Source organism: Nicotiana sylvestris, chromosome 7 (assembly GCF_000393655.2).
Source record: "Nicotiana sylvestris chromosome 7, ASM39365v2, whole genome shotgun sequence".
Lineage (NCBI taxonomy): Eukaryota > Viridiplantae > Streptophyta > Magnoliopsida > Solanales > Solanaceae > Nicotiana > Nicotiana sylvestris.
Window position 1 is genome coordinate 79,609,676 of NC_091063.1, and position 72,089 is coordinate 79,681,764.

Below are 72,089 nucleotides of genomic sequence, written 5' to 3' on the forward strand. Positions count from 1 at the left end.
CATGGTACGAGAACTCTGTTATGGCATTCTTCCCAATAATCTTGGACAGGTTCTCCTGATATGCCCAAAATTACCACACTCAAAACATCCATCCTAGTGTTGTGGCTGCTGGAGCTGAGATTGACCCGAACGGGCCGGATAACCACAGTGATAAATATGAATCGAAGGTGCATTGATAGGAGCTGATCGTTCACTGTAGGTTGGCTGCCCAAAATAAGGCACATAAGGACCACGACCCCCTAAAACACTGTGGGATGCCTGAAGCGCTGACTGAAATGGCCTGAGAGGATGGCCTTTACCAAAAGTACCCTTGCCTCCAGACGAGGCACCACTGAAACCATCGGAATGACGAGGCCTCTTATCAGACCCTTGGCCTCTCTACTATGCCAGAACCATCTCAACTCGCCTGGCGACATTAGCAGTCGTTTGAAAAGAAATCTCACCCTCAATATCCTTGGCCATCTGTAGATTGATAGGAAGAGCGAGACCCTCAATAAACCTCCTCACCCCCCCTCTCTCTCTCGGTACAAAGCAGAAGAATAGCATGACAATCCAGATCCACAAAACGGGTCTCATACTGAGTCTAACATACTGCCCTGCTGGAGACGCTCAAACTACCTACGATAATCCTCTCTCAGTGTGATCGGAAGGAACTTCTCAAGAAATAGCTGAGAGAATTGGTCCCAAGTAAGAGTAGGCGACCTAGCTGTTTTGGTAGATACATAATCCTTCCATCATCTCTTGGCGAAACCCGTCATCTATAACATAGCAAAATCGACCTTATTGGTCTTATCTATATCCATGTTCCGCAGCACCTCATGGCGCGGTCAAGATAATTATGTGGGTCCTTAGAAGGTGATCTACTGAAGTGATCTGGGAAGAGCTTGGTAAACTTGTCCAATCTCAATAAACTCTCGGAAGACATGGCATGACCATCACCGACCTGTGCCGCAACAACTGGCTGAACTACCCCGACTGGCGGGACTGTTGGAGTTTGATACTAGGGAGCCATTTACTCCAGAGTGTGAGTAGCGGGAGTCTGTGATCTTCCCCCATCCCGATAGACTACTGGTGCCATAGGAAATGTACCGACCTAGGTCACACTTTCCATAAGACCCACCAAACAGACCAGAGCATCCTGAAGCACTGGGGAGGCGATGAACCCCTTTGGAACCTAAGCTGGTCCAACAGGTGTTGTCTGAGTTGGAACCTCATCATCAAAATGTACTTGAGGCTCTATTGCGGGTCTTGCTGCTCGAGCTCTGGGCTAAGCTCTTCCTCTGGCACGACCTCGGCCTCGACCTTTGGTGCGACCTCGGCCTCGACCTATGGCGCAACCTTGGCCATTACCTCTACCCCTAGTAGGAGCTGCCACTAGGTGCTCCGGCTGTTGTCCAGCTGAAGATACGGTGCGTGTTCTCGCCATCTGCAAGAGATCAAGAATATAAGAGTTCAATCATTAATGGTAGAATAAAATCGCATGACATAGAAGAATAGAAGTGAACTTGTTCCTAACTCCATAGCATTTGGAAGATAAGTACAGACGTCTCCGTACCGATCCTCCACACTCTACTAAGTTTGCTCGTGACTCGTGAGACCTATGAAACCTAGTGCTCTGATACCAACTTGTCACGACCCGAAATTAGCCAACGTTAGAATAAATTATACATTTTTCAATTGTTTAGATTAAATAAAGAGAAAGAACAATAATAATTGCAGAAATCCAAAATAAAATGCGGAAACTAAAACAGCCAAACATTTGCTACAATCCATGGACCCGGTGTCACAAGTGCACGAGCTACTAGAGTAGTACAAACAAGGGTCTGAAATAAACATAAAGATGTCTGAATGAAAATACACATCTAAATAAAAGGGAAGGGGACTCCAGAAGCTGCGGGTTATGAGCAGATGTACCTCAAGTCTCAGCAAAACATGATCAATCCAAGCACGTTAATAGCCACCACTAGGACCGGCTCCAAAATTTGCACAAAAAGTGCAGAGTGTAGTATGAGTATAACCGACCCCATATACTCTGTAAGTGACGAGCCTAACCTCAACGAAGTAATGACGAGGCTAAGGCAGGTCACTTATACTACAACTTGTACGCAGTATATAATAAAACATGAGGAAGAAATACAGAACAAAATAAGGCAGTTAACTAAAGAAAATAGATAAGTCCTCAAAGGAAACCAAAACCAATTATATTACAAATCTTTAGAGTTCCGTATAAAAATACCGAGAACCAACACAGTATAGAGAAATAGAAGCACATAGGTTGTTGCGACGCATAATCCAATCCCACCGTACAACACAATCCTCTCGTATTCCACTGTAATAATATCACAATCATAATTATATAAGTATATGTTGCGGCGCGCAACCCGATCCCACCATATAAAAAAATCAGTATCACAATTCACCCTTATTTTACAGTATCAATCCACCCTTATTTCACTTGTTGCGGCGTGCAACCCGATCCCACCATATCATTACAAATATTCACTGAGTGTAGTTAAATTCATAATTCAAAACACAAGAAAACTCTACGGTTGATGACTATAAAACTGAATCAGAAAGGAAACCTTATACCAACTCATAATCCACATCTGTAATACTACATGGCAAGACAAGTCCAATAATGACAATTTGAAGGTGCATGTGATTCATTTTAGGCAAATAGCAATGAGTCATGAAAGCATGAAAAAGCCTAACATGTTTAACAGGAGAAACCATGATTAACAAGTAGCAAATAAAGCATGGAAGGCATTTAGAACATTTAACAGTTAAGGCAGGGAAGGAGAAAATTAAGAAAAAGAGGAAAATCATGGAAATAAGTAATTCGGCGGCGTATAAGCACTCGTCACCTTACATATATGCTGCAACACATGAAATACACATAGCACATAGTCTACGAGTTTCCAATTCCTTAAAATCAAGGTTAAACTCAACACTTACCACGCTTCAAAGACCAACTCAAAGCTCAACCATGGCTTTGCCTTTCGAACAAGCATCTGAACTAACCAAATCTAGTAAATTACCAACCAAAAGATTCAAAATAGGCCTTATAAACTACTCATGATTTCAAAAGATTCAATTTAGGTCATTATAGAAAAAGTCAATAAAAGTCAACTCCCGAGTCCGCTTGGTCCTAAAAGTCAATAAAAGTCAATTGAGGTCTCGGGAGTTGATTTCAAAATCTGATTACCCATTCACCCTCGAGCTCGGTTATGTAATTTATTTTGAAATCCGACCTCAATTTGAGGTCTAAATCCCAATTTTACAAAAATTCCCAATTCTACCCAAACCTCTAATTTCCACCATGAAAATACTAGATTTTAGGTTGAAATCTTATGAAATATAATGAAAGATTGAAAGAAAATAGGTTAGAATCACTTACCAATGGATTGGGGAAGAAGGACTCTTGGGAAAATCGCCTCTAGAGTACTCTAGGTTTGAAATTTTGAAGAAATGAGAGAATTCCGATCTAGCTCAACTTTTACACAGCTGCAGATGTCGCAATTGCAAACATCACAATTGCAAGAAAGAGGTCGCAATTGCGAACTCCTCTCAACCTCCTAGTAATCGCATTTGCAATAAAATGGTCGCAAATGCGAACCTTGATGCCCTCGCAAATGCGGACCTCTCGTCGCAAATGCGAAGATTATAACAAAAGGTGTTGAGTCGCAAATGCGACTCTGCCTTCTCAAAAGCGGAAATGCCAAGTTTGCAATTGCGAAATTTTACCTTGCAAATGCGAGGACCCGCAGTCATGCCTAGGCTCACAAATGCGATGGTTTCTTCGCAAATGCGAGATCTGCAGCAGACACCAGAAGCAACTATGAATTCTAAGTCCAATCCATTCTGTATCCTATCCGAAACTCACCCGAGCCCTTGGCGCTCTAAACCAAATATGCACACAAGTCTAAAACATCATACGAACTTGCTCGTGCGATCAAATCGCCAAAATAATATATAGAACTATGAATCGAACACCAAAATCAAATAAATTTTTCAAGAAAACTTTAGAATTGCTATTTTCGCAACCAGACGTCCGAATCACGTCAAACCAACTCAGTTTCTCACTAAATTTGACATATAAGTCATAAATATAGTAGTGGACCTATACTGGGTTCCGGAATCAAAATACGGACCCGATATCAATAATGTCAAACATTGGCCAAACTTTTAGATTTATTAAGCCTTCAAACTTCAATTTTTCAACAAAACATGATAACTCGAGCTAAGGACCTCCGAATTCGAGTTCGGGCATACGTTCAAGTCTCAAATCACGATACGGACCCAACAGGGCCGTCAAAATACGGATCTGAGTTCATTTGCTCAAAATGTTGACCGAAGTCAACTCAATTGGATTTTTAAGGCAATATTTCATATTTTACCAGTTTTTAACATAAAAGACTTTCGAAAAATACCCGGACTACACATGCAAATCGAGAAAGGCTAAAATGAGGTATTTGAGGCTTCGAAACATAGAATTAGGTTCTAAAACTCTAGATGAACTATAGGATCATCACAAAGTGTTTGGCCAAGTTTTTGGAAGAAAAAAAAGTGCTTTTGAGGAGAAGCAGAAGCAGTTTTGGAGAACCGAAAAAAGTAGCTTCTTTTTAGAAGCACTTTTTTGAAAAGCGCTTTTGAGAAAAATATATTTAGAAGTATTTTTTTAAAAGCTTAGCCAAATACTAATTGTTACTAAAAAATACTTTTTAAATTAATTAGCCAAACACAAAAAAAAAATTCACTAAAAATATTTTTTAGAAAATCACTTTTGAAAAAAATCAATTCTCAAAATAAGCTAAGTTTTGCGGCTAGACCAATAGCCCGTTTGGCCAAGCTGCAAAAATCAGCTTATTTTGAGAAGTGTTTTTTTTCAAAAGTGCCTTTCTCAAAAGTACTTTTTTGTGTTTGGCTAATTAGTTTGAAAAACACTTCTGAGCAGCAATTAGTGTTTGACCAAGCTTTAAAAAACTGCTTCTAAGTGTATTTTTCTTAGAAGTGCTTCTCAAAAAAGTGCTTTTGGAGAGAAGCTATTTTTTTCTGCTTCTACTTCTCCTCAAAAATATTTTTTTTCCGTCCAAAAGCTTGGCCAAACACCTCAATTTTTGGCCAAAAGTGTTTTTGGCAAAAAAAAAAAACACTTTTGGCTAAAAAGAAGCTTGGCCAAATAGGCTACAAACATGCTACTCCCTTCGTTTCATATTAGATGAGGTACTTTCCTTTTTAGTCTGTTCTAAAATAAATGACACATTTCTAAATTTGGAAATAATTCAACTTTAAACTCTTCGTTTTACCCATTTACCCTTAATGAGAAGTTTTTATAGCTACACAAATATTATGGCCCCACAAACCTTTTACCCCTTACGCTTTTAAGACCACAAGTTTCAAATCTCTTTTTCTTTTTTCTTAAACTCCGTGTCGAGTCAAACTACCTCGCCTAAACGGGAGTATTATAGCCTGTTTGGCCAAAAGTGCTTTTTTTTTTTTGGCCAAAAGTGCTTTTTTTTTGGCCAAAAATTGAGGTGTTTGACCAAGCTTTTGGAAGGAAAAAAAAGTACTTTTGAGGAGAAGCAGACGCAGGAAAAGTAGCTTCTCTCCAAAACTACTTTTTTGAGAAGCAGTTTTGAGAAAAATACACTTAGGAGCAGTTTTTTAAAGCTTGGCCAAACACTAATTGCTGTCCAGAAGTGCTTTTCAAACTAATTAACCAAACACAAACTGCTTCTCGCCAAAAGTACTTTTGAGAAAAGCACTTTTGAAAAAAAAATACTTACCAAAGCTGATTTTTGCAGCTTGATCAAACGAGCTATTAGTTTCATATAGACTGAAAACAAACATACAAAAAAACTTCGGAAAATTTTATTTTGTGTCTCATACAAGTGACACTAGTTGTATGAGATAACTTTTATGTCTCACAATTTTGTGGACCCAGATTTCTGTGGATCCAGAAGGGTAAGATTGAGATTCACAAATTTGTGAGATAAAAAGAAACCTCGTACAACTAGTTTAAGTTGTACCAGACACAAATTAAACTTTTCAAAAAAACTCCTCTATTACCCCTCGCACCCACAATACTCCACTTTTCACTCATCTGTTTCTTTGGAGTGTCAAATGGAGATGGAGAAGCTGAGGAAAATGGTGAACCAAATAGCCTATACACCAGCCCAAGACAGGCTCCGTACACTCTCTACACTTCAACTCTTTCTAATCCCTCTTCTCTCATTAGCTTCCACTCTCTATGGCTTCGCACTTCCCCTCCGTCATCGCCTTTACCAACTTGGTCTGCTTCACGCAGACAGGTAAATAAATCTCCCTTTATTATGATTTTGGTTTATACGGGACTTTGTTTCCTTAACATGTAGTGCTTTTTAACTGTAAGGTTGCCGGTGCCAGTGATTAGCGTTGGGAATTTAACTTGGGGAGGTAATGGGAAGACTCCAATGGTTGAATTTCTTGCACTTTGGTTGGCTGCTGCTGGAATTTCACCTCTTATTCTCACAAGGGTAGTCGCATTTTTTTTTCCTCTCTCACTTTTTTTAGTATCTACTTTATTTCATTATGTATGATTGTATTTGATTGAACATGAAGCTTGAGCTGTTAAATTGACTTGTATATTATATTAGTGTTAGTAGAAGAAAATATCAAATTAATTCTGTAATAGCTAAGAAGTTAGGCCTCCGTATCTTTGGTCTAGTGTTAAGAGCGAAGCTCGTGACGTGTGGGTTAGGCGCACGTCACAGGAACCGTGCTGCGGACAAATGCCTCGTATTTAAGTGGAGAAGGGTAGAGTCCCATTATCCATCAAGTTTTGAACCATGTGCCACTGTCCCTCGGAGATTTCTCGGTTATAAAAAAAAAAGACAAAAAAAAAAAGCCAAGAAGTTAGTGTGATAAAAAAAACATCACATGAAGATTAAAATTTGAATTCTTAAATGAATTTAAATTCTAAAAGTTGTGAAAGTTGTATGAAGTAATCCTATTAGAGGAAAGGTATCAAATATTTTTGAATGTAATTATAATGACAAGCGTGTCATATAAATTGATACCTTATAGTATTACTCCATATGTTTTGTTTTTGAAGTAATATTTTTGAAAATGAATGAATCCATCTCCCCCTTTTTTACCGCACTCAATTTGTTTGATATTCCATGGATTTATTATTAGCACAAGGGAACCTTGTAAACAGGCCACTTTTCTGGTTTATTGAAAGTGGATGATCTAGTGTTGCAACTGATATTTTATTCTCTCTCTGTGTTAATCTCGTGTTAGACTTACTGCCAAAGTTTGTCGAACATTAGTTACCTAAATCTTTCAATATAGGAAGAAATATTTTGAGCCTCTTATTTGGTTTGTTTTTGGTGTTGGTTTGTGATACGCAGTTGTTTTTGCTTTTTCTCCTTCCGGATGTACTTTGGACCATTTGCGATTACAAACACAAGGGTTGTATTTTGCGAAAATGTTTTCTTCTGCAGGGTTATGGTGGTGCAGATGAAGCAAAAATGCTCCAAAGGCATCTGTATGGGATATCTGTGAAGATTGGTGTAGGTGCAAACAGGGCCGTTACGGCTGCCAGTTTTCTGAAAAGATATGGCCACATCAGCCCTCGCAAGCATGGTAACTCAGATTTGGACAGACTTTTCTCTGATAACAAAAAGGGAAATAGTTCTTATTGTGACCAAATTGGGGTTGCAATCCTAGATGACGGAATGCAGGTCTGTGCCAAAACTGCATTTTAAGTGTTAACCACCTACTGATCGAACAGGAACTTTGTTGTTTGTATTTAGTAAAACTAATTCGTGCTATTCTTGGGTTAAATTGAGTTTAAAATGTTTCCCATCTTTTTGTGGAATATGTAATACCTCTCCAATTCCTGCTGTTGTGCTTAGTTGCAATCCAATATCTTCTCTCCTCCCCCCCCCCCCCATAATTATAACTATTTGATCTTCCAAAAAAATCAAAATTGGATACTATTTTTATTTCAGTCCCCAGACTTTATATCCCAACCGAATAATGGCTTTGCTTCTGACTAGGATTTATTTAGGAGTATGATTGTGGGCTCTTTATTTTACTTGTGACGTAGAACTTGTACTCACATTTTGTTAGCTGTAAAAATCTGAAAGCAGCATATCAGTTTGTGGCGTGACATCGAGATTGTAATGGTGAATGCAATGGTTCCATGGGGGAACCATCAGTTAATTCCACTTGGACCATTAAGGGAACCTTTGACTGCACTTGCACGCGGAGATATAGTTGTAATCCATCATGCGAACTTGGTATTAACACTCTCTTTCTTCTGTGTATCTGAGATAGCTTCTTGATACTTGTGAAGCATGACATTTGATTAGTAAAATTAGAAAATCAGATAGGATCACTGACGTCCATTTAATATGCTTGAGTCACGCAGGTCTCAGAAAAGGACGTTGAGGCCATAGCATCAGAAATTCGAACAGTAAAAAATTCTCTTCCTATATTCTTGAGCAGATTGGCGCCTTTATACTTTCTTAAAGCTCGCAACATGTCTCACAAATTGGCTTTGATGGACATCTGTAATACACTTGTCTTATGTGTCTCAGCAATTGGATCTGCTGAATCTTTTGTTGAAACAATAAAGAAGGTACAGGTTTTGAATTCTCTTGTTTGATGCTCATACAACCATCTATTTTCCTTCCTTATCTTTGAAGCTTTGAGGCAGTTGAGTTTTTATTCAACTTCTCGTTTGTTTTATTACCACTACTTATTATTCTCTCTTCTGTTCTAAAAAGTTGTTAAAACTTTGCAGCTGGGGCCAACATATGTTGATCGGCTAGACTTTAGTGACCACCATTTATTTGAAGCTAAGGTAGGTGACATCATCTATTTTTGTTTGGCTTCTCTTTTTACTCCCCTGTTTACTCATAGACTAGTAACGAGGACATTGTAACTGTGAAGGTCGACATTTAACGTGATTTCTCTCACAACATGGCACTCATAGATCTGTCATCCACCTATTTTCCGCCTGGATTCTATGAATTGATGTTTGTGCTAGACATTTTCATTTTTTTTTTCTTTTTCAAAAACTTGAGTATTCACTTTGGTCCATAATAATGTTAGGATATTGACATGATCAGAATGAGACTTTGGAATCTTCAATCAGACTTTGCTATGAAGCCTATTGTTGTTGTAACAGAAAAGGTAAGTAGATCTTGCAAAAGGTATCATCTTCTTTGTTTTGTTTCCTGAAAAGAGATTAATACATGATCAGAACTCAGAAAAGGTGAATAAATCTCACGAATAGGTATGATTTTGTCTGTAAAAAGATATCGTGATGTTGAGAATCTGGTCATTAGCAAACTACATGTGACAGAACCAAGTTACCTGGAGTTTATACACGCCAACATAAACAAGCTGGTACAGTTAATATAGCAAATATATTTTACTTAAATATTTTACAGGATCAGAAAATGCAAATAGTACAATTCTGATCCTAAGACAACTGCATTTGCCTCAGTGTCTGTACTTGCATCTATAGTTTTTAGCAATTTGTATATAGAAATGGTCCAATCCTTCCGAAACTTGCTCATGTGGTAGATGGCACCCTTGTTTTGTAATGGGCTCGGCTGGCCGAGGTAGCCCTTGAATGAAAGACATGAAAACCCCTCGCTCTTCCCTCCTGGTGTTTTTTGTTAAAAAGATGTTAACTATCTGTCGACGTGATGGCTGTGTTAATTCAAAAAACATAGACCATTAAATTTGTCGTTCATGACCTTCCTCTTGCTATTGAGAAACTATTGTCACTGGGTATGGAATTGGTAGTCAGTTTTAATTTAAAGAGTTCAAATCAAGGCCTCCTCTGTATAGTATGATTCACGTACACAGTAGCCAACAATTATTACGATTTTCTCACAATCACTGGTCTTGATTTGCTAGGACTATGATAGAGCTCCCGAGGTTCTTACATATTTGGATCCATATGAAGTGTTGGTTCTTTGCTCCAGCTTGCAAATTCTACCTCATAAAGGAAGCACAGAAGAAACATTTAAGAAGTGTCTGTGGCAGCATTTGGAAGTTAGCTGCAAGGTCTAAGAATGGTCTTCTGGCACTATTTTTGAAGGACATATAAGCTTCAATTCTTAATGCTCAGAGTAGGTAAGCTCGATAAGTTGCAGTTGAGGTGACGTCTACACTGAGAGTGACATTGAGGTATGCATTAAATTCATAAGATTAAAGTTTATTGTTGAACAAGCAGAGCTATAGTACCAGTGAACGGAAGGAGGACGGATGACAAAAGGAAAAATATGTTTTGAAGTATGTGCATGGTAGAACGATTTGCCTCTTGCTACAAAGTATTTCGAGCTATATTGAGAACATTCAGCACAGACTGTTCTCCCAGGGTCAGAGTATTTTTTCCTGCTGTGGGAATGTGACTTTGTTAGTCGTCCAGGGATGATCTTGCTTTTACAGGCTGAGAGTTAAAAGGAAGGGAAATTACCAGTTATGTCCGTCCATAAGCAAATTAGTACAAAAATTAGTCAATTCATAAAATATTATTAATATTAGCTAAATGCTACTAATATTAGCCAATTAGCTATTTGCAGCAAAATATGATCAAATTTTTGCTTTCTTTTGAGTAAGTGTTGTTGGAATATGTTGGGTACATTTTGAGGAGTTTGAATCTCGGTTTTGTGATGATTTAGTGAAGTTTTGAGGAGGGTTGAATTGAAAATTCGAAAAGAAGGTGAACATGGGAAAAGATGATTTGTGTATCCACGTTGTGTATCATTTGCGTATCACATATGTATCATGTATATTAACGTATACCTGCTTGTGAAATACATGCGTGATACATGTGTCACAAAAAAACTTTTTAAACTGGATTTTAACTATGAATTTTGATACCAAACTAGTCCAAATCATCTTCAATCTTGCTCAAATTTTGTATATCACCTTCAATGTTTTAAACGAATTTCAACCATACCCATTAAAAAAAATCTTTTTTGCCTAATTTTTTAAATATTGTATATCATTTGTCCTTATGTTGTGGGATATTATTGGGTATGTTATTGTTGTTGTATATCATTTGTATGAATTTGACTCCAAACTAGTCTAATTTACCTTTAAACTTCGCTGAATTATATATATATATATATATTATCTCATCTATATATTTTCAACGAATCGCAACAATACCTATTAGGAAAATAATCTTTTTGTCATGACCCAAACTAGAGGGACATGATTGGCACTCGGGCCATACCTGCCGAGCACCAGCGTACATTTTATCTAACCTTTCTTATTATCTATAAGGGCTGACGAGATCAACATAAATGGTAGACATGAATCATGAACAACCAATAATGATAGATAATGGCATGAACATACACACCATGGGCCGACAAGGTTGTCATGAAGCTATATATAAGGTAAGAGCCGAAAAACTGCCATGAGAGACTATACAACAAGAATCAGCCGATAAGGCTATCCAAATGATACATGAGTCGACACTTATCTATAAGCCTAGGAACATAAGTGCTGCAACATTGCCGGAACATGGCCTCGACATACCCATAATGTTTATAACAAAAATGCATACCAAGACCACGACAAGTCCGGAGAAGGGATCTCGCCAACAATCGTTGAACTGGGCAGCCTACTGTGGTGGGGGAGCTTCGTCTACCTGTCTATCAGAACCTGCAGCACGACATGCAACGTCCACAAATAAAAGGGACGTCAATACGAATAAAGTACTGAGTGTGTAAGGCAAGAAGCATAAATAAGAATATTAATGTAAAGAGGGATAGATAATATACAACATGTAATATCTGAGTGCCTCTGAGGGCGAATGGCATGAAATGCATGATACTATATATATATATATACACACACACACATATCATCATCATCATATTGTACCCGTCCACGAAGAGGACTCGGTAAAAATGTACTCGGCCATCATAAGACTCAGTAGAATCGTACCCGGCCACGTGGAGCTTGGTAAAACCCAATTGATTAGTGGTTGCACAATAGGTGTCGTACCCGACCGACTATATCGCGGCTTGGTAGAGTAAAATAGAAACATATATATAATGTATGCTGGACTCATGGGATCACGTTCTAAATCTTTCGGAGTGACATAAGTTTGGTAACCTACGTATACATTATTAAAGCTAATTCGTCATCATAAATCTTATTGGAACCATGAAATACCAACAACATTTGATACGAATAAGAGGAGCAACATCAACATCAATTTTTCCATAAGAAGGGAAACAATGAGTACTACTAGCTTGTAAGAGTGGAGTATCTTTGGAAGCGCATTCGTTATATTATGTACAATCGGAGTCGTGCAAAAGAAAGAAAGAGATAGCCTCACATACCTAGCATATACTGCCCAACCTCAAGCTATGCAAATCTCATGGCTCCTTAGTCTACAATAAGATAAATGATACTATCGTTATCGTTTAAGCGTCATAACTAGCATATATCAACCGCAACCTATTTTACGATAAAACAGACAACACCTCCCATATTTATATGACTTCCCACAAGTTACAACAATCGCAAAACAGCCCAAACAACATCAACAACACCAATATAATTCAATATGAGCTTCTCCGATTTTCTTAACAATCATATTGAGCGACAAACTCGTTTTTACTAATAACAAAACATAAATTGAATCCAACTTATATTCCATAAATTGGTTCACAGACTTCAGAACATCATACATATATGTACGATATGATTGCTTGTTTAAAACATCCACAAAATAACTTCCAAAACAGCCTCATACGCCTCGCACCCTAACTTTTATTGTCAATCACTTGTGTTTCGTGTTTTCTTCTTCAATAAACTTAGTTAACACCTAGAAAATCTTAACAACAACAGCTACAATATTATCAAATTATTTTTCATAATTTCCAGCCACCCCAAATCATATATTTGGCCAAAAACAGTCCAACCAAAAAGATAATCATGTCTCATGTTCTTTCAAGTGTTATCTTGTGATTTTTCACTCAAGCTACACAACAAACACAAGATTAAACTTAGGAACAATCAAAAGATGTTATACATACCTTGGACAATAGTTACAACTCGAAACCTCATCTCAACTTAGCTCACAATAGCCCTCAATCACACCACAACATCATATGAGCATTCTCTTGTAGTCTTTAACATTTTTGATGATGAACTGAGTTGATTTTCCTTGAGTTTGGTTCTTGAGATCTTAGGATATGTTAGAGAGGGTTTTGGAGAGATTTGACGAATTCTGGGTGAGAAATGACCCGAAATGAGGCTAAAACATCTTTTAAAAGAAGTAAGGTCTGTGACCATCTCAAGTGGGTCCCAACAGGACCGTCTCGAGTGGGTCCCAACAGGAACTGCTTGCGCAGTCTCGCGAAAAGACGAATATCTCTCTACTCCGACGTCGTATCAACAAACCATTTAATGCGTTGGAAACTAGATTTATAGATCTTTAATTTGGTAGGTATATCACCCCGTAATTCCAAGTAAATTGGGAGAAAAGCTTAGTAACATTTGACCTAAAGTTTAAGTAAAATTATGAACATAAGTTGCGACAACTTTTGTCGACTTTTGTTTCATAACTCGTTTGGTTTCAAGACTTATGATATAGATATTATATGATTCAAATATCTTAAAACACTACCTCCTTATCATATTAAGCACCTCTAGTTTTACCTGAAAATACGGATTATAACATCCTTGATTCGTTTAACTTCTAATATTTGTTAATCATTCTTATACACACTTGTATCATTTAAGACCAATATTGTTAACTTCTTATCTTCTTAAAGATAATCTCTTCTCGGATTTACATCGACTAGCTTACAATGTGATCTAACATATGCGAATATGGGTTGTATCACTTTTTTGCCTATATTTTGAATGTTGTATATTATTGATAATTTTATTTTTGGCTATTTTTGGTAGCATAACTAAAATGGCTAGTTGTTGGTAAATAGTATCATTTTTTATATATTTCCTTATGATTTCCTAAAAGTAATCCATGTATATCGATAGCGTAAAAATTGCACCGGGCGCCTTATTTGGTCGCCCCCAGTATACCCATTTTTTAAAAAAACTTTTAACTTGTACCCACTTTTTAAATAACTTCAGTCATCTTTATCCTCCTCCTTCTCCTCCTTTGTTTTCTTCTTCAAGTTACAAAACAAATTGATATTTATTTCCAGAAGCAACGCTGCTTTAGTTATAAGGTCAATTTTTTTAATTGAACAGTTTGGCAGTTGTACTTCTGCTCCAAATTTACAGTAAATTATTCTTAGGAAAAAGTTTAAGTTACCAATTGGGTTTGTTTTGGATTGCTCACTGTTGGAAAGCGTTTTTGTAAGGCCAATTGTTTGTGTGCCCTTTGGAAATATATATATTTCTTGGTATGACTTTTGTGCAGTATATATTCATACGCCTCTCTACTTATTTTTGTTTGTTTGGGCACCGTTATTCCTTCTTTTGTCTCAGAGGACATATATCGACCATCTTGTGGCTTTCTTAAAAACATAACTTGCTCATTCTAGTCCACTTCAGCTAACAACCACTAGCTACAACTAAGGCAAAACAACAAAAATATAGCTAGAAAATTATAATTGACAAATACAGCAAATTAACAGAAACTTCAGCTCTATAGCTGAAGTTTCCCAGTTACAACACAAAAACTAAGTTTCCCAGTTACAACACAAAAGCTTCAGCTCTAGAGCTGAAGTTTCCCAGTTACAACACAAAAACTTCAGCTAGCTGAAGTTTCCCAGTTACAACACAAAAGCTTCAGCTCTAGAGCTGAAGTTTCCCAGTTACAACACAAAAACTTCAGCTCTAGAGCTGAAGTTCGCCAGTTACAAAACAAAAACTTCAGCTCTAGAGCTGAACTTCAGGCCCGGCTACTAGAATACTGAAGTTTTGCGTGATTGTCTTTGCTACTTCAGCCCTGTGTGCTGAAGTTATGCGAAAAAGCGGGTACGTTTGTAATTTTTTTTTGCAAAGCGGACACAAGTTAAAATGTGACACAAAAGGCGTGTATAGATGCAAATGTCCCATCGATAGCAAGATTTCTTTAATGGGCTCATTACTAATAGGCTCATTTTTGTGGGAATTTTCATATATATACCCACTTTTAGGGTCACCATTAAAGTTCTACCCATATTTTATAAAATTTTGCAAAATATACCTGCTCGGATATGAAGTTGTTCAATCTCTTTAATGCCTTTCAAATACAACTTCAGAAATTCGAATTTTAAATTGTTCAATCTCTTCAATAAAACTTCAGAAATTAAATCTGAAATTCTTCTATCTTTCAAATGTAACTTCAGAAATTCGAATTTTAAATAGTTCAATCTTTTGAATGAAACTTCAAATTCAAATCTTAAGTTCTTAAACATAAACTTGTTCTTCAAATTATAACAATCCAATAGACAATTCAATGTCCAAATCTAATACAAATGAGTTCAAATTTGAAACAAAACTTTCAAATATCATAAAGAACAAATCTCGATCATCAAATTGTCAAAACAACAACAATTTTAACAAATCCATTTTGCAATTAAGAAGAAGAAGAAACTCTAAGCACAATGAGGAAGAAAATAACAGTAAAGAAGAAGAGAACTCTAATACAGTGTATGAATCTGGAGTTATTCAAAAATTTGTTATTAGTGAACTTTTTTAAAAATGTGTGCAAATTTAATGGGTGAGGAAAAACTGGGCGCTACATTAAAATTTTACCATTTCAGCTAGAACTAAAGAATAGACCAAGAATCATATGGGCTTTATGAAACTAAAGATTTTCTGGGCGTCGACACGATACTGCGATGCAAAGGTGGGGTCTCAACTTACTGAGTGGAAGACCCATCTAGAAATTGCATGAATTTCAACAAGTTGACCTGGAAAATGAAAGTAATGGATTACTATAATTGGAAGGCTCCGAGTAGACATTAATTCCATTTTCCACTATGATCGGAAAAATTGAGGTGGGAATAGCCTATTTGATGAAGTTAAAATGTGAAACAACTAAAATAAATATAGAGGCAGTGGAGCCTACAGTTCCATTGACCCAACATAGTACAAACTAACTAAGACACATATTTCAACTTCAACGAGGAGTTTACAGCTATATGATGGACCATCCTTGCATTCCTTTTTTTCTGGTCCCTCTTTTTTTTGATGTTTAGGTGAAAAAGAATTTAATGTATTTTGCCATGCTGTTATTACGTAATTACGTATAAGTTTGGATAGAAGACTAATAGCCCATTTGGCCAAGCTTCTAAAATCAGCTCATTTTGAAAAGTGTTTTTCTCAAAAGTACTTTTTAAAAAGTGTTTTTGGTGAGAAGCAGTTTCTGTTTGGCTAATTAATTCGAAAAGCACTTTTGAGCAGTAATTAGTGTTTGGCCAAGTTTTTTAAAATTATTTCTAAGTGTATTTTTCTCAAAAGTGTTTCTCAGAAAAGTACTTTTAGAGAGAAGCTGCTTTTTTCTGTTTCTCCAAAACTGTTTCTGTTTCTCCTCAAAAGTACTTTTTTTCCTTCCAAAAGCTTGGCCAAACACCTTAATTATGCTTTTGGCCAAAAAAAATACTTTTGCCCCCCCCAAAAAAAAAACTTGGGCAAACAGGCTATAAGAATTAGTACATGTAACTAAAAAAAAGGGTTTGAAGACTCAAAGTCTCAAACAAGATGTACCTCTCTTTGTCCTCAAACTACATAAATATATGTCTTCTCCAAAAAGTTATTTGCAAAATCTATTTTCCCCAAAATTACTTTTCGATAATCTCCAATAAAAGCTAAACCATAACCAATTCAAACTCCACCTAAGTATTCTCAAGTTATATAGTTAAGGGTGAAAATCATTTACACCTTCTAACTTTGTTCTAAAAATCAAACTCCCCCGTTAACTTTGAACAATAGTCATTCTCCCCTCTTATTCTATGCATTATGCAATATCAATTTTGCCCTTGACATTTTTAATTCTCTATCTATATAATATATTTTTATATTATATAGAATAATATTTGATTTTTTAACCTAAACATTTTACCTTTAGTTTAAATATTTTTCTATCTTAGTATAGATCTGTCACGATCCGAATTTTCCACCCTCGTGAGTCGTGATGACGCCTACTCGTAGAAGCTAGGCAAGCCACGAAATTCAGAAATCTTTAATTCCTTTGTTTTAATCTTTTTAACAACTTGCATTTAACAGGTGATAAACATTAAATAACAGCGGAATGTGAGATTAGCGGAAGACTTAAGCAAATATAAAACTAAAATAATACGAAATTCAACATATGTCTCTACCCAGAAACCGGTGTCACAACATTCACGGACTAACTATGATTACTACATACAAATGTTCGAAAGAAAGAAACACCGTCTGTCTCGGATACAAGTGATACAAAACATAATAAAAGATGGAGGAGACGCCGGGGCCTGCGGACGTTTGTAGGACTACCTCGGAGTCTCGATGAACTGAAGGCTGGCTCCCCTACTGCTAATGACCAAGCACTGCTCCGGTATCTGCACAGAGCGCAAAGTGTAGTATCAGCACAACCGACCCCATGTGCTGGTAAGTGCCTGCCCTAACCCCGACGAGGTAGTGACGAGGCTAGGACCATACTCCAGATAAACCTGTGCAGTTATATAATATACAGCGGAAATATAAACAGGTAATAACAATTTAAAAGGGAGGGGAGAAACATGCTTCGGGGAAACATACTAATTCTATCAGAAACTTAATAAAGTATGAAAGAACACTCGATGTCTACAATCAATACGATAACAATACTGTTGCGGCGCGCAACCCGATCCCTTATTATTTAATATTGTTGCGGCGTGCAACCCGATCCACATATATAACTGTTGCGGCGTGCAACCCGTTCCAATATAATATCTGTTGCGGCGTGCAACCGATCCAATATAATATCTGTTGCGGTGTGCAACCCGTTCCATTATAATATCTGTTGCGGCGTGCAACCCGTTCCAAATATACAGTCAACAATAATCATAATTAACTGTACCGGCAAGGGATCAACAATAGACTACACTATCCCGGCAAGGAAACTCAACAGTACAAGTATATACGTCCCGGCAAGGGAGAAGCAACCATAACTAAACTTGTTCCAACATCTAACTATCTCAACTATAACTCAACTAGTTTCAACATCTAACTACCTCAGCTATAACTAAACTGGTTACAACACCTAACACGAAGAATCATCAACCTAAGCGTCCGTAATATCAATTAAGAACACAATGCAAGGGAACCTCAACTCAACAATAGTCCGGCAAGGGGGTAACATAATGATCTCTTCTCTTTCTCACTTTTACCTCACAATTCACTTCACAACTCGAGCCAATGCTCTAGAGTTTCGATTATCACTTATACTTTCACAATTCGTTATACAACTGGAGCCAACGCTCCTCAATGTTCATAGGTCACAATTCTTTCCACAACTTTACACAACAAGTAGAAATCTTCACCAAGGCATGAATAATACAACGAGATCATGAAAATCACAAGATATGACTCACGGTCATGCTTCACACCAACGCATAGATACTCGTCACCATGCCTATACGTCGTACTCGACAAGAAACAAATAGCAAATAGGACACAACTCCTAATCCCTCAAGCTAAGGTTAGACCAAACACTTACCTCGATGCAACGAACACAAATCAAGCCTCAACTAACGCTTTACCTCTTGTTTCCACCACCAACTCGCTTGTATCTAGCCATAATTTGCTTAACAACATCAATAAACGCTAAATGAATCAATTCTAATGCATGAAAATAGGTTTTATAAAGATTTCCCCAAAAAGTCAAAAATCGACCCCGGGCTTGCTTGGTCTAAACCCGAATTTAGGACCAAAACCCGATTACCCATTTACCCCCGAGCCCGGATATATAATTGGTTTTGGATTCCGACCTCAATTTGAGGTCTAAATCCCCAAATTTCAATATTCTTAGGTTTTACCCAAAATTCCCAATTTCCACCATGAAAGTAATTGATTTGAAGTCGAAATCATGTTAGAAGATGTTAATTATTGAAGAAAAGTAGTTAAAAATGACTTACAATTGATTTGGAGAAGAAAGGTTGTTTGAAAAATTGCCTCTTATGTTTTTGGGGTTTTGAAAAATGAAAATAACTGAAAATCCCGTCTATTTATATCCCTCTCAGACCCCTTGTGCGGACCGCACAAAATGGACTGCGGCCGCACAGGCCTTCCTGAGGTACTGCGGTCCAGTGCCCTATGCAGACTGCATGAAATGGACCGCGGCCGCACAGGTCTCCACCGCGGACCGCAAGAAATCGAGCGCGGCCGCGAAGGCTTGGCCTTGCTCACCGCGATCGCGGAGTCCCCACCGCGGACCGCGAGACCTGGCTTCACAGACCTGCAACTTCTATGAATCTGCAACTTTTTCCTAAGTGTAAAAACATCCTGAAACTCACCCGAGTCCTCGGGGCTCCAAACCAAATGTCATACTATCTCAAAAACATCATATGGACTTACTCGTGTAATCAAATCATCAAAATAACCTCATGAACATCAAATTAAATCTCGAGATCAATGAAATTTTCTCAAAACTTCTTTAAACATAAATTTTGCAATTTAAGTCCGAATCACGTCACATGACATCCGTTTTTCACCAAATTCCACAGAAATATCTTAAATCATATATAAGACCTGTACCGGCCGCCGAAACTAAAATACGGGCCCGATACCATCATGTTCCAAGCAAATTTCATTTCAATTTTTCCTTAAACAGTTTCAGAAAATAATTTCTTTTAAAAATTCATTTCTCGGGCGTGGGACCTCGGAATTCGATTCCGGGCATATGCCCAAGTCCCATATTTTCCTATGGACCCTCCGGGACCGTCAAATCACGGGCCCGGGTCCGTTTACCCAAAACATTGATCCGAAGTCAAATTAACTCATTTTATAATCAATTTTTTTTTATCATTTTTCACAGAATTTCATATTTAAGCTTTCCGGCTACGCGCTTGGATTGCGCATGCAAATTGAGGTGGCTCTAAATGAGGTTTTCAAAGCCTCATAACACAAAATTTAATTTAAAGCAAGTGATGACCTTTTGGGTTATTACAAGATCTTTACTTAAGTTCATTAACATTATAAGTAACATAATCTTTTTATATATTTATTACAAAATCTAACGCTATTTTTTTTATAATTGTAATTTAAATATTACATGCATTAAGAAAGAAAGAAAGTAAGTATGTATGTAAGTTTCACTCTCTCTTATTCTCTACCATCTCTTTCTATATCTATCTATCTATCTATCTATCTATCTATATATATCTATATCTATATATATATTAATTAATTTTTATTGTCGTTGATGAAATAGTTTTTAAATTATAATTTAAAATGTATTTACAATATAAATAGATACTCTTTTAGAATTCTGTTATAAAATTTAGCTCTATTTTTATTTCATTAATGGAGATCATAACTCATTTATCAATATAAAATTATGTTATATATTTATCTCTATTTTTAGTAATTATTTTTGTATTACTCGCATTCAAATATGTTTATAAAAATTTTAATCCCTTTTATTATATAGAATAATATTTGATTTTTTAACCTAAACATTTTACCTATAGTTTAAATATTTTTCTATATTAGTATAGATCTTTACTTAAGTTCATTAACATTATAAGTAACATAATCTTTTTATATATTTATTACAAAATCTAACGCTATTTTTTTGTAATTGTAATTTAAATATTACATACATTAAGAAAGTAAGTATGTATGTAAGTTTCACTCTCTCTTATAAATAGATACTCTTTTAGAATTCTGTTATAAAATTTAGCTCTATTTTTATTTCATTAATGGCGATCATAACTCATTTATCTATATAGAATTATGTTATATATTTATCTCTATTTTTAGTAATTATTTTTGTATTACTCGCATTCAAATATATATATATATATATATATATATAAAGAATTAAATTATTTTTACTCTACTCATTTATTTCACTATAGGACATATTACTTAATTACTATTTCTCACTCTTCTTTTTTCGTCTCAAAAATAATTTTCTTCTTTCTAAAGGTATTTTTGTTATATAAATTTTAAAAAACGAAAGAAAAATATCATGATTATAAAAAAGTAAAAAAAAAAAAAAAAAAAAAGGAAAGAAAGAAGGAGAAGAGACAATGGTTGATATGTAAGAGTAAATAGGTATTTGAAAAAGCCGAAGGACATAAAAGGGGAAGAATGATTATCGTTCAATGGTGAGGGAGGAGTTTGTTGTAAAGAAAAGTTGAGGGTTATAAATGATTTTCACCCTATAGTTAATGGTTTCTGTTAATCTCTTAGAAGTTTACTTAGAGATAACAAAAAAGAAAATATGATGTTTTGAATAAATTATATAAAAGAATGATGTCTTAGCATATGGTTTAGGCAAGATTATGGAAGCATACCAAAAATCATATATTTAGTATTAAAGTAGAGGTGTTCAAAACCGAATCGAAACAGAAAATCGAATCGAAACCGAAGCTTAATGGCTTATTAGTATCGGATTAACGGTTTAACGGACGGAGAACGGATTGAATTTTTTTTATTAGCGGCTTATTGATTTGGGGGCGGATTATTCAATTTTCTTAACGGATAATACGTTAACCCGTTAATAATATATATATATATATATATATATATATATATATATATATATATATATATATATATATATATATAATTTATTTTTATCCATATCTATCTATATTCACTACTAGAATTCTGGGAAAAAGAGACCGCAAAAAGTGACCAACTTTGGTCGCTTTTTGGCTAAATAGCGACCAAAATGCGACCAAAAGTGCCTGGTAGCTATATTGATGGTCCCTTTTATTTAGGGACCAAAGTTGGTCGCTAATTAGCGACCAACTTTGGTCTCTAAGCTAAATGGACCCATTTTTTCGGATATTGACTATAGAGACCAACTTTGGTCGCTTTATTAATTTAATAATATAAATTTGGCGATCAAAGTTGGTCTCTAAATAAAAAATACATTATTTATTTATTTATTTATTATTAATCACTAAAAAGCGACCAACTTTGGTCTCTAAACCAAATATTATATTTTAAAATCTAGAAACTAGAGACCAATTTTGGTCGCTTTTGTATTCAATTATTTATTTATTTTATTAAACTAGCGACCAATTTTGGTCCCTAAATACATGGATTTAATTTATTTTTTAAATATTAGTGACCAACTTTGGTCGCTATATCACCAGAAATTTTATTTTTTTAATGAAATAGCGACCAAGTTTGGTCGCTTTTTGTAGAAATCTGGGTAAATAGCGACCAAAGTTGGTCGCTATTCTCCAGAAAATTATTTTTTTTAACATGAAAAGCGACCAAATAGAGACCAACTTTGGTCGCTTTTCTGTGTATTATTTTGCCAGAAACTGCCTGTTTTTGCAGCTACACCACCTGCGAGCCATACCAATTTCCTAAATAGGCATTTTATGCCAACAACAACAACAATAAAAAGCAATTAAAAGCAACAAAGAATAAAGTTCAATAGAACTAACACATTAAGCTAACAAAACTAAGTTAACGCTTATTACAAGCCCATTCGAACTAAAGAGAACTAACACAATAGTAAATTGGTATGTAAATTAGTTCTAACACAATAGTAAATTGGTATGTAAATTAGTTCTAACACAATAGAACTAACACAATGTAAATTAGTTCTAACACAATAGAACTAACACAATAGTATATAAAGTACTGAAGGAGTGTTCTTTCATCATCCTCGTCTGCAAGTTGGATTGCCTCGCTCGGTTCATTAGGTGGTTGACTGCGTATGAATTCCCCCACGTCAGATGTGAAGCGAATTGAACCTATATGAAAAATTATATTGAATTAGTATTTCAAAATTTATATAAAAACAAATCAAAATATTTAATGAAAAGTAAAAAACTTACATGTATGTAGTCGAAGCTCGACCCTCCTTTCTGAATCAGTCTCTTTCTTCTTCTTTACAATACGAGTTTCATTGAATAGCTCATCTTGCTTCATTGGCATTATAAAGTTGTCTGGTGGCTTTGGTGATTATCCTCGTGGTACTATTACTCGAGATGAACTTTGATACAGAGAATAACTTGGATACGGTACATGACGGAGTGTGTCTTTGATCAATTGTTTATCTCATTAGCTATAATGATAATAAGAAGGCAACGACATGTGTTTCAAAAAAGTAATAGTGTAGGTAGGATTTAACATTTCCTAAGTAGATAAAAGAGGTTATAGAGGAATTCTGTACTTCATTTTCCATGAGGAAAAGAAGTTTGATTGAGAGTGACAAGGTTGATGAAGACGGATGGTTTTCCGTTGGTCGTTGCAGTTCCCATAAAACGTGGATCATAAGACTTTATGATGACAAAGATTATAGGAAGTTTTGTGCTCAACTTTCTTCCAAGTCTGATCCGTACAAGCTTAATGTGATATTGGATGATATTTCTTCAGATTCAGACAATAATTTGACCGACAAAAGTATGGAAATGCTCTTAAAAAGAATTAAAGGTAAAACATTTTTCTTGGTCGAGAAGGAAGCTGAAAAATATTTTACCTTTAATTCTTTTTAAGAGCATTTCCATATTTTTGTCGGTCAAATCATTATCTGAATCCGAACCAATATCACATTAAGCTTGTACGGATCAGACTCGAAAGAAAATTGAGTACAAAACTTCCTATAATCTCTATCATCATAGAGTCTTATGATCCCCATTTTATGGGAACTGCAACGACCAACGGAAAACCATCCGTCTTCATCAACCTTGTCACTCTCAATCAAACTTCTTTTCCTTATGGAAAATGAAGTACAGAATTCCTCTATAAGCTCTTCTTTTATCTACTTAGGAAATACTAAATTCCTACCTACACAATCACTATTTGAAACACATGCCATTGCCTTCTCATCATCATTGTCGCTAATGAGAATAACAATTAAAGGCACATTCTGCCAGGTACTTTATCTTAGTTATTCTTGGTGGAAGTTCCATTGCATGTCTAATAACGTCATCAACCTCTTCTACAAAATCCTCCCGCAATCTAAAATTCCAAAACATAAACCAAAATTTCAATTCATATCCTAAAGGTTCAACTCAAATCTAAAAGGTTCAATTTATATCCTAAAGGTTCAACTCATACATAAAAGCTTCAATTCATATCCACAAAAGTTCAAGTCATATCCTAAAGGTTCAACTCATACATAAAAGCTTCAATTTATATCCTAAAAGTTATATTCATATCCTACGAGTTTAAACTTAAACTAAAAGTTCAATTTATATCCTAAAAGCTTCAACTCATACCTAAAAGGTTCAATTCATATCCTAAAAATTCAACTCATATCCTAAAAGGTTCAATTTATATCCACAAAAGTTCAAGTCATATCCTAACGGTTCAACTCATACATAAAAGCTTCAATTTATATCCTAAAAGTTATATTCATATCCTACGAGTTTAAGTTCAATTTATATCCTAAAGGTTCAACTCATACCTAAAAGGTTCAATTCATATCCTAAAAATTCAACTCGTATCCTAAAAGGTTCAATTTATATCCTACAAGTTCAATTCACAAGAACAAAACCTAAAAACTATAAGTTATATTCGTATCCTACGAGTTTAAACTTAAACTAAAAGTTCAATTTATATCCTAAAAGTGGGCGACTCGTTGTACTCAAACAAGAGCCACGCAACGATTCGCTTAAGGCCTTAAACATTAACATTGTCTTGAACTTTAAGAGAAAATCCAAATATACTATCATGTGTCTATATTAAATATCTACCTATAAACTAATCAAGATTAAACTAAAAGTTCAATTTATACCCTAATATATATCTACCTATGAATCAAGTCTTTGACGTTAAATTAGTATCTATTGCTTACTAAAATATTGAAGGAGAAATACTCAATAAAGCCTAGCCTAAATATTCAACCCATACCCTAAACCCTAGATTTCTATAAAATGTTAAATAATGATAAATACAATCTAAACCCTAGGTTTCTATAAAATACAATGTTAAATAATCAATTGAAACACTAATTCTAGGTTGAAACAATAAATAATTGAAACACTAATTGAAACCCTAGGTTTGTAATTCTAACCTTGAATTTTTAGGAGGTGGAGAAGGAGAGACGCAATAGCGGCAGAGGCGACGGCGACGGCGACAGCGGCAGCTGAGCGGTGGTCGTTGGTGGCGTGGGTGGGGCCTGGTGGTGGGAGTTGGAAGGGGGTGGGGTTTGAGTGTGAGAGAGAAAAGAGGGATTTTGGGAATTTTTTAGAAAGAATGGGAGGGGATCCCGATTTTGAGAGTTATGTAATTAAAATAGCGACCAACGTTGGTCACTATTTTGGTGGGTAAAACAAGTTTGAATTTTTAGAAATAGCGACCAACTTTGGTCGCTATATTCTGACCGTTTGACCAAAATAGCGACCAAAGTTGGTCGCTATTTAAATATATATATATATATATATATATATATATATATATATATATATAAGCTGTATTCGATACGCTATTACCTAATACACTTATAGTTAGTGCATAGTATAGCGTAAGTATATATATTATATATATAAGCTGTATTCGATACGGTATTACCTCATACACTTATACTTAGTGTATAGTATAGCGTAAGTACATATATTATATATATATATATATAAGCTATATTCGATACGGTATTACCTCATACACTTATACTTAGTGCATAGTATAGCGTAAGTACATATATTGTATATATAGACACACACGCCCGCTTCGTAGTACTATTCATCCCTTGTATTACAAAATTATTAACGACTTACATTTATATTATTTACATAGTAAACACAAAAGTGATTTTTAAATTTGACCATATAGAGACCAACTTTGGTCGCTAACTTTAAATGAATTTAATTTAGCGACCAAAGTTGGTCACTAAATGTACATGAATTTAAATTAGAGACCAAATTTGGTCACTAAAATTTAATCAGATTTATTTATATTTTATATAATATTTAAATTAATAATAAAAATTGTTAAACGTTAGAACTGGGTCCCACATTGGCGACCAACTTTGGTGGCTAAATTTTGAATTATATTTATTTATATTTTATAAATTTTTTACATAAATATATATTTATTAAAATATTATAACTGGGTCCCACTTTAGCGACCAAAGTTGGTCGCTATCTTCTTATCCTTCAGTTAGCGACCAACTTTGGTCGCAAGTTTTAAATTATATATATTTATATTTTATAAGTTTTATAAAATAATAATAAAATTATTAAAAAAAATTGTGTGGGTCCCACTTTTGCGACCAACATTGGTCGCTAAACTCAGTGTATCTTTGACCAAGCAAGTCTGACCAGTCCAGTCAACAGTTTGACTAAATTTGCGTCCAAATAGCGACCAACTATGGTCGCTAAATTATTTCAATTTTTTTATTTATTATTTTCGGTAGTTTGGCGACCAACTTTGGTCGCTTTTCTTAACAGACCAAATTTGGTCGCCAATATTTGGTCGCTTTTTGGCCGAATTCTAGTAGTGATTATTATAAAAGTACGAATGTTCCACGCTAAATGTTGATCGACAAAAATATCCTTAAAATATTAATAGACTTTTATGCCCTTATAAGCCTAAATTCCTTCAACGAGATAATTTATGTTGGATAGAATTGTAATATTGAACTTTACCAACTATTTTCGACGTTTGAATTCAACTAAACTTCTGCCTACTTGAATTTTTGTCAATTCACCAGGAATTTGAAATCGTTCCCAATTCAAATTGATAACTATTTCAAACTCATATTTCTCCTCTTCACTGTTTTCGAGTATTAAGGTTTAGATGCACTAATAACTTTTATCTTATTTAACATAATATCAAGACACATGATTTTCTTTTCAATTGTTTTGAATTATTAGTAGGTAATAAATTTATAAACTTTTTGTAATCCTACATTGTTTGATTCGTAAAGAAATCTCTTCCTATTCATTTTATATATAGTCGTCGTATAGTAACTTTTTATATGTTTTATTTTTGTTCTATACAATAGGATTAAGATTTTAATGTATGATTTTGTATTAATTGACATGAAATTATTTCTATGACTTCTACGTCTATAAATTAGAGATGCTAATTTTCACTTTCAGCTAAAATTACATTTGTTTTTTCTTATCTTGGGCAAATATATCTTTGTAAGTTCTAACTAACAGAACTCTTGGCCTAGCAATTCTGTCCAAGCGGATGACATGTTAAAATATACAGTATGCCCACTTCTAATCGTAATATTAGTACACCAAGAAATCTTTTACATGGACTAAGGCCAATGTGCATAAATATAAATAAGATTCTAGACAGATGATTTACCCATCACGGTGTCTCTTCTGCTTCGTCCCTCTTAGTACGTCGACCACCTATTTAAACATATAGAGACTAAATTTTATTTTATTTTGATTGAATTAGGCCGATAAACCGCCCGATAAGAGCTAAACCGATACAAATCCGCCCGATATCTTATCGGATGGCTAGCGGATTAATACATTTAAAAGCCGATAACCGATAAACCAAACCGTTAAGAGTAAATAACCGCCCAATCCGCATGATAAGCAGCCCTAATTAAAAGACAAGAAGGAAGTGAGATGCGTGTGGGAAAGTAGCTTTGAGCTCTTAAAATTAATAAAAAAAATTAATATGGTTGGTATGTGATGGATCCCTCTTTATGGCAAAAAAGGGCAAAATATTATTCCACTTTGATCTTTGAAGAACATGTCGGTGCTTTTATTTCTAATTAATGAACCACATATTTATTATTTAGACACAACAATTCGTTTTCTCTATTTTCGCTCTTTCATTCTTATTCTTTTACTCGAGAATGGATATGCACGACATGATTCCCTGTCAAACAGAGATGGATCCAAAATTCAAATATAATGAGCTCGATCTTTAAGATTTTTATGAGTTTAAATATAATATTTATTGAATTTTTCTTACAGAAGTTTTACATATAAATATCAATTTACATCAAAAATATTGAATTAAGATGAATGTGCAGCTTAAGAACTATGTTCGCCCACAAAATGCTACTAAAAGGGATAGAAGAGCTAAAGATATTTGATGAAACTAAAACCACCAAAATGAGCTTTTGATTTAGGTCCAAAACGTGTGAATCTGATTCAAGAATCATCAGCTTTACAAAGATCACTGCATCATTTGAAAACTAAAAGCTATCCCATCACTTCAATCTTCTCCTTAAGATTAGATTTATTTATTTGTTTATTAAGTGTTTTACCAGTCAGGCAATTTTCTAAAATTTAGAATATTTTTGGAGCAGCCAAAACATAAGTCTTACTTAGAAGAAAGAATTAGTTATATTTGAAAAATAATTTAAGTATATAAATTTTATTTCAAAAAATTAAATAATTAATTTCTAATTAGTTGATATCAAAATTAAAATAATTAACTCAAATCAACATATAGGCGAATTCTAGAGCAGATTCAATGGGTTCAACTAAACCTCCCCTTACTTTCTATTTGATCTATAAGTACATATATGAAAAAATTAGACTCAATTTTACTAATGGACACAAAGAAATAAAGACGAATACATTATATATGTTGGAACGATTACGAAAGTTTACGACAGTTATACTGTTTGAGAGCCTTGCAAGACTTTCGAAAGTTAACGACATGAGAAAAGGAAAACGATTGAAAGATTTGATTACGACCGTTCGAAATTCGTGTTAGCATACTCGATATCGCACAGACCAATTGTAAGGGGATCTAGATTGAATAAAAAAGATCGGTTCATGCTTGATACGATCTTATTAAATCTTTATTAAAATTAAATAAAATTTTATTTCATAGTAATAAAAATTAATATATAAACACAAGATTAATAGTATATATTCCAACGCACATCCTCTTTTCTTTCTTTATTTTAGACGAAGGAATTACGATTAATTAGTCAAGTAAGTTTAAAATAGAGTTCTCATTGTAGATAGTGACACAAAAAGGTAGCTCCGTTTTAGAAGGGCAATAAGATAGACGTACATTAATTCCCTATCATTCAAAAACAAAAAAAAACAAAAAAATCAACTCGTTCACACAACAAATTTTGTAACTTGTAGACTACTTGTGCGTCTTCTTTCCTTTCACCAACACCAAATCATGTTTATATATACTACTCTTTTCAACCTATTTTTCCAGTACTGGAGAAGAAAGAGCCATAAGTCATAGGTCCTTATTATAATTGACATATATCAATGGCTTCTTCTTCTTCTTCTTTGTTGAGTTTCTTCTTGTTGTTTTCTTCTTTCTTTCTCTTATATTTTAAACTATGTGTAGCACAGTCAGTCCCAGCAGCGTACATGTTTGGTGACTCCCTTGTAGACGTTGGCAATAACAACCATTTTGGTACAGTTATTAAAGCTAATTTTCCTTACAATGGTGTTGATTATCCTGGTGGAAAATCTACTGGAAGATTTTGCAATGGGAAAAACACTGCTGATTTTCTAGGTAATTAAGCAAACACTCATCCTATGTTAATAGTAACAGAATTTTTAGCCACCATAATGATAAAATGGTGAAATTTGTCACAATTCAGTTTTGCTAAAGAGTTTAGACTGAGATGATTTTAAGGTTTTGCTTCATGCCTCAAACTGAAATTCACCTTTTATTATTTTCGAGCTTTACCATCATTTATAATAACAACAACTATATAGTACGTATTTCCTGTTAATTTGAAGCTTCTCCTGTCCTTTCAAATATTTGAAGGAATTAAGCAATAGCACCTTATAAGTTATAATTACTAGTATTTCCATCTTCATGATTTGTTATTAGGTGAAAGGAAAATACGTGCACTTCATGTTGATTTTACATAATATATAGTAATAGCATTTTTTTTTACTGTATTTGGTACCACTCATTCTACTGTATGTCGCTACTTTTTTTTTAATTGTAAAATGGCACTGTCACTAGTGGGGTACTGGTAAAGTTGCCGTCACGTGACTAGGAGGTCATGGGTTCGAGCTGTGGAACAACCTCTTGCAGAAATGCAGGGTAAATCTGCGTACAATAGACCCTTATCGTTCAGCCCTTTCCTGGATCCCACGCATAGCCGGAGCTTAATGCACCGGGCTGCCCTTCCACTGTCACTAGTGGGGTACTGTAATTAGTTCATGAAAAGCAAACTCTTCGAAGGCTTAGGTTTTTTAAGGGTAATTTTTAGTATATGTGCTAATTTTTTTAAAAAAAATTCTGTGCTAATTAAATACGTTCATATAAAATAAAACGAAAGTAGTATAAAATAAAACCTTAATAAATTGTTCTTTTTTGGAAATGGGGGGTTAATTGCTCCTTAAATACAAACACAACTGCGGCCACTTTCAACTTGATGGTGAAGAGTCGATGCGTTTTGGGTGATGGAGCAAACTTTAACTTTTTCTTTATTTGTTGATAAAATATCTCTTCTTTTATCCCTTTTCTTGCTTGACATCCATTATTGTATTGTTTTATGCATGTGGAATTATGGGTGCACATTTTGGAACATAACGTAACTTTTTTCTTTAAATTAAACATCACGTAACTAATAATTCTTTTTTTGTTTATTGTTTGGCAGCTGAGAAATTAGGAGTACCAACGCCTCCCCCATACTTGGCCGACAAGAACAATGTGTTCGCCAAAGGTGTAAGCTTTGCCTCTGGTGGAGCTGGAATTTTTAATGGCACCAACGATGATTTTCTTGTAAGTTAAAATTCAATTTTTTTAATTCTTTTTTATTTTTCTCCTTTTAACGCAATTATATATCCCTGAGTGCCTCTACCACTATTAGAGATGAATTTAGGATTTAAAACTTATGAATTTATAGCTATATCAAGTTAATATACACTATTGACTGTGTTCACAATTAATTATTTATAAATATTTAGTACTTTTTTTTTATACATACTCCATATAGAGTCTTTGGGTTCATATGAACCCGTAGGAAACATGAGAACTCCGCTTGACTAGCATATGCTAATTAGATATACTCAAACTAGAAATCATTATGTTATGGATTTGAATTTGAATTAAATAGCCCTACTATTATTTTTCAATTGGTCAATTCTTATTTTTCCCTAGAGTTTGATAGAGGAGGTACACGAAAATAAAGTTAAAATAGCGCGGACTAGCCAGTTTCGGATTGGTCATTCAAAAATAGTCAGCGTTTGTAAAGTCATTGAAAAATAATCACTATTTTGCTGCAATAGGGACCGGTCCAGCATAATATATTGGAGATAGGTGCACATGTGTATGAACTTCCTGCATATTATGCTAGAACTCCAACACGCGAAAAGTTCCAGTATATTATGCTCGAGTTCCACTATACTTATGCTCGAACTCCATTATAATATGTTGGAGTTCCAGTATATTATGCTGGAGTATTTTCCAGATTTTGAACAGTGTTTTCGTTCAAATTTATCTTTACATAAAAAATGGTTAAATTTCGATTACTTTTGAAACTGTGACTATTTTTGAATGACCACTTGTAAATCTGACTATTTTTGAATTTCTCCCGAAAATAAAAAGTTATTGGGCCTCACACCTTGGCTCAAAAAGTTGATGAAATGAAATAAAAAATTTCTTGGGCCGGATTATACAATACAGCATTAGCCCATTATGTCCGACTCACACACGATGAGTTACAATCTATAAATGAAACGAAAAAATAAAAATGCGGTGAACGTGGATCGAACACGTGACCTTCAGATCTTCAGTCTGACGCTCTCCCAACTGAGCTATCCCCGCTTTACGTTAACTCTCCTCTGTTTATTACACTTAACTAATTATATTAATGCTGAAATTACTCAATCCTATATTTCGATGATAATATTCATATTAACGATTATTTTCTCTATTTGCAGAGCAAAGCACTTCATATGTCACAACAAGTTCAGTTTTTCTCCATTGTTCAGCAAAGATTGGTGACGCAATTAGGATCTGATGCTGCACAAAAGCAACTATTAAAGTCTGTTTTTGGTATTGTAATTGGAAGTAATGATATAATTAATTATTTCAAATCCGATTCAAAACTCCCTAAGACTACAACACCCGAGCAATACGTCGATCAAATGGTTTCCTCTCTACAGGGCCAGCTCAAGGTACATTTTCTATCACCAATTTTCAAGTCACATTCAAATTTGATAACAGTTAACTCACACGGTGTTTACACAAAATCATTGAAATATGCAAAACATATGACACACATTTATCACCTAATTATAATTAACTGATATGTTCATTAAGTTTTTTTTAGTTTAGTATAAACACTGAGTGTCCAATTTTATTTTATTTTATTTTTTTGGATTCAGCAATTGTATGGTCTAGGTGCACGAAAATTTGTGATTGTTGGGGTAGGATCAATTGGATGCATTCCATTGCTAAGATACCAAAGTTCCAATAAATCTGGTGAATGCTCCGAACAAGCTAATTACTGGACAAACAAATATAACCAAGGACTTCAGTCCGTGCTACAAGGGTTGCAGTCTGAGCTGAAAGATTTCAGTTATTCATATTTCGACACATTCAATTTGTTGCTCGATGTCATCCAGAATCCAGCTATTTACGGTAATTCCGATTCCAATAATTGCAATAACCACTTCTTCTTGTCAATAGGAGACATCTAGCATTTTAAATAAAATACTACTGCATCTGTATGCAATGGCGGAGCCAGGGGGTGTTAAAATATAAAAAAATTAAATATACCAAAAAGTTAAAGGAAGTCAACATATAGTCAATATACATAAAACAAAAAAATATCTAGCAATATATTCAGTATTGATTTGGTTGAGATGATATGTTTTTTTTCAGGTTTTAGTGAAGTGAAAGCTGCTTGTTGTGGACTGGGAAGACTAAATGCTAATCTTCCTTGCACCCCAATTTCCACGTTCTGTTCCAATAGAAGTAGCCATATTTTTTGGGATAGATATCATCCAACTGAAACAGCTAATCGCATAATTATTGACTCAGCTTTTGATGGCAAACAATATGTTTTTCCACTGAACGTTAAACAACTGATTACCTTGTAGTTTACAGATGGAAAGTCCTCAAATTTGCAATCAATTTCATTCTACAGAAACAAAAAAACCAAGTTATCTATACAGGATTGTTCTCATATATACCATCATTGTATTACACTTTGTCGTAATTTCTTGCAACTATCTAAAGAAGAACCTTTACATTATTATATTTTTGAGCGACTGCCTCCTTATTTTATTTACTGCTTCTATCAATTCGGCGTCTGATTATGGAGTTTGATAAAATATAATAGGAGCACTAGTAGTTATCTGTTTGCCCTAGCGCGAATAACTATTTTAATGAATGGGTCTCTTCACATTTAATCAAAGGTTTCGGATTCGAATCCTGAAAATATATATATTTTTAGTAGGGAGCGTTATAGGCACTTCATGGTGCAATATATATATATATATATATATATAGTGCCATGAGATCCTAACTGGTTTGCTATTCCATTATTAACTAGCTCACAAGAAGTATTGAAATGAATAAATAAAAATTCTTGTACCTCACACATTAACCCGGAGAATAAAGGAAGAAAGCTGGTTTCAAATAATTTCTGGGGCTGTGTTGGATCATACCGCATTAGATACAAATGATGGATCGTGAATCCATAAAGCATAAAATTTCCTGGGCAGCATTGTACCAGACTACATCAGCCCATTATGTGTGCTTCACACTGTCACAGAAGATGAACTGGGTGAGGTCTATAAAACCGAAATAACATTGTAAAAGTAAAAATAACCTATGCGGTGAACGTGGATCGAACACGTGACCTTCAGATCTTCAGTCTGACGCTCTCCCAACTGAGCTATCCCCGCTTGGTTTAGAAACCAAATATTCTTTACTTATTCACTAATCTGTAGAACCCCCAGGACACGCCTTACCTTTCATTGACCTTTTCTCAAAATCTAAAGAATTAATAGATGAATTGACTTCCTGTCTTGGACGTATAAAATGAGATAGCACGACACGCGACAGCCAAGAATACACGAAAACATTCAGTTAAATATGGCAAACATCCATACAAATAGGGGTGTTCGTAAAAATTCGAAAAATCGAACCAAACCAAATCGATCAAAATAACCGATATTTTTTTGTTTGGTTTGGTTTTGGTTTTGAATTTTAAAAATCGATCAAATTTGGTTTGATTTTGGTTTTAATAAAAAAAATAACCGAAAAAAACGAACCAAATCAACTGTAGAAATAACTATTTCAATATTACACCTATATATATGTATATTTTTATACAACGTTTCTAAAATTTTATGGTATATATTAATCGTTTGCACTTTTAGTACAATTCTTTGCCTTTACATTCTAGTTTGATCGGTAGTTTTCTTTTGCTAAGTATAAGAATCCATTTCATGTTAAAATTAATCTATCTTTAATTGAGACTTTAAATTATTCATCACTATTTAATTCAATTATTATCAATATATCTTGGTAAATGATAGATTTCTCAAAGGGCAATTGATTTGATAGTGTTACGTTGAAAATGTAGTCGCCGGAATATGTGTTTGGTAGCTTATGTCTCATATTTAAGAAAAAATCAATAAATAACCGAAAAACCCGATATAAACCAAAGCGATAAAAACCCGACTTAATTGGTTTGGTTTGGTTTTAATATTTGAAAAACCGACTTACTTGGTTTGGTTTATTTTTATGGAAAAACCGATCCAAATCGAACCATGAACACCCCTACATACAAATATTAATTAAGTTGTTGATTTCTTGTTCCTAAGCTATTCAATAAGTGACCCACAATTGATGTTTATACAAGACCAATAAATACATAACATGTGTTTATATATAAACTTATTGTAACGACTTGATCGATCGTTTTGCTTTCTAGATCCCGTTCTCTTAATTGAGACTCTTCGTATGTGCTTTTACTATTTTATGACTTGCGGGGATGGTTGGTTTAGGTTTGGAAGGGTTTGGATTGAAATTGGAACACTTAGTTGCTTAATAGTGGTCTAAGATTGCCAAGTTTGACTTGAGTCAACACTTTTAGTAAACGACCTCGGAACTGGGATTTGGTGGTTCCAATAGGTTTGTATGATAATTTTGGACTTCTGCGTGTGTTCGGATCGGGTTTCGGGTGATCCGGGAGCGTTTCGGTGCTTAATGCTGAAAGTTGGCTCATTGAAGGTTTTCTAGTTCTTTAAATTTGGTTTGGAGTAGACTTTGGTGTTATCGAGGTCCGTTTAGGATTTTGAGACTGGGAATAGGTCCGTATGATGATTTATGACACGTACACAAAATTTGGTGTCAATCCGAGTTGTCTAAGTATGATTCAACGGGTTCGGAGTAAGTTGAAAAACTTGGAAGTTCATAAGTTGATTCAATTGGGTTTTGGGGTGTGATTTTTGATTTCGATGTTGTTTTACGTGTTCTAAGGGTTCAAACAGGTCTGAATTATGTTTATGGACTTGTTGATGCAGTTGGACAAAGGGCCGGGTGGCTTGGGTGTGTTTCGGATCACCCGGAGCTAAGTTCAAAACTGTTGATATGCTGGTTCTGGTTTCCTTCTTCGCGAACGCAGAGGTGATGTCACATTTGTATAGAAGGAATTGGGGGGCTGGGCAATTTATCCTATGCGTTCACGATCAACAGGCGCGTTCGCGAAGCTTTAGGACCTATGGCCTTCGCATTCACGATGGCCATGTCTCGTTCGCTTAGAAGGATTAGAAAGCGAGGGGTCAGTGGGTCGTTTCCCTTCACGTTCGTGAAGGGCAGGTCGCGTTTGTGATGCTTGGGCTGGTCTAGCCTTCGCGATCGAGAGGACCCGGTCGCATTAGCGATGAAGGTTTTTCAAGGCCTGGGCAGGCTTTTCTTGCACGATTGCGAGGCCCTTTTCATGATCGCAAAGAAAGGTCAACTGGGCAGAGTCCTGTTTTAAAGTCGGGACTTAGGCTTATTTCTCCCATTTCTCATTGTGTTGGCCGAATTTGGAGCTTTTTGGAGAGGGATTTTCATTAAATATTATAAGGTGAGTGATTTCTACCTAATGTAAGTTAAATACATTATGGATAGATTTTAATATGTAAAATATGAAAAATTTAGGAGTTTGTTGAAAAACCTAGGTTTTAATAAAAATGAGATTAAACCACGAAAATGATTATGGGATTGGGTAGAAATTATATATTTGTGTTCGTAAGGTTATGGGAAATATTTTCAAAATCCGGGCACGTGGGCCCGGAGGTGAATTTTAGGAACCTTTCAAATTGGGTCGGGTGATTACTCTACTAGTTAAGTTATGAATTTTTGAGTAAATATTGATTAGTTTGTACAATCTTTGGCTAGTTTTGGATTGGTCGACACCAACTTGTGGCTTTTTGTGTGATTTATGGATCGGAAAGTGGACTTGAAAACAAGGTAAATCTCTTACCTAAGCTTGTAAAAGAGAATTAACCATAAGATATTCAAATTATTTTTTGCTACTAATTATGGGTGTTACGTACGCACGAAGCGACGGAAGTCCATACGTAGCTAAAATAAAAGTTATGTCCGGGTAGACATATGACTTTATTATGCAATTACTTGCACTATTTGAACTCAACTTGTTAGTTTAATTGCTTTTATTAATAAGTAAAATTTGGTTAAAGACTATGCTAAACCGAGCATCATTACTTAGTGATTTGGCAGAATGTTTAATTATTGATGGAAATTTATATTCTTTTATGGGCTTACCTTGGAGTTGTAAACACTTAATTCGTAGTCCGAAGAGTTTCCTTTTTCTGTGGATCGAGCCAAACACCTAGACAATATTTATATGTAATGTGATGCATCCATAAATTGGGCCGTACACCTCGATAATGCATGTACATGATTGTTATGAATAGGACCGTACGACATCGGCTTAACTCATGCTTGTTGTTGCTAGGAGTCCGATTACTCTTGATATATCTTTTATGACTGGAGAAATTGTAGTTACTTGTTGGCTGTTGGAATGTGATATTTTGAGGATTATTTAACTTATTATTTTGTTAAAGAATCACTTATTTATTACCTCTTATTCTATTATCACTGTTGTATTTCATGCCTATTTATAACTCTCACACTTTATGTATATTAACTACTAGTAAGTGTCGATGTCGATCCCTCGTTACTACTTCTTCGAGGTTAGACTAGATACTTACTGGGTACACATTGTTTACTACTCACGCTACACTTCTGCACAAAATTGTGTAGATTCTGAGGCAGGTACATCTAGTGTTCGTCCAAGTGCGCATCCGCATTACCCGGAGGCCTAGTGGTGAGCTGTTTTTCATGCTTAGTTCTGTAGCACCCAAAGCCTACTCTTATTATATTTACTATTTCTGTCTATCGAATCAGACAGTAGTTTTAGGGAGTTTTGTATATTCTACTAAATGCTCATCCACTTATGACATCGGATTTTGAGAAATTCTAGTAGATACTCATGTTTTTTTTTATTATTTTTAAATTCACTATTTTACTCTATGTCTAGTTTACGCTTTACCTTACTACGATCACTTACTATTTATTTCTTCATTAAATAAAAATCAATGACATTGAAAATACTGAAATGAGCAATAAATGGAAGTTCATCATTGGCTTGCCTAGCGGTGATGTTGGGTGCCATCACGGCCTATCGTGTAAATTGGGTCATGACACTTATGTCACTTAAGCATGGTTAATTAATGCATATTTTATTCACTTTATTAAGAGCATATTTGACCAAGCTTCTTGAATGTCACGACCCTAAACCACCCCAGCCGTGATGGCGCCTATCGTAGTACTAGGCTAGCCGATTCGACATTTATAACATAAACATGCCTTTTTCTTAATTTATTTACTAATCAGATATTATCACAAATCTTTCATTTGAACATTTCAAAACAAGCGGATAAATATGGAAAACATCAAACACTGCCCGATCCCGAAGTCACTAGTCATGAACCACTAAATATAACCTGATACTCTCTACTCAATACAAGATGAGTTTGGTAAATACAAATATTAAAAGATAGGAAGGAGAAAGGCAGGGCTGCGGAGACCGTGCAACTACCTTGCTAACTCCGGAAATGCTCTAAAGGAAAAGATCAGCTCTCACTCAGATGCCCTAGCACCTGGATCTGCACACAAGGTGCAAAGAGTAACGTGAGTACGCCAACTCAGTAAGTAACAATTATAAATAAAGGTTGAGTGCAATGACGAGCATTTAAAATCATATACATCTCACAACATAAAAATCTCAATGGAAATAACAAAGTCAAATCAGTAATAATTTTCGAGCATCTCGTAAAAACTCCAATTTCAATGAAAGTTGTTTAAAATATTTGTTCAACATTTTCAATAGAGGCTCAGTATAAAAGAAGAGTGAAAACAGTAATTTCATAAAACAAGCCCCTCGGGCAAAGTATCACTCATATATATATATATGTATATATATATATATATAGCTCATCGAGCAAGCCTCTCAGTCACACATGACTCAACTCTTATCAATCAGCACTCACACTCAGCACTCACGCTCAATAGGTACCTTATAATAACTATTGCGGTGTGCAGCCCGATCCATAAATATATAGTCAACTGTACTCACTGGGGCTGTGCAGACTCCGGAGGGGCTCTTACAGCCCAGTGCTATATCGCTGCGGAGTGCAACCCGATCCAACATATCGCTGCGGCGTGCAACCCGATCCAACATATCGCTGCGGCGTGCAACCCAATCCCTAGCTATCCTCACAATCCGGCCCTCGGCCTCACTCGCTCATCAACCTCACAAGCCACTCGAGCATTTCAGTACAAACTCAGGGAACTCAGCCCAAAACACCTTTATATATTAAAATAGAGTGATGAATAAGATTAAACAATAAACAGATATAAACCATGGCTGAGGATAATGCTTTCTATCAAAAATAATGTGAGGATAATAGTAAAATACCCCTGAGGGTCTAAACAGTACGACGCAAGGCCCAAACATGACACCCAGCCCAAGTTAATAGAATCATCTTTAAAACACATAGATATCATATAGAGTTTATCAAAATATGCAATTCTATAGTTGCCCGGGACGGACCAAGTCACAATCCTACTGGTGCACGCCCTTCACCTAGCATGTACGTCACCGCATTTATCAAAATAGTACGAAATTTCGGGGTTTCATACCCTTAGTTCTAGATTTACAATCGTTATTTACCTCAAACCAGACAAAAATCTACTCCACGATTCCTTTTCCGCTCGACTCGACCTCAAATCGCCCCGAATCTATCCAAAAATCAGAACCATATCATCAATACATGCTAAAGGAACAAAGCCCATGCGAGAATTATCAAATTAAATCAAAATCCCGAAATTGGCCAAACCCGACCCCCGGGCCCACATCTCAAAATTCTATAAAAGTCACAACACTAGAATCTGTATCCCCTCACGAGTCCATACATACCATATTTACCAAAATCCAACTTTGTTTGGCCCCTCAATCACCCAATTTTAACTCTCAAGTTCCAAGCCCTAATTCCCCAATTTTCACCCTTAAACCCGACAAATTCCAAGCTTAATATACTAAAAATCATCATATAATCGAGTATTAAGTTCAAAAATCTTACCTCAACGAGTTTTCCCTTGATTTTCTCTTCAAAACCCTCCAAAAGCTTAAATCCCGACTTAAAAAATGGTGGAATGGGCCAAATTTCGCGAAGGGTAACTTATATATACTTTCTGCTCCAGGTATTCCGCACTCGCGGACAATACCGCGCACCTGCAGACTCGTATCTGTGGTCCCAGATGTGTACCTGCAAAAATCACTTAAAGGACCGGGACCGCACCTGCGCCCAGTCACCGAACCTGTGGTGCCCGCAGATGCATCCAAATAACCGCATCTGTGGTTCTTCTCCTGATGGACAAAACACACACCTTCAATATCCTTACCGCATCTGTGTCCTTGCACCTGCGGCCCCCAATCCGCAAGTGCAGAAATGACAGAAGCAGCAAAATCTACAACAACAACTCAAAGCCAAACTTCCCGTCAATCACTCAAATCCATCCCAAGGCCCTCAGGACTTCAACCAAACATACTAAAAAGTCACATATCATCATTCAAACCTATACCAACCTTCGGACCACTCAAAACAACATCGAAACACCAAATCACCCTCGGATTCAAGCCTAAGGATTTCCAAACTTCTAAATTCCGCAAACGATGCCGAAACCTATCAAGCCTCGTCCGAATGACCTGAAATTTTGCACACACGTCACAAATGACACTGCGGACCTACTCCAACCCTGATAAGAAGATTTTCACTGTCTATCGGAAACTCCAAATTTTTTCAATTTCGCCAATTCAAGACTAATTCTACCACGGACCTTCGAATAACATTCCGAATCTATTCCTAAGTCCCAAATCATCTAACAAAGCTATCCGAACCATAAAAACCCAATTCCGAGATCATTTACCCACAAGTCAACTTCCGGTTGACGTTTCCAACTAAATAACCAACTTTAGAGACTAAGTGCCTCATTCCACTCCAAGACCACTCTAAACCCGAGCCAACTAACCCGATACAACACAAAACAGATGAACAATATATAAAGAAGTAGAAATGGGGAAAACGAGGCTATAACTCATGAAATGACCGGCCGGGTCGTTACATCCTTCCCCTCTTAAACAAACGTTCGTCCTCGAACGAGTCAAGAAACGTACCTAAAGCCTCAACAAGTGAGGATATCTGATCCGTATCTCCCACTCGGCCTCCCAAGTGGCCTTCTCCATGGGACAACCTCTCCACTGCACTTTCACTGAAGCTATATCCTTTGATCTCAACTTTCGGACCTACCGCTCCAAAATAGCCACTGGCTCCACATCATAGGTCAAATCACCGTCTAGCTGAACCGTGCTGAAATCCAAGACATGAGACAGATCGCCAATATACTTTTGGATCATAGAAACATGAAATATCGGATGCACACTCGACAAGCTGGGTGGCAAAGCAAGCTCATAAGCCACCTCCCCAATCCTCCGAAGCACCTCAAAAGGCCCAATGAACCGAGGACTCAATTTACCCTTCTTCCCAAATCTCATAACACCCTTCATGGGTGACACCTTCAGTAGAACCTTCTCCCCAACCATGTAAGACACATCACAAAACTTCCTGTCAGCATAACTCTTTTGTCTTGACTGCGCTGTACGAAGCCGCTCCTGAATCACTTTCACCTTGTCCAAAGCATCCTGCTCTAAGTCCGTACCCAAAAGCTTGGCCTTGTCCGGCTCAAACCATACTACTGGAGATCTACACCGTCTCCCATATAAAGCCTCATATGGATCCATCTGAATACTCGACTGTTAACTATTGTTATATGCAAAATCCGCGAGTAGTAGAAACTGGTCCCATGAGCCCCCAAAACCATTGACACAAGCGTGCAACATGTCTTCTAATATATGGATAGTGCGCTTGGACTACCCGTCCGTCTGAGGGTGAAAAGTTGTGCTCATCTCAACCTGAGTACCTAACTTTCGCTGCACGGCCCTCCAAAACTACGATGTAAACTGAATACCTCTATCTGAAATGATAGAAACTGGGACACCATGCAGGCGAAAAATCTCTCAGATATAAATCTCTGCCAACCGCTCTAAAGAATAGGTCGTACACACAAGAATGAAGTTTGCATACTTGGTCAGCCGATCCACAATCACCCAAATAGTATCGAACATCCTCAAAGTCCGTGGGAGTCCAACTACGAAATCCATGGTGATCCGCTCCCACTTCCACTCTGGAATATCTATCTACTGAAGCAAGCCACCCGGTCTCTGATGCTCATATTTCACTTGCTGACAATTGAGACACCGAGCTACAAATCCCACTATATCTTTCTTCATTCTCCTCCACCAATAGTGTTGTCTCGAATCCTGATACTTCTTCACGGCACCCAGATGGATGGAATACTGCGAGCTATGAGCCTCCTCTAGAATCAACTTCTGAAGCCCATCTACATTTGGAACACATATCCGGACCTACATCCTTAATACCCCATCATCACCAATAGTCACATCTCTGGCATCGTCGTGCTGAACTCTGTCCTTGAGGACAAGCAAATGAGGATCATCGTACTGGCGCTCTCTGATGTGATCAAACAAGGAAGACCGAGCAACCACACAAGCTAAGATCTGATTGGGCTCCGAAATATCCAACCTCACAAATTGATTGGCTAAGGCCTGAACATCAACTACAAGAGGTCTCTTCCAATAGGAATATATGCCAAACTGCCCATACTCACCGCCTTCCTACTCAAGGCATCAACTACTACATTGCCCTTCCCCGGATGGTACAAGATAGTGATATCATAATCCTTTAGCAGTTCCAACCATCTCCGCTGCCTCGAATTGAGATCCTTCTGCTTGAACAAGTGCTGGAGGCTACGATGATCAATAAACACCTCACAAGACACACCATAGAGATAATGCCTCTAAATCTTCAACGTATGAACAATGGCAGCCAACTCCAAATCATGAATAGGGTAGTTCTTCTCATGGGGTTTCAACTGACGAGAAGCATAAGCAACAACTCTACCCTCCTACATCAAAACACACCCAATACCAACTCTAAAAGCATCACAATATACTGTATATGAACCTGAAGCTGATGGCAAAACTAACACTGGAGCTGTGGTCAAGGCAGTCTTGAGCTTTTAAAAGCTCGCCTCACACTCATTCGACCACCTGAAAGGAGCACCCTTTTGAGTTAATTTGGTCAAGGGTGATGCGATAGATGAAAATACCTAAACGAACTGATAGTAATAACGCGCCAAACCAAGAAAGCTGCGAATTTCTGTGGCTGAGGACGGTCTGAGCCAACTCTGAACCGCCTTTATCTTCTTTGGATCAACCTAAATATCATCACTGGACACCACGTGCCCCAAGAAAGCCACTGAACTGAGCCAAAACTCACACTAGAAGAATTTTGTATAAGGCTTCTCCTTCTTAACCGCTGCAGTACAACTCTCAAATGCTTAGCGTACTCCTCATGACTACGCGAGTACACCAGAATATCATCAATGAATACAATAATAAACGAGTCAAGATAAGGCCAAAACACGTTATTCATCAAATGCATGAATGATACTAGGGCATTGGTAAGACATCACAAGGAACTCATAATGACCATATCGGGTCCTGAAAGCCATCTTAAGAATATCCGAGTCCCTGATCTTTAACTAGTGATACCCTGAGCGGAGATCAATCTTGGAGAACACCCTCTCTCCTTGAAGCTGGTCAAATAAATCATCAATACGAGGCAAAAGATACTTGTTCTTGATTGTGACTTTGTTCAACTACTTGTAATCAATGCACATCCTCATCACGCCATCCTTCTTCTTCACAAATAAAATAGGCGCACCCTAAGGCGACACACAAGGTCGAATAAACCCCTTATCAAGGAATGAATTTGCTCCTTCAACTCCGCTGGTGCCATGCGATATGGTGGAATAGAAATGGGCTGAGTAACCGGCACCAAATCAATACCAAAGTCAATATCCCTGTCTGATGACATGCACAACAGGTCTACAAGAAACACATCCAAAAAGTCCCTCACTATCGGGACTGAATCAATGGTAGGAGTATCTACACTAACAACCCTCACGAAGGCCAAATAAGAAAGACAACCCTTCCCAACCATCCGCCGGGCCTTCAAAAATGAAATTACTCTACCGGGAACAAAATCAGTAGAACCTCTCTATTCAATCTGTGGCACATCCGGCATAGCTAACGTCATTGTCTTAGCATGACATTCCAAAATAGCACGACACGGAGATAACCAATCCATGCCCAATATCACATCAAAATCAACCATACAAAGCAACAGAAGGTCCACTCGGGTCTCCAAACCCCCAATAGTCACCACACATGATAGATATACACGGTCTACAATAATAGTATCGCCCACCAAGGTAGATACACGAATAGATGAAACAAGAAACTCATAGGGCATATCCAAATAACGAGCAAAATATGATGACACGTATAGAAAAATGGAAACAGGATTAAATAATACAGAACCATCTCTGTGGTAAATTGAGACAATACCTGTAATCACGGCATCTGAAGCAATAACATCTAATCTGGTTGGGAGTGCATAAAAACGGGCCCGACTACCACCTGATCGACCCCCCCTCCCCGGTGTGACCCCTAGCTGACTGACCCCCACCCCTAGCTGCCTGGGTGGGTGGTGAAGTAACTGGAGCTGAAGTCGAGGGCTGACTATCACGACCCTAAACCCGGACTTGATCGTGATGGTGCCTCTCATGAAGACAAGGCCAGCCGACACTTACCCATTTCAGTTTTTAAGCAATTAAACAATAAGAATTAAATCTTAAACTCAATAAAATCCCAAATAATAAGAAGTTAATTGTACAATTTGCGAAATAAAACCAAATACAGCCTGACATTGGGGTGTCACTAGTCATGATCATCTATCAATTCTAACACAAGTCCGGAAAAAAAGTCTACAAAGCTATGACAAAGTCACTAATAAGGGAAAAGGAAGGAGATAAGGGGGAGAAACACGGGACTGCGGACTCCAAGCAGCCACCACGTGAACTCCGAAGTCTGTCGGGAGCTCTCAACTCTCCCTAGCTGGATCAACAATGCCTGAATCTGCACAGGGGGTGCAGAGAGTAAAGTGATTACTCCAACTCAATGAGTAATAACCATAAATAAAGACTGAGAAATATGAAATCACGTAAGGCACATTACAGGCTATAATGAAGTAGTAAAAACCAGTAAAATAGTGAATCAGTAAAGATATGTGAAAAATCATTTTAGTTCAGTTTAAACTTCATGAAATGCCTTTCTAACTTTTAAGCATACAAATGACAGGCAAATAAGAAAGATAAACACATAAAGGTCCGCCCATCGAGCACAATGTCAACAAATTCGCCCCTCGGGCAATATCTCATAACAATACCAGCCACTCGGGCTATATCTCACATCACAATGGGTACCCGCGCTCACTGGAGGTGTGCAGACTCCTGGAGGGTCCCCTTACGGCCCAAGCGCAAAATCAAGCCATCTCATGGCATCATCACTAGGCTCTCGGCCTCATATCAATTCTCGTGGCGTACATATCTCAGACCCTCGGCCTCATACTCATAATCCGGTGTTTCCTCACAACATAGGCCCTCGGCCTTACTTAGTCAAAATCCTCACAAGCCACTCGAGCAATAGTAAAAGATGATTCTCATCCCAAATATCATTTAAAAGATCATTTAAGTGTTAAAACAGAGTAAACATGGCTGAGTATGAAAATAGTGGAATATAACATGACTGAGTTCAAGTATAAAGTCAAAACAGTGAGGAAATATCAATAAAAATCCCATAAGGGTTCAAATAGTTGGCACTAGGCCCAAATACGACATTCCGCCCAAAACAAGATGATAGCAAACAATTTTCAATCAAATATGCGGTAAAACAATCATTCGGGTTGGACTAGTTCACAATCTCCATCAATGCACGACCCCATGCTCGTCATCTAGCATGTGTGTTGTAAGCACGTGATTTTTTGCCTCACAAGAATTACTCCAAAAAGAATTCCCAAAATTAGATTTTTATCCAATTATTTGTTATTTAAGGCATTGTCACACCTCCTTTTTCACCTACACCCCAGGGAGGGTATAATAAATGGAGTTTTTTCCAATTTAAGTGACAATCGAAACGAGATTATTTTAATTAAAATTCATAGTCGCCATTTGGGATAATTAATGGTGTCCTAAGTCACCGGTTCAAATTCCGAATCGAGGAAAAGATTGACTCTATATTACAGTCTGCGAACACAGAAATCTGGGTAAGGAATTCTGTTAATCCGAGAGAAGGTGTTAGGCATTCCCGAGTTCCGTGATTCTAGCACGGTCACTCAACTGTTATAATTGGTCTATTATCTGATTTTAGTACATGTTTAAACATATGTGCAAATTTTAACTTAAACCGCTTTTATTTATTTAATTTTTTAAGAAAAATTCAATGTCATCTAAAACACGTCTTGAACCCCGTCACATAAATGCACCCGCGGTCCGTGACGTATTTTATCCAACATTGTTGAGATTTAGATTTGAGTCACATAAATGCTCACCCGAGTTTAGGAAGATAAATTATTAAAATAACGCGCCTAAAGCGACTACGCACTTTCAAATTTGCGAGGGCCATGGAAAATTCAACTAATGACACGCCTCGATTTCTAAAGGATTAAAATTAGTTATATGCGGGCTATGGATTATGAACAAAATATATTGTGGAAAACCATCTTCAATAGGAGAATTATTGTGGATACATCTGCGGTACATTACTGCTAAAGTAAACATTTGCTCCAATATGTGCAGAAAACAAAGCATATCAAAATTGTTTGACATAGGTTCAGGTGAAACCAAAATAGAAGAGATCAAAAGATATTAAATTCTTTATTGACAAAATATCGTGAGAATATTCATAGGATTTAATAATATGAAACATGGCCATTTTACAAGTAGATATACGATACAACACATCATTCAGGCATCTTAAAAGTTAACCGCTAATATTATAAATAAAGGCACTAATTTGACAACTACAGACAACACATCGTTAAAACACATCTAAATGAAACAATGATATAAATAACAATATTTTTCAACTTTAGCTAACAATTTCCATAGCTTTTGTTGTTTACTTTCTAAATAATGAATTTTAAATTCAAAGGGAAATCATGTACTTCTTCAACAACCTTCAAAGAAATCAAAGGGCCTTCAACTTAAACTCACGTTTCCAACTAACCAAAGATAATAAAATATTTTATGTCAAACAAATACAGGGATGCAAAATCGACAATAACCAAACTAGCTGAGAAGATCAACACTGATACAGTAGTATTATCAAAGTGCTAGAAAATAGGAGTTGACCTTATCTTTCAAATTCAAACAAAACAACAGCGGCAAAGTCAAACAGGAACCGCAAGCAAAATTGAGACCTCGAACCGGAAACCTCAGAACTACGTTCTTCGACGACCTCGAAACTCGCCGGAACAGTTTTGGAAGTGGACTATTTGGGGCGTTTTATGGGGTGTTTTTCAGGTGGAGAAGATGAGCTCTCATGGCTCTTTCATGGTGGATGTTAAGCTCTAGATGTAGAATGTTTAGGAGGAAGAATACCCTCTTTTCGTTGGCTGTCCATGTATATCCTGTATATATCAAGAGTATCTCTAGTGTATATAGAATGTATACGGACTGTATATCGAGTGTATATCCCCTGTCTCCGTTAAGAAGAAGCCATCTTTTTTTCGTCTGTATCTTTTGAACTTCTCCTCCCATTTTTTTCTCTTCCTCATTTCCTCCCAAATTTTCTTCTATTTATAGCAAAATTTTCGAATTTTTTTCCAGATTTGTTTTATTTTTTATTTTATTTTATTTTTTAATTAAAAGAAATCCCACTTACAAATTTTTTTTATAAAAAAAAATTCCACCTTTCTTTTCTTTTATTTTTTAAAATCCAAATTTAATTACTTTTATCTTATTTAAATCCCACTTTTTTTTTACTTTTTAAAAAGAGAATTTCACTTTATTTAACTTTTCTTAAAAAAACAATCCACTTTCTTTTGCTTTTCTTTTAAAAATGCTACTTTCTTTTACTTTAAATTTTTTTAATTTTCAGATACCTTTATATTTATTTTTTAATTCCAACTTTTTTTACTTTTTATTTTTTTTAAAATTTTTCACAAAACTTTACTTTTATTTTTTTTATTCAATACTTCCCTTTTTCTTATTTTTTGAATCACTCCTGAAAATTAAAAAAAATTTAATATTTTTCGGAATTTATTTTTTATTATTTTAAAATAAAAATAAAAATAAAATAATATTAATAGTAATAATTCACCTTTTTTTTTTTTTTGTATTTTTACCCTATAATAAAAGTGTAGCAAAGCTAAAAATTGTAGGTTAAAACCCCTAAAATATTTACATAGAAGAGTGATAAAAAAAATTAAATATTGTCAAAAATTAGGTGCTCACAGCTGCCCCTCTTTTTTTGGAAACATGAAGAGTTTTCAAGCAAAGATAAGGTGAGCCATGTGACTAATTTTTGAATATATTTTTATTCAAAAGGGAAGAGATAAGGATAAGAGAAAAGAGAAAGGGTGCAACCGAGTCTTGGTTTTGGACAGCCTACATATCCCGGATTATAGGGGAATCAGGTCGCGTGTAGTTCGAGGAATGAGTGATATGACGGAGTATGCCGAGGTGGAGATCCGGTCAAGGTGCCGTTCTGCCGAGGTTCCGGTCCGCGGTCCTGTTATTACACCAAAAATCAAAATGAAAAAAGACTAACTAAACCTGTCAACTACGAGTTACAAGATTCCTATCTATAAGTCTTCTGAAGTTTGATCTTGAGTCTTGAATGATTCTTCATACAGACTTTGGATTTGAACCTTGATGCTTGCTAGTTGCAGGTTCTAGCTCGTTCTTCTATAGCTTTTGGATCAAGACCGGACATGTAGCGCTTGTGACTTCCACCATGTCTTAAGCACTTCACATCTTTCATCAACTTCTGCATTTGGATTCACTTCTTGCCTTTCTCTCTTTTTCTTTATTGTGACTAACTTCTGTTGATCGCCTCGGATTGTTGACTCGCATTCTTGCCGCAAGATCCTTTGGTTGCTGACTTGAATTGCATCTGAAATGTTTTCCCTTTCTTCAGGTAGACGCCTGATTGCTGAATTTGAAATGTATTCCCATGTTCTCCAGGCGGGCTCCTCACTTCAAAATAGACAAAACAAAGAATTTGAAATCTAAAACTTAAATTGTACTCCCTTGTTCTCCAGGCGGGCTCCTGACTGCTGCGCTTGAATGTATTCCCATGCTCTCCAGGCGGGCTCCTGACTTCAAAATAGATAAAACAAAGAATTTGAAAGCTAAAACATAAATTATACTCCCTTGTTCTCCAGGCGGGCTCCTAACTGATGCGCTTGAATGTATTCCCATACTCTCCAGGCGGGCTCCTGATTGCTGAACTTGAAAGTATTCCCATGCTCTCCAGGCGGGCTCCTGACTTCAAAATAGACAAAACAAAGAATTTGAAAGCTAAAACTTATATTGTACTCCCTTGTTCTCCAGGCGGGCTCCTAACTGTTGCACTTGAATGTATTCCCATGCTCTTCAGGCGGGCTCCTGACTGCTGAACTTAAATGTATTCCCATGCTCTGCAGGCGGGCTCCTGACTTTAAAATAGACAAAACAAAGAATTTGAAAGCTAAAACTTAAATTGTACTCCCTTGTTCTCCAGGCGGGCTCCTGACTGCTGCGCTTGAAAGTATTCCCTGCTCTCCAGGCGGGCTCCTGACTGCTGCATTTGAAAGTATTCCCTGCTCTCCAAGCGGGCTTCTAACTTCAACTTGAAATGTATTCACTGCTCTCCAGGCGGGCTCCTGACTTCAAAATAGACAAAATAAAGAATATGAAAGCTAAACTTAAATTGTACTCCCTTGTTCTCCAGGCGGGCTCCTGACTGCTGCGCTTGAAAGTATTCCCTGCTCTCCAGGCGGGCTCCTGACTGCTGCATTTGAAAGTATTCCCTGCTCTCCAGGCGGACTACTGACTTCAACTTGAAATGTATTCCCTGCTCTCCAGGCGGGCTCCTGACTGCTGCATTTGAAAGTATTCCCTGCTCTCCAGGCGGGCTCCTAACTTCAACTTGAAATGTATTCCCTGCTCTCCAGGTGGGCTCCTGACTTCAACATAGATAAAACAAAGGAAATTTTCTACCCCAGTTGGTAGCTGGGCATATAGGTCAGTGTTAAACTGAATCATTCTACCAACTATTATTAAGAATCTGAAGGCTAAGTCCTATTATTCGGAGAGGTCCTGACAACTCTTAATTAAATGATAATGTATCTTCTGAAGGTATTACTTCCGCTAAGTCCTGTTATCTAAAAGGGTCTTAAACTACATCCTATTATCTATGAAGGTCCTGAAAACTCCTAATTGAATCCTATCTTAAATATGCAAACATTGAAACTAACTTATATTCCTTTAGGATACATTTATGCTAACTTATGCTACTCATGATTGTTTTGAATTTTAACTAAGCCACATTTTCCAGGAGGGTCCTGAAAATAAAAAAGAATCAAACCTGTTTGGTGACTGCCTTTCTCTACGGAGGGTTTCTCTGAAACAATCAAAATTTCCTGCCCCTGTTTCAATCAAAGAAAAATCTTGTCAGTTTAAAATGTGGTGGTTGGTTTGTGGCCTTGACTTTGAGGGTGATTGCTCCTTCACTTCTCATGATAACTGATTTCCACTCGAGGACCTTGCTTGCTTATGAACCAACCACTTTCTTTGTCATCCTTAGCACAGAAACTACCCCTTCTCCGTTCAGACCCAATTCCCTCTATCTGTTGCATTGCTCATGAACTGACACTTACCAATCTTTGTGTTTTCCCGAAAATACATTTGATCCGTCCACCTAACACCATCCATCTGTTGCATTGTGTTCTTATGTTGACGTGTACTGCACCTTTGTGTTTCTCATGAATTCCAAAGCACGTTAATTTCCATCCACTTAGAGCGTCTGTTGTTCTTTCTTGACTTAAACCACTACCTTGGCCTTGAGGTCTTTTGTTCCTTCACTTGCTGTGATAGCTTTGATATCCACTCAAAGACCCTGCTTGTCACTGGTTTACCACCATTTTTTGTCAATCCTACCACAGAAAACACCTCTGATCCGTTCACCAAACACCCTCCATCTTGTTGCATTGTTCATGAATTGATATGTACCAAACCTTCGTGTTTCACCAAAAATACCTTTGATTCGTTCACCTAACACCCTCCATCTTGTTGCATTGTTCATGAATTGATATGTACCAAGCCTTTGTATTTTACAAGGATCCCAAAACATGTTGATTATTACCAGCTCAATGCACTTGTTGTTCTTTTCTGACTTATGACATTTTGATGTGCTAGCCAGATCCCGTTTTGTGCAATTGGAAAGCTGGTGACAACTTTTGAAGTCATTTCTCACTTATTTTGACCAAACAGACTCAGGAAGAGAAAGTAAATAAGACAAAAGGAACAAAGTAAAGGACAAAGGAAAGAGGTGATTCCTAACAAGAAAACTATAAAGTAGAAACCTATCAGATGTGGATACCAACTCTAATGGCCATGACATGCACCTGTGGCCTGTTCTGTTGAGCAAGTCTGATGTTCAACTCCTATTATACCTCTAAACTGTGAAACTGGGCTTCAGTGCTCTGATCATCCAATATGATTCACAATCCTTATTCGACTTGTAGTGCCCGAAGGGTTTTCACCATCAAGCCTCTCTCATTTTGTTCTTTCTCTCAACTTACTGTCGTCTTACGGTGCCCGGGAGGGTTTTCACCAATAAGACTCTCTTATTTTTGACTTCTCTCAGCTCCTGTCGCCTTACAGTGCCTGTGAGAGTTTTCACCAATAAGACTCTCTCATTTTCAATATTTTTCTGCTTTGACCAGAGTGTTGCCCCTGATATGAATTACCTCTCCTTGCTTGACTTGGAATCTCTCGAAGACTGATCGGAAGGTCTTTCTTTGGACCGTAACGTGGGTTTTTGGATAAGGTTAAAAAAGAAAGGATATCAAAGGCTCAAAATAATTCGCATGAGTTCAAAATTACAACTTTCGGAACTAGATTTTTTTACAACAAACACAACTTTTGCCCCAGTTTCTTACTTGGGGACTTTTGGATTTTTATTTTGATGGGACCGAACCGTGAGGCTTCCTACGTATCCTTGAAAGGAATCAGGTCGAACGTAGTTCATGTCATAAGGATTACTTTGTTGTTGTGATTTTCTCTTTTCTCTTTCTTTTCTTTCTCTTTTTTGCTTTCTTTTTCTCTTTTTGTTGTTTTTCTTCTCTCTTTTTTTCCTTTCTCTTTTCATTTTTTCTTTCTCTTTTTCTCTCTCTTCTTTTTCTTCTTCTTCCTTTACTTATCTTTTGTGCTCGCGTTTCTGAACTTTGATACTGATTCTAAAAGAGGGGTATGAAAGAAAATAAATGACTCAAAGGGGTAACGAAGGATAAGGTGTTTAGCAGAACAAAATGACTTCGTCATTCCAATCTTCAAAACATGCTAAGTACAAACAACACAATTAAACAAACCAAGGAAAACATTCGTAATATCTTTTGATTGCACCAGACTTGATGACCATATCCACACATTCGCCTTCTACATCTGTTACATACAAAGCACCATGGGACAACACTCTCACTCTCACTCTCACTACCACGAACGGCCCCCTACAAATTTGGGGCAAACTTTCAGTTATCTTCCCCCGATGCAGCATGATGCATTTCAATAATGTATTTTTATGTTCTATCTGCCCCAATTTCGCACAATTCGGGCTTGAAGTGATCTCAAAATACCTTCACTTATTTCCCTCAAATGTCCCTACATCTTCAACATTGTTTCGTTGCTTTGTGACTAAACTGATTTTTAAAACCAGGTTGAGAATCACGCGTGCATGTCATGTCACTAGAGTCAATCAAGAAAAGAATTATAAAAAGAAAAGGGAACTAAATAAAAATGACTAGAAATTACAGAAAACAAAAAATTGCATTAGACAGATGGTGAAAGGGTTTGAACAACAAAACAAACAAACTAAACTGGGGACACAAACCTAGATAATGCTAGACGGGCTACTATGACTAAACAAGCTAGGCAAGATAAAAGGATAGAAGAGTTTGAGCCACAAGACAATGTCTGGATTACAACCCTAAAATAACCCGGACAACAGAAATGACAACAAAATAAACCACCAAAACTCCTTCCTGGCTAACCAAGAAAGGAGCGCCTTTCCAATTGCCAAGCTTGGCATCTTAGCCACTAAATTCCGCATCAACATTACTAGGACCTTCACAAACTTCCATCATATTATTCTTAACAAATTGCTTTTGGGTTCCCTTTGCTGGATCGTTCTTAAGATCAACCTCTGATAGCACTGAAAACTTTGCAGCGCGTGGACCTTCAAGGATCTCAGAAGAATTCTCATATTCCTTTTCGAAACAAATCATACTCACCATATGCGTCTCATTAAGAACAGGCGATGGACTTTGGCTAGTGTCCGCTGCATCTGGAGTTTGCACGACAATGTCGCCTGCATCAATAAGCTTCTGAATCGCATTCTTCAGATTCCGACACTTCTCTATGTCATGACCCAGGGCATTTGAGCAATACGCGCACCTTTGAGAAAAATCAAACTTCTTTGACAGAGGGTTTGACATTTTTATATGAATTGGCTTCAACATGTCCAATTGCTTTAACTTTTGGAACAAACTGGCATATGACACTCCCAATTGGGTGAAAGCCTTTTCTTTTTTCAGCAACCTCTCATTCTTAAATGCTTGATTAGGCCAGAAACATGATCCAGGAGGTTTTTGATAGGCTCGTGGGGGTGGATAGGCATTTTGTAGAGCTAGGTACTGGGAGAGTGATGTACGATTTTGGGAGTTCCGTGGAGAGAAGTGGAATTGGGGAGGATTAAAAGTATATCCACGGGGTCGACATTGAGGCTGGAAGCATTTAGCAAGAATGACCATTGGACCCTATCGTCGGCGGGGCTCACCAACATCTTTTCTATCAATAGGAGGACTATCCCGAGCAATTTGTTCGTTCCATCTGAGCCAAAAATCTCTAAAACTTTTCACTGGTTTCTTTTCCATTTGAGATAGGGAGGAGCGGTCTGGGACAACACCTGATCTGTATTGATTATGCCATTCCAACACCTGAGCCATGTCACCCAATGTAGGCCTCTTACCACCATCTTGACGATTATGCCATTCCAAAGCTTCCCCAGTCAGGCTCTCACTGAAGTACGCCATTAACAAATCATCTTTCTCGCCAACACTTCTCATTTTACTGCAATAATCCCTCAAATGGACTACCGGATCCCTACACCCATCATATAAGTCAAACTTTGGCACTTTAAACCTCGGAGGCAGATGAATGTCGGGGGACATAGACAATTCTTTGTAAGACATGCTACCTGGTCTCCCGTTCCTTGCTTGTTAATTGAAGATTGTTCTATGCCTTTCAGCCTCATGGGTATCCCATCTCGCCCTTTTCTTCCTATGAACTCTTCATTTACAACATGAGACCCATCCCACGGACCCTGCTTGTATGAGTTGGGAACCTTGTGGGCAACTTCTAAGGGGTAATATTGGGCATCATGAGCTTTGAATGAGTATTCATTGTCGGGGATAGTAGATGTGATAGGAGGGCGATTTTGGGGAGAGGTAATTGGAGGATGAGTGATGGAGCTACTAAGACGGTTGGGAAAGTTGTGATAAGCGGGTAGATCTAGAGAGTATGGAGGATCATCTGCCATTGTGTTTGGAGCTTGAGTAAGGACGACATCTAGGAGGCTAGGTGGTGGCGGGGGTGGTACCTTCCCAGTCATCCAAGCCTGATACATGTCAGCCATGTGTTGTTTTAACATCTTTACCTCTTCAACCAATCCATTGTTCTGTTCAACCAACTGCTTTCGAGCGCCGGTGTCAACCAACTCAGTTCCATTATCGTTTGCCATTGCCTTTTGACCTTATATTGTAGAGAAGAGTTACCACTTTAAACCACAAACCAACCAACCTTCTGCTATGAATATAACAAAATGAACTCATCACGTTAGTGTTCGGGCATTTAACATAAGATAATCTCACTTTATGTGCAATGCACCTAGCCACAGTTATCAGTTCTAAAATGACTTCGAGGGAATAAAGGTCAGTTGGCATCATCCCAATTTGTTCATTTCAACCTCTCTTTTCTTTGCTTTTCTAGCACTTGTTGGCTTGCCCATTTCCCTTCATTTCTTCTTTTTTTTAATCATCACTCTTTATTTCTCTCATATCTCACATCCCACAATTTCGCTATCTTTTTTTTCGTTTCCTTTTCTTTTTTTTCTTTTCTATTAATAATAAATAAAAAATGATTCGATCGAACTCTATGTAGGTTGCCTACGTACCATGACGCCGCATGAATCAGATCTTTGCGTAGTTCGGGAAGATCGGGAATAAAATAAACAAACTAACGCTTCCATTTTCTTTTCTTTTCTTTTTACCTTAAAGACTACTCTGATGAGAAAAGAGAAATAAAAGAAGAAAAGCCCTTTTTTTTGAATTTTCTAGAATGAATGTTCTATAACCTATTCTAAACTCAAGCTTAACGAGCATGTATTTTTCTTCTTTTTTTTTGAAGCAAATACTCTATTAAGGAAAAATCATAGAAGAGAAAATATTTTTTGATCCTTTTTTTAGGAAGAAAATCTAAAGAATAAACCATAGAAAAATATTTTAAAATTTCATTTGATTCGTGATGCGAGACTTCGAAACAAGCAATGAAAAAGATAAAACAAAATATTTTTGGATTTTAACTTGATTACCTAAGGGAGAAACTCTGAAATAAACCAAAGATAAAATACGTTATTTTTTCTCTTTCTTCTATGTACAATATCCTAACATTCTAGTAGAAATAAAAAGAATTTTTTTCCATTTTTTGTTAATTTCCCAAAGAAATACCTCAAAAGAAAATCTTTTTGGATTTTGGAATTAATACCTTAAAGAAAACTTTTAAAGAAGTACTAAAAGAAAATTCTCGTTTTTTTTTTGAATTTGGTCCTAATATACTAAAGGAAATACAAATACAATTCATCTGAAGTCCTAGATATTAATTTCCTAAAGGAGAAATTCTAAAAGAAAACTTATAACGAAAATATAAAAACGCGAAATTTCTCCTTTTTTTTTGGATTTTTGACTCATAACACACTTTTTCCAAATGCAAAATAGTAAGTACAATAATAATAATAATCTCGACATTACTATACAAAACTAGAAGGTAAAAAGAGAAAATAAAAAGAAAACAAACTGCAAACTTAAAAAAAAAACAGAAAATCTTCTTTTGATCCAATCCTGAATGAACGATCCTGACTAGATGGTCCCGAGGTTCTATAATGCCCAAACTCCGACAAGTAAATTCACACCTGTATGATAAAACTTAAACAAATACTATGTGAGACAAAAACATTCCCTACTAGACACACGCAAGACATGATTGAGGTTATTTTTGCAAAAATGGCTTATTTGGCCAAAAGATGGCTAGAAGTGCAAAATTTGGCTAAGACCCCGCAAAGCCAAGAACCTAAGATTTACTAGAAAGACTGGACTCTATGTGGGTTGCCTATGTATCACGCCCCGAAAGACGAGAATCAGGTATGCGTAGTTCGGGCAGATTGGATACGGGCGAGAAATAAAAATAACAACTAATTTAGAGAAAAACATTTTTTATCTTTTGTTTTGAAAAATGATGAAACATGTAAACTCTTTTTGGATTTTCTTCTTTTTCCTTTTTTTGATTTTCTGATTTTCGGAAAACGATGAAAAAGTACAATTTTATTTTTTGAAATTTCAAGCTCTTTTTCTTTTCTTAACAACAATGTGACAGAAAATATAATTGGGCCCCCCTCGCTTTATCCTCACACTTCACCTCTCTTTTTCTTTTTTCTTTTTCATCTACCCTCAACTATCATTGGTCCGCCAAATGACCCTTTTACCCTTGAGAAATGCAACATGTAGCACATAGGATGCATCAAGATGGTCTGTTATTTTGGGTACACCTGTCCTAGACGGACTCAACCCCTGTGTTGAGTCCCCAAAGTCAAATGCACGTGATGCAACAAACGTTCCTACTAGGGATCCGGCATGAGGCTATGTTATTCTAAGTTTAAAAACCTGTGTTTGTTTGTTCTAGACTTGGCTTACCTGAGCGGACAACTCGAGCCGAGGGGGGGCAGCGTACCGGGAATACAGAAGCTTCACCGGCGTTGCAACTTGTCCGAACATCGTTCTAAAATTGGGATATGACTCTAACAGAAAAAAAGTCACACGAAGTGCACACTTCCCAGATGATTTAGAAGACTCAGAGAGTGGAGGGTTTCGTAACAATTTATATACAGTCCAACCAAATATCAAAGCGGTAAAAGAAGTATTTAGCACATTAGGCCCAACCATGTAAATAAAACCAGACAATAAATAAAGCCAAATATAACAATTATTCTAAGCTCGAATTCTTGAACCCTGAACCAGAGATTCTGGGTTCGATCCCCAGCAGAGTCGCCAGAGCTGTCACACCTCCTTTTTCACCTACACCCCGGGAAGGGTATGATAAAGGGAGTTTTTTTCAATTTAAGTGACAATCGAAACGGGATTATTTTAATTAAAATTCAGAGTCGCCACTTGGGATAATTAATGGTGTCCCAAGTCACCGGTTCAAATCCCGAATCGAGGAAAATATTTACTTTGTATTACAGTCTGTGAACATAGAAATTCGGGTAAGGAATTCTGTTAACCCGGGAGAAGGTGTTAGGCATTCCCGAGTTCCGTGATTCTAACACGGTCGCTCAACTGTTATAATTGGCCTATTATCTGATTTTAGTACATGTTTAAACCTATGTGCAAATTTTAACTTAAACCGCTTTTATTTATTTAATTTTTTAAGAAAATTCAACGTCATCTAAAACACGTCTTGAACCCCTTCACATAAATGCACCCGCGGTCCGTGACGTATTTTATCCAACATTGTTGAGATTTAGATTTGGGTCACATAAATGCGCACCCGAGTTTAGGAAGGTAAATTATTAAAATAACGCGCCTAAAGCGACTACGCACTTTCAAATTTGCGAGGGCCATGGAAAATTCAACTAATGACACGCCTCGATTTCTAAAGGATTAAAATTAGTTATATGCGGGCTATGGATTATGAACAAAATATATTATGGAAAACCATCTTCAATAGGAGAATTATTGTGGATACATCTGCGGTACATTATTGCTAAAGTAAACATTTGCTCCAATATATGTAGAAAACAAGCATATCAAAATTGTTTGACATAGGTTCAGGTGAAACCAAAATAGAAGAGATCAAAAGCTATTAAATTTTTTATTGACAAAATATCGTGAGAATATTCATAGGATTTAATAATATGAAACATGACCATTTCACAAGTAGATATACGATATAACACATCATTCAGACATCTTAAAAGTTGACCGCTAATATAATAAATAAAGGCACTAATTTGACAACTACATACAACACATCGTTAAAACACATCTAAAGGACACAATGATATAAATAGCAATACTTTTCAAATTTAGCTAACAATTTCCATAGCTCTTGTTGTTTACTTTCTAAATAATGAGTTTTAAATTCAAAGGGAAATCATGTACTTCTTCAGCAACCTTCAAAGAAATCAAAGGGCCTTCAACTTAAACTCACGTTTCCAACTAACCAAAGATAATAAAATATTTTACGTCAAACAAATACAGGGATGCAAAATCGACAATAACCAAACTAGCTGAAAAGATCAACACTGATATAGTAGTATTATCAAAGTGCTAGAAAATAGGAGCTGACCTTATCTTCCAAATTCAAACAAAACAACAGCGGCAAAGTCAAACAGGAACCGCAAGCAAAATTGAGATCTCGAACCGGAAGCCTCAGAACTACGTTCTTCGACGACCTCGAAACTCGCCGGAACAGTTCTGGAAGTGGACTATTTGGGGCGTTTTATGGGGTGTTTTTCAGGTGGAGAAGACGAGCTCTCATGGCTCTTTCATGGTGGATGTTAAGCTCTAGATTTAGAATTTTTAGGAGGAAGAAGACTCTCTTTTCGTTGGTTGTCCGTGTATATCCAGTGTATATCAAGAGTATCTCTAGTGTATATAGAATGTATATTGACTGTATATTGAGTGTATACCCCCTGTCTCCGTTAAGAAGAAGCCATCTTTTTTTCGCCTCTATCTTTTGAACTTCTCCTCCCGTTTTTTTTTCTTCCTCCTTTCCTCCCAAATTTTCTCTTCTATTTATAGCAAAATTTTTGAAATTTTTTTCAGATTTGTTTTTTAAATATTTTATTATTTTATTATTTTTTAATTAAAAGAAATCCCACTTACAAATTTTTTTATAAAAAGAAATTCCACATTTATTTATTTTTATTTTTTAAAATCCGACTTTAATTACTTTTATCTTATTTAAATCCCACTTTTTTTTTTACTTTTTAAAAAGAGAATTCCACTTTATTTAACTTTTCTTAAAAAAACAATCCACTTTCTTTTGCTTTTCTTTTAAAAATGCTACTTTCTTTTACTTTAAAATTTTTTAATTTTCAGATACCTTTATATTTATTTTTAATTCCAACTTTCTTTTACTTTTTTTTTTAAATTTTCACAAAACTTTACTTTTATATTTTTTATTCAATACTTCCCTTTTTCTTATTTTTTGAATCACTCCTGAAAATTAAAAAAAAAATATTTTTCGGAATTTATTTTTTATTATTTTAAAATAAAATAATATTAATAGTAATAATTCACCTTTTTAAATTTTTTTGTATTTTCACCCTATAATAAAAGTGTAGCAAAACTAAAAATTGTAGGTTAAAACCCCTAAAATATTTGTATAGAAGAAGTGATAAAAAAAATTAAATATTGTCAAAAATTAGGTGCTTACAAGCATTACTGTGCGATTTTCCTGATTGTTTGCATATGTTCGTGTGCATGTTTAATTTTATTAATGCATTAAAAAGACAAAAAAATACAACATCTGCACTTAGGATTTGATTTTACATTTTTTGGTTAATTTAATAAAATGTTGTTTACAAAAATGAAAATTTCACAAAAAATAACGCATTCTTGCATTTTTAGTGTTTAATGTCGAAATTTTGTGATTTTTTTTTAGTTCTGATAATCTTTTTTAATTTAGTAGAATAATCTGATTTAAGGATTAATTAAGGTTTTATTTTTTATTTTTGAGAAGAAAATACTTTTGAAATAAAAAGAAAAGGAAAAGAATGAAAGGAATTAAAGTTTTGGGCCAATTCAATTAAAATTCTCCCAAAGCCCAACCGATTTTCGTCCAAACCACGCCCATTACTCATCCAAACCGGCCCAAATCCGCTCCCCTACCCGATCCAGCCCCACCCCAACCTAAACGACGCCGTTTCGAACCCTTTTCATCAGAGCCGTTGATTCCATTCAATCCAACGGCTCGCGATCAATCCTCCATTTAATTACCCAAAACTCTTACCCCAAAACCGCCCCTTCCCATCTCATTCCCCCCTCACATACCCTAGAGACACCCCGTTTCCCACCGCCTCACACCACCGCCATCCGCCCACCGGAAATCGCCTCACGGCGGTTCGGTGGCCCAAATCACCCCATCTTTGCACCATAGAATCCCCTCACTCCCCTCTTTACAAACCCCCACCTTGTACTCTTCGAATGAGGCCAAAGCTTATCAAATTTTAGGATTAAGGTTCGAGCTTTAGGAGCCCAGTCGGAATTTCGCATGCAGAGATTTTCCTCTAACGTCTCTTCAGTGTTCAAGTCGATTCAATCTCCAAATGACGTTGGTCGTTTGTTCTTAGCAAAGAACAAGCAATTGACGCTATTTGGGGATCGAATCAAGGTCAGTCAAGTTCAAACCGGATTGGTAAGTTTATTCTTTCCTTTTTACTTTCTTTTTTTTTCTCTTCATTTCTTCTCTTGGTTTAAATCAGTCGAAAATCGATTAAGTTTCTGCCAAGCCAGAAATTCGTGTGTCTGTTTTCGTTCATTCTATTCTAGGCTTAATCACTTATTGTGTTTTGTGTGTCCGTTTACTGAATGACTTGATGATTTCCTAGTTCACAGACTCAAAATAAATGTGATGATTTAATCCTGCCTTAACTGATAGTTTAGAGTTGGTTTAAATTTTGTTTATTCTAGTTTCAGGATGTAATTGAGTTTTTGTTTACATTTTTTACTTGAATTGGGAGTTCAATTTGTTTCTCTGGTATTTAGGTTCATTAGTTAATAACAATCAGTTTCCTAAGGTTTGGGGTTAATTTGGTTTCAAATTCGTAGGATTTTTCCTCCTTATGTTAGGTTTCATTGATTATGATTGTGAATTAATTCTAAAACTGAAAGCTTTGAGATTAGAAGGATAGTCTATCCTCTGCATTAGCTCCTGTTTCAAGACAATTTCTGAAAATTCCATGGTTTAACATGATTTAACAACTATTTTTGAATTTCATTGAGTTTCAATCCAGCTGAAAATCTCAGTTTCTTTTACTTACTATTGTTGAGATTGTGATAATTCAGAACTTAAGAGATTGTTAAAAAAAGAAACTTAAGGGTAATATTGGGGATTGTTTAATAAAAAGGGTATTCACCTAATTGAGAAGCTTCTCAATAGTGGTAGGGTTAGAATTACACTAACTAGTTTAAGTGGACAATTAAGAAATAAAAAGCTGAAATTGATAATGGGAATGACACTAATTGATTAATTTAGAGAAAATAAGTTAGTGGGGATAATTAAAATAAGGGAAGAGACACTAGTAATGGGGATTGAATTAATTGAATGCCTATAAAAGGCTGAAGAATACAGAGAGTTAAGGCCAGAACATTCTGAGAGAGAGGAAGGATACAAAGAGGATCGAAAAGATATAGAGCTTAAGATATAGAAGAGAGAGCTTGGTATTCTGAAACACATAGGTGGACATTAAATATAGAGAGGAATAGAGAGAACACATAGATATACAGGAGGGAGTCCAAAGAGAGAAAAACAGGAAATAAAACACAGACAAGAGAGATTCTGAAATACTGAGGGAGGAGAAGAACATTCTGATATTCTGAAAGTATTGAAAAATACAGAGTTTTTTTTTTTGAAATAAGAATCCGATAAATCAGCTGAAAACTCTTTACTGTACCATTGAGCCTAAGTAATTCCTGATTCTTTTAAGCTTTGGAAAATAGTAATGTTCAGTGATGGGATTTGAGTTGGTTTGATACTAGTCTTTTGGAAGGTTTTGATCAAATTGTATTAAAGGTTATTGTTCAATTGGGTTTTAAATCAATTTTCTGGTTTCACTTGCTGAATCTGGGACTGTTTTGTTGCTGCTGTCGATTTCTGCTGTTTATGTTCTGATCTCAACTCAGTTTTTCTCCTTTTGTGTTGCTGTTTGTTACCAGGTACATACTCTTGATCATAAACATGTAAGACTGGCTCATCTGATGTTTTGAAGAAAAATGAAGATTTCTGTTTTTTTATCAAATGTTTCCTTTCTTATCTTCTTTCTCATTCAACCTGTGGATTCAATTTCCTTGTCTTAGCATGTTTAAAGAAAGGTTGTGCTGTGAACATTGAGACATACGTTGAAACTGTAATCGGACTGTTATTCAGTATTTGTTGATTTCCATTTGTTTTAATTACATGGACTTTATCATTGTTGGAAAGAGTAAATTGATTTTAGGTTTCAGGTTGTGTTTGTAAGTTTAGATTACATAAATATTTCGTTAATTACAAAATCAGTATAGTGAAGTTGAGCATGATTTTATTTTTGTATAGTCCAATTCTGTGAAGTGAGGAAGCTTATCATGATAGTGTTGAATGCAATTAGTATTTTTGCTGCTGTAAGGACTCAAAATGGAGTCTTGACCCTTAGTTCTGACCTTGGTCAGATCTGGGCTCTTGAGTCTGGGCTTGGAGGTTTTTGGTAAAGAAGGTAGTGTGCCATGGTTACTCGGGCTTGTCCAGTGAGCCCAATAAGTTGTTCATTGCTGCTGGATTTTTCACATCGTGGTCTGACTAAACTGCATGTCCTATAAAATTTAAAACCAAGCTGGTGATAAAAATCAGAATTAAATGCTAGCTTCATCTCATATTCTCATATAATTTTGGTTGATTAATATTGATCTCACACAAGCATTGATTCCTATTTGAAGATGCCCCAAGAATATAATTTGCTTTAAGTATTCGCGTGGGGATTTTGATTTGGGGTTGACAATATTAGTCCGTTGTGTCAAACTACCCTTGGGATGGCAAATTCACGACATGGGCCTCATGAATGAGCCCAACTGAGCTCCAGGCTCGTGCTTGAGTGCGGCAATTGGCTATTGGGCCTACAACCCATCTGGGTTCCTTTCACAACTAAATACTGACTCTTTTCATTTCTTGTCTATTTTAATGATCACTAGTTTAGCTTGAGCTTTAGCTTGAAATCAACTAGAATTCCTAGAAGCTTTTCTTAGTCAATTAATTAGGCTTTTAATTAGTGGAGGTGAGCCATATTAGATAACACAAATAGCTTATGGCCCTCCAAAGTTCAATTTGAATTTCCTTTTAAAACTGGAATTGAGGCGTGCCGTGCCAAATAAAATCTTAAAATGTGTGGCCCTCGCTTAATTAATATTTTAATCCTTAGAAATCAAGGCGTGCCATTTAACAAATTTCCATGGCCCTCGCAAAGTTAAAAACATGTAGTTGCTTTAGGCGCGTTATTTTAATAATATTACTTTCCTAAACTCGGGTGTGCATTTCATGTGACCCAAACCCAAATTCTAACAACGTTAAACAAATATGTCGTGGATCGCGGGTGCATTTCATATGGCGTGATCCAAAGACGTATTTTGTGTAACATTGAAATCTTCCTAAAATAAATTAAAAGCGGTTTAAAGTAAAAATGCACATAGGTTCAAAATTGTTTTAAAATCAGATAATAGGCTAAATATAACAGTTGAGCGACCGTGCTAGAACCAAGGAACTAGGGAATGCCTAACACCTTCTCCCGGGTTAACAGAATTCCTTACCCGGATTTCTGTGTTCGCGGACTATATAAAAGAGTCAATCTTTCCTCGATTCGGGATTTTAAACCGGTGACTTGGGACAGCATAAATCTCCCAAGTGGCGACTCTGAATTTAATGTAAATAATCCTGTTTCGATTGTCCTTTAATTGGAAAAACTCCCTTATACATACACTCCTTCTCGGGTGTAGGAAAAAGGAGGTGTGACAGCTCTGGCGACTATGTTGGGGACCGAACCCAGAATATCTGGTTCAGGGTTCAAGAATTTGAGCTTAGAATAATTGTTATATTTGGCATTATTTTATATCTAGTTTATTTTACATGTTTGTGCTTAATGTGCGAAATTTTGCTTTTTACCTCTTTGATGTTATCTAAACTGTATATATAAACTGTTACGAAACCCTTCTTCTTTCTGAGTCTTCTGAATTTATGGTGCACACGTGCGCGTGGCCCACCTTTCTGTTTAAAGTCATACCAAATAGAACGAAGTTGGGCCAAGTAACTAGGCCGGGTAGACTTTCGTGCTCCCGGTACGTTGCCCCCACTTTCGGCTCAAGCCGTCCGCTTGGGTAAGCCAGGTCTAGAACAGTATACCCCAGGTTTTACACTTAGAATAACTCAGCCTCATGCCGGATCCCTAGTAGGAACGTTTGTTTGCATCATGTGCATTTGACTTCGGAGACTCAACACAGGGGTTGGGTCTGTCTAGGACAGGTGTACCCAAAATGAAAAGACCATCCTGATGCATCTTACTCGCTACTTGTGCATTCATTTGTTTCGGATTTGCATGTTGACCAGCTTATAGGAAAAAGTTAGAAAAGAAAAATCAATATGAGAACCGAGAAAGAAAATTGGCTGTTGTTCGAAAAAAAATAATCTCCAAAATATTTTGAAATTCTGTCGAAATTTTGAAAAGAGAAGGAAATGTTGTGTTTCTTTTAAAGATAGTTTTATTATTACGAACTATGTAAGTTTGATTCTCGCCGGATGTGAGATACGTAGGCAACCCACATCGGGCCCAACTATTTAAAAATAAATAAAAAATAAATAGATAATAAATAATTAAAATGTGGGTACGTAAATGCCATTGTGTTGTCATAAGTAAGGCGATGCCATTCTTTTCCAAAATATGTCGAACGTCCCCAAAAGGGCACCAGAAGGCTGTTTTTGCAAGAACAGCCGCCTCTGGTTGTTTTTTTTTTCAAATTTTTTTTTTGTCGGTTAACAAACACAGCCTTTAAATCTTCTTCATCGAAGTGATTTTTTTATGAATTTTTTTAGAAATATTAATGATTTTTACAAAATGAGTCTTGATTTTGTTTTTTTTAAAAAATTAAAATCACTCACAGGTAAAAAATGAGCACCGTCCAAAACTCACCGTTCACAAATGTAGATGAGTTTCTATTTCAGCTTCAGATGTGGTGGCATGAGTTAGGAGGAGATGGTCAGAAATGGGTCATTAAGTATTTGGGAGCTCTCACAGATATTATAAAAGTTAAACCACGCAATGATTTGATTACGGCACTAGTGACTTTTTGGGACCCTGTTCACAATGTCTTTCGCTTCTCTGATTTCGAGCTTACTCCCACATTAGAAGAAATAGATGGATATTCTGATTTTGACGGAGATTTGAGAAACCAGAATCTTATCTTCCTAAAGGCTCCCTCAGTACACCGATTCTTTGGTCTTCTGAATATCAGTAATCAAATCAGAAAAAGCAACGTTGTCAAAGGATGTTGTTCTTTCAACTTCCTATATTCAAGGTTCGGAAAGCCGGATGGATTTGAAATTCATGAAAAGGGCCTTACTAACAAACAAAACAAGGACACCTGGCAGATTCACCGTCACTTCGCTTTCATGGTGGCTTTTCTGGGAATCATGGTCTTCCCAAACAAAGAGCGGACGATTAATATTCGCATAGCCAGAGTCGTACAAGTCCTCACTACCAAAGAACATCACACTCTTGCCCCGATCATTCTCTCAGACATTTATCGGGCGTTGACTTTGTGTAAATCCGGGGCAAAATTCTTCGAAGGGTGCAATATTTTGTTGCCAATGTGGTTGACTGAACATCTCCGACATCACCCCAAGTTTATGCAGTGTGGTCCAAGCAAGGACAATTTCATAGAGAGTTATGAAGAAAGAATAAAAGATTATAAATCTCCAGAAGGGGTGGAAGCCTGGATATCCCATTTAAGATCTTTAATGGCAAGTCAAATTGAGTGGACTTTGGGATGGCTCCCAGTAAGAGAGGTGATACACATATCAACCTTAAAGAGTTATTTGTTGCTGTTGGGTTTAAGAAGTGTCCAGCCGTATGCGCCACAGAGAGTTCTAAGACAGCTAGGGAGATACCAAGTGGTGCCTGATGATGGAGATTTGAGTGTGCAAGTGATTGAGCTACACCCCGAAGCCACTCTCCCTGAGGCTTTAATCTAGCGGATTTGGAATGGTTGTCGATACTTGAAAGATGATACCCAAGTTATAGATCCTGCGAAAGGTGAGATAAATCCGGGTTATGCTAGGTGGTTTGAGAAAAGATCCCGTGTGGATGATGCACCAGAACCTGATCCTAGAAGGCCCATAAAAAGACCGCATGTTCAAGCCTTTGATGACAAAATCCAAGAACGGTTGGCTTGGGGTGAAAAGGAAAAGGGGTACAAAGCAACTATTCATGCCTTAGAAGAAAGCCTGAGGAACCTCAATTTGGAGAAAGACTTACAAGCACAAGAAGCAGAAGGTGAAAAGAAGAGTCTGATTAGCGAGAATAAAACTCTCCGCGCTCAGTTTCAACAGATGAAGAAAGCCTCTGAAGCGCCAGTGAGAAGTTGGAAAGATCAGAAAATCATTGCCAATCTGATGGAAAAAATGCAAGATTATGACTCCATCTTGACAAAGACTGAAAAGGCCTTAGACAAAGCTAAGGAAAAAATCATATAGTTAAATGAGGAGGCCAAATCTAGTAAGGAACGCCAAGTAATGAGATGTGAAGAAGAAATGGCTCAATTCAAGAGAGAGAAGGACCATTGGATACATTTAGAAGCTCAACTCCATGCACAGTTGGAAGAAATGAGAAGGTACAATAGAGAACATCAGCACGCAGATATTGATAGGGAGAGAGCAAAGGAAAGACTCGATCAGGCCTGACCTCGAGCTCAATTGGAGTCAGCTTTAGATCGTGAAGACCACATAAGAGATATAGCCACCACTCGCCAACAGCAGTTACAAAACCAAGACCAAAATCTCCAAGATTTCAGAGCACAAATCCATGATTTGGCCGTTTATACTTCTCAAAGTTATGTGAACTGCCAAGGGATGGAGTTAGAGAGGATGTACCGTACACTAGGAGGTCAACTGGGTCAAGCCCCACCGTGAGCAAATGTTCCAGTGATTAAAAGCAAAGGATTGTGGAGTGAGTAGTCATAGTTGTTGGAACTTTTCATATAATAGTCATGTTTTAGTTTAAGTCCATGTTGAGTCTTTTAAACCATTTTCTTAAAGTGTTGTCCAAATGTAATGTCATTTCTGTCTTTGTACTGTTTCGTTTGTTAAAAATAAACGTAATAATAATTGTTTTCACCAGAACTACGCTCGGTCTGATTCATGCAGGGTCATGATACGTAGGCAATCTTCATAAGATTCGACTACAACCAAAAGAAAAGAATAAAATGAAAGGGGAGGGAAATAAAAGATAGGCGTTGAGTGACAATAAAAGGGAAAAGTCAGGAAAAGCTGGGATGACACAAGCAACCGAGCAAATACATGGTAGAAATGACTAATTGCCTAAGTGCATTGCATCCCTATGTGTGGTTGTTTATTTGTTAAAACTCTGATCACTAACAAGTTTGATTGTCATTCAGAATTCAAGCAGTTAGTACACCTAAGCATACGGGCAACCCACCCCTACCAAACCAGATCCAAAGGAGAAATAATCATGTCTATCCCAGATGTAGACACCGGTGTCATTGAAGGAGAAGAGTTGGACGTTAACGCCATAAAAGAAAAGATGTACAAATTAAAACAACAAATGGCCGAAATGTATCAGGACGGGGCTAAAGGACAACCGCTATCCGCCTACCCGGCTAACCCTACCTTCACTCCACCACCGGCTCAAACTCAGGATCATCCTGCCACCGATCTATCCCCGAGCTTTCCCATTTACCGGCACTACCGGGGCACCACTTCTCATACACCACAATCTCCACCACCTAAACCAATTCCATACCCTTCTCTACCAGTAACTCCTGTCTTCGTAGCACCTCTACCAGCTACACTCCACAAATCTCCTAGCGAGCCTATATTCCAGGCCCAGGACAACCAATACTACCCCTTGGAGCCCACTTTCAAAGCTCCAGAAACCCATTCCTATACTCCTCACTTTGACCTACTGATAGAAGCTGATAAACCAGTCAAAAATACCGAACATGAGGAGATGTTCAGGAAAGTTAAAAGCTTAGAACAATCATTCAGAGACATGCGGGGGTTGGGAGGGCAAGTCAGCGTGGCCTAAAAGGACCTATGTTTGTTCCCGAATGTGCAATTACCGGCAAGTTTCAAGATGCCCAAGTTCGATCTATATAACGGGCACGGCGATCCAGTAGCCCACTTGAGGGGTTTTTGCAGCAAGATGAGGGGAGCTGGAGGAAAAGATGAATTGTTAATGGCTTACTTCAGTCAGAGTTTGAGTGAATCAGCATTGGAATGGTATACCCGCCAAGACCATGGGAGATGGTACACATAGGATGATCTGGCGTAAACATTTGCTTGTCACTTCTAATACAATCTTGAGATCATTCCAGATCGACTGTCCTTAACTAAACTTGAGAACAAGCACAGTGAAAGCTTCAGAGAATATGGTTTCTGATGGAGGGAGCAAGCAGCAAGAGTAGATCCCCCAATGAAGGAAAGTGAGATGGTAGATTACTTCCTACAGGTTTTGGAACCTACTTACTATGGCCATTTGGTCTCAACTGTGGGAAAGTCATTCAACGAAGCAGTAAATATGGGGGACATGGTAGAGGAAGGCCTCAAGTCGAATAAAATCATGAGCTATTCGCCTATCAAAGCGACTACTCAGGCTATTCAGGGCGGCATATGAGGGATTGAGAAGAAGAAGAGAGAGGAAGCAGCAATGGTTGATTCAGGAACTTGGTCCGGATCCAGAGGTTCACCTTACCACTACAATCAACCTCGACCCCACCAACAAACTTATCACCACAATCCACCCCAACACTACTATCCCCCACCAGAACCTCATTTTTCCGTCCACCATGCACAAGCATACAACCAACCTCCTACCCACACTCAATGGCGTGCTCCTGTCATACCAAATACTTATCCACATCCGCGAGCCTACCAAAACACTCCCGTACCAAGTTTCAGGCCTAGTCAAGCACTCAAGGGTGAAAGGTTGCAGAAAAAGAAAACCTTTACTCCGTTGGGAGAATCATACACTAGTCTGTTCCACAGGCTAAAACAGCTAGATATGCTAAGGCCGATACAGTCCAAACTGCCAAATCCTCCTCCAAAGAATCTTGACTATACTGTCAGCTATGAGTATTGTTCTGGTACTCCGGGTCATGATACAGAAAAGTGCTGGCACTTGAAAAGTGCGATACAGGAGCTTATTGATACCAATAGAATTGAAGTTCAAGCTCCCGAAGCACCCGATATTAACAGGAATCCGATGCCAGCCCATCAGGAGGCAAATATGATCGAAATAGTGCATGCGGAGGGAGAACCCAAGAAGCCATCGCAGACCGTCATGATGATTCGGTCTAGTGGAGTCAAGACAGATGAACAATCAACAAATGAGAAGTTGGTGCTCAAACAGAGCAAAAAGAGTGTTGAGCCCTCTGTGGCAGTTGAGAAGGGGTCTTTAAGCAAAGTTGCAACAAAACAGGAAGGGGTGAAGGTGATTGTACCGGGAGCGGCCAGCAAACCCATCATAATCGTGGAAGGAGCCCGCGCAGATTGGGTTATTATCAAGCCAGTAACCCAGTTACCAATAATCAACAACAAGGTTATTCTATGGAATTATGAACGGGTAATGGTGATGTACAAAAGGAAGGAAGTCAAAGAAGAAATATGTGAAGTACAGGGTTTGACTCGCTCGGGAAGGTGTTTTACTCCCGAGGAGTTAAGAAGAGCTAAAGATAATCCAGCACTAGTAAAGAAAGCCGTAACTGAAGAAGAAGCAGAAGAATTCTTGAGGAAGATGAAGTTACAGGACTACTCTATCATGAAACAATTAAGAAAGATGCCTGCTCAAATTTCCCTATTGTCATTATTGATCCATTCGGATGAGCACCGTCAAGCTTTAATGAAGATCTTGAATGAGGCACACGTTCCCGATAAGATCTCCGTGAATCACTTGGAAAAAATAGCCAACAAAATCTTCGAAGCAAACAGAGTCACTTTTTCTGATGATGAATTGCCTGTAGAAGGTACTGAGCACAACAGAGCTCTTTACCTCACATTAAAATGTAAAAACTCTGTGGTGACCCGGGTATTGGTTGACAATGGGTCAAGCACAAACATCTGTCCTCTCTCCACTCTAAGCAAGTTGAAAATAGAAGATGAGAGGATCCATAAGAACAATATTTGTGTGCGGGGATTTGACGGTGGAGGTAAAGATTCGGTTGGGGACATAGTGCTGGAGCTGACGATAGGGCCAGTCGAGTTCACAATGGAGTTTTAGGTGCTGGATATAGCTGTTTCCTATAATTTACTGTTAGGTCGACCATGGATCCATGCCGCTAAAGCAGTCCCATCAACACTACACCAGGTAGTCAAATTTGAATGGGATAGACAAGAAATAGTTGTGCATGGGGAAGACAGCTTATGTGCTCGCAGCAATGCCATTGTACCAATCATTGAAGTGGAAGATGACCAGGGACCATGGGTCTACCAGGTTTCTGACACGATGTTGGTAGAGAAAGTTCCGGAGGGGAAATCCATTCCAAATCCAAAAATAACTGTTGCATCAGTCATGGTAGCCTATGAGATGTTGAAGAATGGTTTTGTACTCGGTAAAGGTTTGGGCTCATCTTTGCAAGGCATCATACAGCCGGTGTCTCTTCCCGAAAACTTGGGAACATTTGGTTTGGGATTCAAGCACACTGCCGCAGACATAAGAAAGGCCAGAAAGCTAAAACAAAAGGCATGGGTCCTTCCAAAGCCAGTCTCACGTCTTTCCAAATCATTTGTCAAGTCCGGTACCAGAAGTCGCCCAATAACAACAATTCCTAATTCTATGATTAATCCTGACGAGGAGTTAATTGAAAGATTTGAAAAGTTGTTTGACGGTGTGAACATGGTGGAAAGTGGTGAAGGTCCTAGCAGCACAGAAATTCAATTCGTTGGGCCAGAAACAAAGCTTAATAATTGGAAAGACACTCCTCTCCCCATTCGAAAGGAGTCTTGGTAGTTTATTTTGATTTTCCTTCAATTTGTCTGGATCATTCCAGGATTGTAATCCAGATTTTCATCTTTTAGTCTGTTTGAAGTGTGCAAACCTTGTTATCTTTCATCATTCAATGAAATGCAATTTCCCTTTCTTTATCATTCCTGATAGTTTTTCTTTTATTTTTCTTTTCTTTTTTGTATAGTTCTTTTTACGCTGGCTCTAGTGATATGGAATGCATAAGGAATCCTCAGCCCAGTCTTAAAAATCAATCTGATTCTGAAATAATAGTTCAAGAAGTAGATTGTGATTACGAATCAGAATACGACGAGGATGAGGCCTTCGAAGAGATTAGTAAGGAGTTAATTCACTTCGAAGAAAAATCCAAACCCAACCTGAATGATACAAAAGCCGTCAATTTAGAAGACACAGATAATATCCGAGAGACTAAAATAAGTGTCCACCTCGAGCCAAAGATCCGGGAAGAGTTAATCAAAGCACTCATCGAATTCAAAGATGTTTTTGCATGGTCGTATGCCGACATGCAGGGTTTGAGCACTGATTTAGTGGTCCACAAATTGACCACTGATCCAGTGTTTCCTCCCACCAATCAAAAGTTGAGGAAATTCAAAACTGATAGAGTGTGAGAATTAAAGAAGAAATCACCAAAGAGTTGGATGCAAAGGTCATTCGGGTCACTCGATATCCTGTTTGGTTGGCTAATGTCGTGCCTGTGCCAAATAAAGACGGCAAGATCAGAGTATGCGTCGATTACCGCAATCTCAACAAATCAAGTCCGAAGGATAACTTCCCACTACCCAATATCCACATTTTGATCGATAATTGTGCCAAGAATGAGATAGGATCTTTTGTGGATTGCTATGCCGGGTATCATCAGATACTAATGGATGAAGAAGATGCAGAAAAGACGGCATTCATCACACCGTGGGGAACTTATTGCAACCGA

At 36.8% G+C, this 72,089-nt stretch overlaps 2 protein-coding genes and 2 non-coding genes across 5 annotated transcripts; 2 read left to right on the forward strand and 2 right to left on the reverse strand.

Annotated features, from left to right (window-relative positions):
* The first annotated feature begins 6,060 nt into the window (after positions 1 to 6,060).
* LOC104215422 (probable tetraacyldisaccharide 4'-kinase, mitochondrial) lies at positions 6,061 to 10,680 on the forward strand. 2 transcript variants are annotated; one of them, XR_708187.2, is made up of 9 exons: positions 6,066 to 6,311; positions 6,392 to 6,515; positions 7,485 to 7,724; positions 8,136 to 8,285; positions 8,417 to 8,626; positions 8,792 to 8,851; positions 9,103 to 9,183; positions 9,919 to 10,137; positions 10,238 to 10,323. XR_708187.2 is itself a non-coding variant. In XM_009765223.2 (8 exons), exons 1-8 carry the CDS (start codon positions 6,124 to 6,126, stop codon positions 10,072 to 10,074), a joined length of 1,209 nt encoding a protein of 402 aa, XP_009763525.1. In that variant the 5' UTR covers positions 6,061 to 6,123; the 3' UTR covers positions 10,075 to 10,680. The 2 variants fall into 2 exon arrangements, 1 of the variants encoding a protein (XP_009763525.1); XM_009765223.2 differs by having other exon boundaries at positions 6,061 to 6,311; positions 9,919 to 10,680.
* Positions 10,681 to 29,232: 18,552 nt separating this feature from the next.
* LOC104215423 (GDSL esterase/lipase At5g55050-like) lies at positions 29,233 to 33,262 on the forward strand. The gene is made up of 5 exons (XM_009765224.2): positions 29,233 to 29,553; positions 30,656 to 30,780; positions 31,941 to 32,177; positions 32,388 to 32,643; positions 32,887 to 33,262. The coding sequence occupies exons 1-5, from the start codon at positions 29,301 to 29,303 to the stop codon at positions 33,102 to 33,104; spliced, it is 1,089 nt and encodes a 362-aa protein (XP_009763526.1). The 5' UTR covers positions 29,233 to 29,300; the 3' UTR covers positions 33,105 to 33,262.
* On the reverse strand, positions 31,752 to 31,824 carry TRNAF-GAA (transfer RNA phenylalanine (anticodon GAA)). The gene has a single exon. It is a non-coding gene; the product is annotated as a tRNA-Phe (tRNA).
* A 579-nt stretch (positions 33,263 to 33,841) lies between the features above and the next one.
* TRNAF-GAA (transfer RNA phenylalanine (anticodon GAA)) lies at positions 33,842 to 33,914 on the reverse strand. Its single transcript has one exon. It is a non-coding gene; the product is annotated as a tRNA-Phe (tRNA).
* Positions 33,915 to 72,089: the final 38,175 nt, after the last annotated feature.

Bases quoted from the DNA above. Each gene is read 5' to 3' on its own strand.
- LOC104215422 (XM_009765223.2), top strand. From the start codon at position 6,124: ATGGAGATGGAGAAGCTGAGGAAAATGGTGAACCAAATAGCCTATACA. The intron at 6,312-6,391 runs GTAAATAAATCT...TTTAACTGTAAG, and splicing joins GGTCTGCTTCACGCAGACAG to GTTGCCGGTGCCAGTGATTA. The intron at 8,286-8,416 runs GTATTAACACTC...TGAGTCACGCAG, and splicing joins TAATCCATCATGCGAACTTG to GTCTCAGAAAAGGACGTTGA.
- LOC104215423 (XM_009765224.2), top strand. From the start codon at position 29,301: ATGGCTTCTTCTTCTTCTTCTTTGTTGAGTTTCTTCTTGTTGTTTTCT. The intron at 29,554-30,655 runs GTAATTAAGCAA...ATTGTTTGGCAG, and splicing joins AAACACTGCTGATTTTCTAG to CTGAGAAATTAGGAGTACCA. The intron at 30,781-31,940 runs GTAAGTTAAAAT...CTCTATTTGCAG, and splicing joins GCACCAACGATGATTTTCTT to AGCAAAGCACTTCATATGTC.